The sequence below is a fragment of the Microcaecilia unicolor genome, chromosome 1, assembly GCF_901765095.1.
Source record: "Microcaecilia unicolor chromosome 1, aMicUni1.1, whole genome shotgun sequence".
Classification (NCBI taxonomy): Eukaryota; Metazoa; Chordata; class Amphibia; order Gymnophiona; family Siphonopidae; genus Microcaecilia; species Microcaecilia unicolor.
The window spans coordinates 10,407,019-10,479,107 of record NC_044031.1 but is presented as its reverse complement, the minus strand read 5'-3'; the positions used below and the strand labels follow the sequence as shown (position 1 = coordinate 10,479,107).

The window sequence follows — 72,089 nt, the reverse complement described above, 5'->3', positions numbered from 1 at the left end:
TGACTTTACTGTAGTTTGTCTCACAGTGAAGTTGTACAAATATGTATTTACTTCCCTATAAAAAAGAATTGTTCCTTGAATCATTTTCAGTAAGTCAAGCTGTACCTGCTCTACACCACCTTGTATGAATCTCTTCATAAAGACAGTTAATAAATCCCAATAAATAAGTAAACTAAGAGGCTCATTTTCAAAGCACTTAGCCTCCCAAAGTTCCATAGAAACCTATGGAACTTAGCCTCCCAAAGTGCTTTGAAAATATGCCTCCATGGGTCCAGATTGAGGTTGAAAACTTCCGTTTTCCCTGATAGTTTGAGTACGATGGCAGAGTTATCTTCAAATTTGTCCCTGCTATAACATGGTCAAAGACTTTTTTATTCATTAATAAAGGAACAGCAGTCTTTTTAATTGATACTTTGTGAGGCCACAATACAGAAATCAAGTACAGTAACCCATTCTAGAGGTGACATAAGCATGAAGTAATTGTAGATTTACAAAGGAAGCTTGTATGATGGAAGAAATCTGCTGGTGAATCCAGCCGTCCTTCCACTAATTTTTATTACTAGACTAACACCATGTACTATGGAAAGAGTTCTCTGACGTGTGAAGAACCACAAATATCTTCCAAAATCCAGCTTTTATTCCTTTGTCTTAAACATAGTAAATGACCGCAGATAGACTTGTACCATTCCTAAGGTTCATGCAGGCACTTTTCCAAATGCCTCAAAACAGCTGCTTGATCTTCCTGAAATGAATGTAGACAGGGCCATTGAGGTGTGTTTTTTTTTTCTCTCTTGACACATCTGCCAATGAACCTACTCAGTGTTTTGAAATGTGGCATTTTGTGTCTTCATGTGAAGGGCAGTTGTTATGTATAACTTGGCGCCCCTCACTGGAGGAGCCAAGTTATACATTAGAATTGCCCCTTATAGGAACACACTTAGTATGACCTTTGAAAATACATTAGTTAATTCATAATTTGTATTCAAAGTTCCGTCCTTCAACCGTGACACATTCATGATGTCTTGAACACCACTGAACTGTTGGCTTAATGAATTCTGGGGTTTCATTCATTAAAAGCTCAATTGTTTTGCATTCTTGATGTTCGGAGCTCCATCCTGTTGAAAAATAAAATGCTCGAAAACGAAGTTCAGGCAGAATGGTGCCTGGTGAACTTTTGCACGTTCTTACCAATTTTGGATCCTCTGATGCAGTTTCCTGCCTATGAGCCCAGAAAATTCTGTTTCTTGATCAATAATAGTTGTCCATATAAGTAATACATGACTAATATCTTCTTTTCATATCCAGCAGTTAATGAGGCTCTACAGAAGCTCAAGCAAGAGCAAAATCGCGAAGAAACTCCAGTCGAAACGGAACAAATACCAGGACAGTCAAAAAATGTCTGTGAGAATATTTTCCAAGGGATGGAGAAGAGACAGGCAAGGAATCATCAGCAGGAGTTGGAGAAGGATCAGAGAGACCCTGCCGGAGAAACACCTTGTGCAATTAGTGAGAGTGAGAGAAGTGATGGGGAACTCATAAACATCCCCAAGCACCAGAGACACTTGAGAACAAAGAGTCCCTTCCAAGATAGTAACAGTGACCCAGAGCCTTCTAAACTCCCCCAAGAAGAGAGAACAGAGAACGAATCCTTACAGTGTGACATCTGTGGAACAATCTTCAATATGAATGATAATTTCTTACTGGATAAGAGAACCGACAGTAGGGTGAGATCCTTTTCTTGCTCTCAGTGTGAAAAAAGTTTCAGAGAGAAGATAAAGTTGAAATTAGACCAAAGTTTTAGTTTATCCTCAGTTCTGAAAAGGAACGAAGTAATCCACAGTGGACAGAAACCTTTTCCATGTAGTGAGAGTGGTACAGGTTTCAGTGAGCTGTCACAATTGAAGATGCACAGTGAAAAGAAACCTTTTACATGCACTGAGTGTAATAAAAGTTTCACCAGGTCATCAGGCTTGAAAAAACATCAACTGATCCACAGTGGAAATAAACCTTTTACATGCACTGAGTGTAATAAAAGTTTCACCAGGTCATCATACTTGAAAAAACATCAACTGATCCACAGTGGAAATAAACCTTTTACATGCACTGAATGTAATAAAAGTTTCGTTTGTTCATCACGCTTAAAAATTCATCAAATGATCCATAGTGGAAAGAAACCTTTTACATGCACTGAGTGTAATAAAAGTTTCTCTTCTTCATCATACCTGAATAAACATCAAATGAGCCACAGTGGAAAGAAACCTTTTACATGCTCTGAGTGTAATAAAGGTTTCATTTGTTCATCACACTTGAAAATTCATGAAATGAGCCACAGTGGAAAGAAACCTTTTATATGCACTGAGTGTAATAAAAGTTTCACCAGGTCATCAAGCTTGAAAATACACCAAAACATTCACAGTGGAAAGAAACCTTTCCCATGCACTGAGTGTAATAAAAGTTTCAATTGTCCATCAAACTTGAAAAGTCATCAAATGATCCACATTGGAAAGAAACGTTTTACATGCACTGAGTGTAATAAAAGTTTCTCTCGTTCCTCAAACTTGAAAACTCATCAAATGTTCCACAGTGGAAAGAATCCTTTTACATGCACTGAGTGTAATAAAAGTTTCTCTTCTTCATCATACCTGAAAACTCATCAAATGCTCCACAGTGGAAAGAAACCTTTTACATGCACCGAGTGTAATAAAAGTTTCAATCAGTTATTATGCTTGAAAACTCATCAAATGCTCCACAGTGGAAAGAAACCTTTTACATGCACCAGGTGTAATAAAAGTTTCATTTGTTCATCATACTTGAAAAAACATGAAATGGTCCACCGTGAAAAGAAACCTTTTCCATGCACCGAGTGTAATAAAAGTTTCAATCGTTTATCATGGTTGAAAACTCATCAAGTGATCCACAGTGGAAAGAACCCCTTTATATGCACCAAGTGTAATAAAAGTTTCTGTTCTTTATCATACTTGAAAAAACATCAAATGATCCACAGTGGAAAGAAACCTTTTACATGTACTGAGTGTAATAAAAGTTTCACTTTTAAATCAAGTCTTAAATTGCACCAAAAACGTGCACAGTTGAAAATCCTCCAAACATCCACAATGTCATGAAGCCTTTTCCTTATAAAGAGTGTGGTAAATGTTTCTGTGAGCCGTCACAGCTGAAGAAGCATCAAATGATCCACAGTTTAAAGAAATCTTTTACATGCACTGAGTGTAATAAATATTTCAGTCGCTCAACGTATCTGAAAATCCACCAAATAAACCACAGCAGAAAGACGCCTTTTACATCATTGCTGAAAATATACCAAATAATGCACTGAGGTTTCCCTTTTTAGGGATTATCTTAAATGTTTTTTCTGCAAGCGCTGTGAAGTCTCCACTGACTTTTCAATCACCTCCTTCTCTGTGGATCCTATAATCATAATGTCATCGTCATAGTGGAGGACACAGGTCTTCTCACTGTCCAGTCCCCCTTGGGGTGCTTCCACTACCCGATGACATCCAGTTGAACTATGTTCCAGAGGTTGAAGGAGATGTGTAAAAACAGACTGGAATTATGAGAGAATGCTGTAGTCTCTTTGGTTTGCTCAGAAATTTTAATCTATGACAGTAAACACAGAATGTTCCAGTCTCAATTGTGACAATCTATCCTTTGCTGTAATTACAAATGGAGCTCTCCATTTATCTTTCTAAAATTTATGGGTATCCTAAAATTTATACTGTCAGCCTTGATTATGGGAAAGATAAGAGAATTAAAAGGGAACACCATTTCCTTAATAACTCCTGCTTACTGGAGAATATTTATACTGTGCTGTATATATAGGTTTTCTTTCTGGCTTTAATTGAAAATCAATAGGTACCTGAAATTTTACTTCCCCAGCATCTTAAGATGAATTTGTCATCACTGTCGTATTCTCTAAAGTCTGCCGTGTTTCACCAGGCAAATGCTTCCAGGGCTCAGAGTCCATCTCCACATCAGCTTTAGTTAATCTTGGCAATGAATCTCTGCTACAGCATGTGATAGAAGATTATGAGACCACAAGCATGCATTCCCTAAATCTAACAGCCAATTAATTTCGGAATACAGTTGGGTTCATATAGTGGAGTAATCCTTACTGCAGCTTTTGTCCCTCTTTCTCAGATTCCTGCAGACTTATTTCAGTTCTGGTTGCCCTATCTCAAAAAAGATATAGTGGAATTAGAAAAGGTTCAAAGAAGATCGACCAAAATTATAAAGGGGATGGAACTCCTCCTCTTTGAGGAAAGGCTAAAGACGTTAGGGCTCTTTGGCTTGGAAAAGAGAAAGCTAAGGGGAGATATGATTGAGATCTACAAAATCCTGAGTGGTTTAGAACGATATATAGAAGTGAATCAATTTTTTTTACTCTTTCAAAAAGTACAAAGAACAGGGGACACTTGGGTAAATTATACGGAAATGCTTTTAAAATAAATAGTAGGAAATAATTTTTCACTCAGTGCATAGTTAAGCTCTGGAACTGTCTGCTGGCAGCTGTGGTAACAGCAGTTAGCCTATCTGGGTTTAAAAAAGGTTTGGAGAAGAGGAAACTATGTCATCGCACGAAATGGCAGCCTAGCTCCTTCGGACCAGACTTATTTCAGTTCTGGTTGCCGTATCTCAAAAAAGATATAGCGGAATTTGAAAAGGTTCAAAGAAGATCAACCAAAATGGAGGCCTAGCTCCTTCGGTCCTGCCCAGGCACCAGGGCCGGTCTTAAGGCGAGGCGGCTGCCTAGGGCCTCGCGCTCAGGGGGGCGCCCCTCCCCGACCGCCCGAGCTCCACTCTCCCTCCCTCCCTCCCAAGTTCAACAACGTGCGACGGCGACGTGGTGGGGGCGGTCCGCCCCAGATGTCAGCGGGTGGTGGGGGGGTGCTCCGAGTCTGTTCCTGGCGCTGCTCGCCCTGTCCTGCCTTTAAAAAAACAATTTGAAGCGCTGGAGTAACAGGCAGCAGCGCCTCGCGTCTGCCCTGCTACTAAAAATCTCTTCGACGACGTCGTTGGGCCTTCCCACATTGAGTCCCGCCCTCCTCTGAGGTAACTTCCAATTACCGCGAGGGCAGCTGGGACTCAATGTGGGAAGGCCCAACGACGTCGTCGAAGAGATTTTTAGTAGCAGGGCAGATGCGAGGCGCTGCTGCCTGTTACTCCAGTGCTTCAAATTGTTTTTTTTTAAAGGCAGTGAGGGTGGTGGGCCTGGGCGGCAGGAGAATGGAGCTGGTAGGTGGAGAGGGACTCAGATGGGAGAAGGGTGTGGGGCTCTCAGGTGGTGTTGGGGTGGGGAGGGGGTTCTCAAATGGGAAGGAGACTGAGGTGGGGAGTGGGTTCATGTATGGGAGAAGCAGAAGGGGGTGTGGGGAGGGGGTTCTTGGATAGTTGAAGGGGACGGGTGGGGAGGGGACTGGGGTTCTTGGATGGGAGAGACTGGGGAGGGGGTTCTCGGATGGGAGAAGGGGACGGGTGGGGAGGAGACTGGGGTTCTTGGATGGGAGAAGGGGACTGAGGTGGGGAGGGGGTTCTTGGATGGTTGAAGGGGACGGGTGGAGAGGGGACTGGGGTTCTTGGATGGGAGAAGGGGACTGGGTCTGAAAAGGGGCAATATGGGAAAATGGGGGCTGGTGGGAAAATGGGGCATGCGTGGGTCAAGTGGGAGAATGGTTCTGAAAAGGAGGGCCCTAATACAAGGCATGTGGATGAAGGGGTCTGGAACTGGGGGCTGAAAAGGAGGTTAGGTGGGATAAGGGGGCTAGTACTGGGACTGGAGGCTGAAAAGGGGCAGGGGCTGAAACGGGACTGGGGGCTGAAAAGGGGACAGGGAGAAGTGGCTGGGGGGCTGAAGCTCGGGACTGGTGGGAGAAAAGGGCTGGGGCTGAAATGGGGGACTGGTGGGATAGTGGGGCTGGAACTGGGGGCTGAAAAAAAGGGGGGGGAGAGAGGGGCAGATCCTGGATGGGGGAGCAAGAGGGAGGGCAAACCCTGGATGGATGGGAGAGGGAGGGCAAATGGTGGATTGAAGGGGCAGCGAGAAAGGGCAGACAGTGGATGGAAGGGATAGAAAGGGCAGACAGTGAATGGATGGGGGAGAGAGAGAGGGCAGACAGGGGCAGATGGTGGATGGAAGGGGCAGAGATAGAGGGCTGATGTGGATGGAAGGGGCAGAGATAGAGAGCAGACATTGGATGGAGGGGACAGCAGAGAGGGCAGACACTGGATGGCAGAGAGAGACCGAAGACAGATGCTAGATGGAAGGAAGACAGTGAAAAGAAGATGAGGAAAGCAGAAACCTGAGACAACAAACTGTAAATAAAATATATATTTAAATTTTGTTGCTTTAGGATAAAGTAGTATTGTAGATGTGTTAATAAATGTTTATAATAGAACATATAAACAAGGTAATCTTTTTATTGGACTAATTTTAATACATTTTGGCCTAACATTTGGAGAACAAAACCCCCTTCCTCAGGTCAGGATAGGATACTGTAACAGTACTATACTGTATTGACCTGAGGAAGGATGTTTTGGCCTCTGAAAGCTAAATGTATTAGTCCAATAAAATGGTATTATTTTACTTTCTATATTTGTTTTATTTCTATTTGTTAATTTGTAAAGTGGTGATTGGTATTTGTTAGGTTTTTTTTTCAAATTTACATCTGCTGTCTTTATATTTTGCACAGTACTAGAGGACATTTTCTGTTTCTGTGGTGTTGCATTGTATGCAGAGTCTGGCATCTTGGGGTTTCAGTTTAATTTTTGTCTAAATAGAAAGTTTATGATTACTTATTCTATAGTGGATTAGGGTGTATCTGTGTTTGTGAAAAAGACATGGCTTTCAGTTGGCATTGACTGTGCAGGATCGACAAGCCCTGGAGCTGGGGGCCTTGGAGCTCGGAGGGAGGGGTGGCGGGCCCTGGAGCTAGGGTGGGGGCGGAGTTAGGGTGGGGGCAGGGCTAGGGTGGGGCCCCATCAAATTGGTCTGCATAGGGCCCCGCACTTGCCAAGACCGGCCCTGCCAGGCATACTAACATAGCGTTATATCTACTACCATCAGGCTCTCCCTTGAATTATTAAAGGACATTTAAAGAACATGAGCAAATCTTCTTCCTCTCAGAAGCTAGTGGCAGATTGCCCACCGGGTCGAGCGGGAGGTAAGGCCTCAGGGTGCCATGTGTCACCGGTGCATCTTTCCCCGTCTGAATCGGATTCTGCACTATCCCTAGCGGAGTTGCGTCTCCCTCCCTCAAAAAGGGGCACTTCCAGCGAACTTTTGCAGTTACTGTCTGGGATACAAGTGGACATTAAAACTTCCAGAGAGGAAATCCTGGACCATATAGCCACACTCAACGTGGATCTCCGCGAGCTAGGGGGGAAGAGTGGAAGACCTTGAACTGAATTAGAAGAACACGCGGACTCGATTTCTGCTCACTCTGCCAGCATTCAGGAGATGGGGAAGCAATTTGTAGATCTGTCCTTTAAAGTGGACGACCTGGAAAACAGGGGTCGTCGGAAAAATCTCCAGTTTCGAGGGGTACCGGAAAGTGGGCAAACTGAGGATATTTCAGCTATAGTCCGTTTCCTTTGTGCCAGTCTGTTGGGGTCTGAACCTGGCGCGGCCCCGATTGAACTGGAAAGAGCCCACCGATCCTTGGATCAGCGTGTGGAGAACAAACCAAGAGATGTAATTGCACGCTTTGTTAAATATGCTGATAAGGAACTTATTTTAACACGTGCTAGGCAGACACCCAATCTGGAGTACAGTACCTCCAGGATTACTGTTTTTCAGGATCTTTCGCAATTCACGCTGCAGCAACGGAGGATGATGAAACCAGCCGTGGATGTCTTAACTAAGGAACAGATATCATATAGATGGGGGTTTCCCTTTTCCCTTAACTTTGCCTAGCAGGGCAAAGAGCACCGGGTGCAGTCGTTGGTAAGGTGCTTGGAAGCTTTTACTTGCTGCAGGTTTGGTCGTGTCGGCTGCTCACCCGGCCACGCTGGCTCCCACAACAAAAGCAACTGCAGAAGGATCCGGCATCCTCCAGAAAGAAGACTACGGAAAACAGCATAGTTGACTGGATTCTGAGGGGGGGGGGGGGTTATCCCTTATATTCTTTGTTGGTTGCATGTGTCATTATGTGCAAAATGCAAACAGACCTTTTCTTCCCCCCCCCCCCCCCCCCCCCCTTCGTTTTTTTTCCTCCCTCTGGGTATTTGCCTGAGTTGGAGTGTATATGGTTGTATGGTTTGCTCATCATGAAGGAAAAGGAGCAAGCTTATGACGGTGCATTTGTCTGTTGGGTGAGGGATGCTTGCGGGGGGGGGGGGGGGGGTGTCATATGCTTTGCTGGGTGCATATATGGCTTCCAGGAAATTCAGTATCCTTTCCTTCAGCATCGCTTCCATTACTTTTCCAATAACCGAAGTGAGGCTTACTGGCCTGTAGTTTCCAGCTTCTTCCCTATCACCACTTTTGTGAAGAGGGACCACATCCGCTGTTCTCCACTCCCACGGAACCCCTCCCATCTCCAAGGATTTATTAAACAAATCTTTAAGAGGACCCGCCAGAACCTCTCTGAGCTCTCTCAATATCCTGGGGTGGATCCCGTCCGGTCCCATGGCTTTGTCCATCTTTACATTTTCAAGTTGTTTATACACACACTCTTCCGTGAACGGTGCTATATCCACTCCATTCTCATATGTACTTTTGCCAGTCAATGGTGGTCCTTCTCCAGGATTTTCTTCTGTGAAAACAGAACAAAAATATCTATTTAGCAAATTTGCTTTTTCTTCATCATTATCTACATAGCGGTTCGCAGCATCTTTCAGTCTCACAATTCCCTTTTTAGTCTTCCTCCTTTCACTAATATACCTGAAGAAATTTTTGTTACCCCTCCTTACCTTTCTAGCCATTTGTTCTTCCACTTGCGCTTTCGCCAGACGTATCTGTCTCTTGGCTTTTTTCAGTTTCATACGGTATTCCTCTCCGTATTCCTTTTCTTGAGTTTTTCTGTATTTCTGGAATGCCAACTCTTTAGCCTTTATTTTCTCAGCCACTTGCTTGGAGAACCATATCGGTTTCCTTTTTCTCTTGCTTTTATTTACTCTCCTTACGTAAAGGTTTGTGGCCATATTTATAGCTTCTTTCAGCCTGGACCACTGTCCTTCCACTTCTCATTCGTCCTCCCAGCCCATCAGCTACTTCCTCAGGTATTCCCCCATTTTACTAAAGTCAGCATGCTTGATATCTTCATCCCAGGGGATGTCAACAAGTACATCTGTGGCATCGACAAGCTGGTCTGGTTTGTATTCCACACATGCATTCGACTGATGATGGATATCATCCAAAGGGTTCTTCAAGAGTGGTGAAGAGAACCTCATTTTTTGTATCAGAGAGTTTACAACTAGCCATACGACGCTCAATCTGTTCAGCTTCATGAGTCATGCTATGAGTACCATGCTGTTGATGAAAGATAGACGAAGTAGGAAATGGTGTTTCTGATAACTTTTCTTTCTCTGGACTTTGCTCTTGCATTGGACTTAGCTTCCTAGTTTTAGATGGCTGTGTGAACCTGTCTTCAGATGAATCAAAAACCATGTGAACACCATTGTCAGCAATTTGATTTTCTTTATCTTCTTGAACTTGCCAGGAATGCACTGATAATTTGTTAAAAGGTGTAGAAACAGGTCCAGCAGCGAATTCAAAATCCCTAGTACTGTTAGGACTAGGTGCCGGAGTTTCATTGCAGCGTACAGCCCAGCGTACAGTGCAGTCATCAAAACATTCCATTGTCTGCACCTCTTCAGTTTGTTTTGCAGAGAGTGCAATACCAGTGTGCTGCTCAAAGGTTTTCACTTCCTTTGCCAGACTTTTTTGCTGGGGGGACCCATTCTCCTTGTTTATATCATCTTCAAAAATGCAGAAATTGGTTGGCAGAGATGAAACATTGTTATATTGTGTAAGAATTCCATTTGGGTTGGCATCTGTATCATCATCTTTTCCCTCTGTACATTTTGGTAAACTCAGATCTTGGCCGCTTTCATTTTGAGGCATAGCTTGTGAGGACATCTCTGCCTGGGTTCCAGCTGGTTCAGCCAGTGGCGTAGCCAGACAGCCAATTTTGGGTGGGCCAGAGCCCTAAGTGGGTGGGCACAAAATTTTCTCTGCCCCACCCCCTTCCTCCCCCTATTCTCCACATCTCCCCCAGCACCTCCCAACTCAAAATAGAAACAGAAACACTTTAGCTCATGAGGAAAGTGACATCCACTATGCACATTTCTCAAGCTATCATATTTCATTTAAGATTCAAAATAAAATGCCTTTTCTACCTTTGTTGTCTGGTCATTTTCTTTTTCCATCATGTTGATCCAGGTTCTCTTTTGAACTTTCCAATCTTTCTGCTATTTCTCCTTCAAGCAGCTGCTGTCCATTTGTCTTTTTCTCCTCTCTTGTTCCATTCCCTCACTTCACTTGCCTCTGACATATTGACCTTTCCATTTTAGCTCTTTCCTTTCTTTTTTTTTTTTCTTTTCTTTTCTTTTCTCTGTCCACCCAAATTTTATCCTGTCTAACTCCTTTTCCTTTGTTTTACTTTCCAGATACCTGTCAGATTTCCATTTCCTTTTTCACCCACTAGTTCTCCTATTCCCCATCTCTCTACTTCCCCAGCCATCCATTCCCTTCCATCTTCAATCTATTCCCCCTTACCATATTTCTTTCCCATGTAATCACCATCTTCCTTGCGTTCATTTCCTTGCCACCCCCTTGGCCTCTCCCACATGGTTCCACATTTCCCAATGTCTCTCTCCCTCCACCCTTCTAGCCCAGCATCTGCTCCCTCTCTTCTCCCCACCCTTCACCCTCTTCCAACATCTTCCTGTCACTTCTCTCTTTTGTCTTGCCCCCCTCTCCTGTGGCCAGAATTTCCCCCATCCATCCTGTTTCTTTCCACCCCCCTCTCTCCCCCTTCGCAGCATCTCTCATCTCTTGGCAAAGAACAACAATGTGGATGCAGCAGCTCACAGGTTTGCTTGCTATGTTTTGAATGAACGGCGACGCGACGGCTGCGCGGGGGAGTGGAAACAGAAATTTACCAAATGGCTTCCGTGGGCTGGCTCACTTGCACTCCACTCCTGAGGTTGCAGCGGTGAACTGGCGGGCAGGCGCTATGCTCAAGTAGTAAAAGCAGCAAGCCGGCAAGTTTGAGTTCGTCCTTCGCTTCCCTGCCTTCTCTGCATCCCACCCGCCTGAAAGGAAATGACATCACAGGAAGGCGGGACACAGAGAAGGCAGGGAAGCGAAGGACGAACTCAAACCTGCCGGCTTGCTGCTTTTACTACTTGAGCATAGCGCCTGCCCGCCAGTTCACCGCTGCGGGCGAGGATTCGAAGATACGGACGGACGGACGGGGATAGACTCGGACTCTGGGCGGGCCTGAAGCTAAATTGGGTGGGCCTGGGCCCATCCAGGCCCACCCGTAGCTACGCCCCTGGGTTCAGCATACAGCAAACTACAATTTGCAGTATCTGTCACAGATGTGGCAGTTCCACGTAGCACAGGAAGCACCGGTGAAGATAAGTGAAGTTCATTGATTCCCCAGACACAAGGAAGTTTTCGTATTTGGAGCTGTATAGAAAGGTGTTGCCAATTCTTCTTCCAGTGACAAAGTTTGATTCACAGATGTTTGCTGACCCTGTGTGTAGTCTGTTCTTTTCAACCTTGCCTTGTGCTTCTCTTTAGCTGCTAACCTTTTGCCAAGTAGTGCCATTTTCTCCCTTAAAGCTGCTCCTGGAGGGCTAATGCTTGTACTTTTTTTCAAGTATTCGTTTTCCTAAAGAGGTTGGCATATTGGGGTGCTGTCCTGGTGCCCATCGCAGTGCCCATGATTTGTAGATACGTAGATATCATTCTTAAAGCGGAAATAGTTGTGAGTGAGAATAAATTTGATTAATTCTGTGATAGTTTCTGGTGAGAATTGATGGTCCAGTGTGGATGTTTTTAGGAGTTTCTTACATGCAGCTGTGCCATCTGCAAGGGGAATGTTGCTGTATAGTGATTCTACATCCAATGTGACCAGAAGGGTACCTGGTGGTAACTGCTTGATGTTGTTCAATTTATTCAGATAATCTGTGGTGTCTTGTGCACGTTTTAAGTTATGTCCAATATAAAAGGTATCATCTTATTTTCTTTCCCATGTTTTATTTTGTTCTATTTCTATTGATTACCTTTAAAAGTGGACTAACACAGCCACTTTGGGTGGGATACCGGTGCCAGAAATGGTATTCAAAACTGACGAGTCGGAGAAACTTAATGAATTCTCTGTAAACCTGGAGGATGTAATGGGGCAGTTCTACAAAATGAAGAGTAGCAAATCTCCTGGACTGGACGGTATTCATCCCAGAGTACTGATAGAACTGAAAAATGAGCTTGTGGAGCTATTGTTAGTAATATGTAATTTATCCTTAAAATCGAGCGTGGTACTGGAAGATAGGAGGGTGGCCAATGTAACGCTGATTTTTAAAAAAGGTTCCAGAGGAGATCCGGGAAATTATAGACCGGTGAGTCTGACGTTGGTGCCGGGCAAAATGATAGCGACTATTATTAAGAACAAAATTACAGAGCATATTCAAAAGCATGGATTAATGAGACAAAGTCAACATGGATTTAGTGAAGGGAAATCTTGCCTCACCAATCTACTACATTTCTTTGAAGGGGTGAACAAACATGTGGATAAAGGGGAGCCGGTTGATATCGTGTATCTGGATTTTCAGAAGGCGTTTGACAAAGTACCTCATGAAAGACTCCAGAGGAAATTGGAGAGTCATGGGATAGGAGGTAGTGTTCTATAGTGGATTAAAAACTGGTTAAAAGACAGAAAACAGAGAGTAAGGTTAAATGGTCAGTATTCTCAATAGAAGAAGGGTAGTTAGTGGGGTTCCCCAGGGGTCTGTGCTGGGACCGTTGCTTTTTTTTTTTTATACAATAATTATTTCAATCAGGTAATGATAAACTCTTCCTTAGACCACAAATAGGGAGAGTGAAACAAGACAAGGAGATCAATTCAACAACAGTAAACAAAGAAAACGTGGTATTAACCTGATTATCCCCAGTTATTTATTATCTGAATCATTATTCCACATTGATCGTCTGGTTGGCTTCTTCAAACCCAAAACGGTGTATAGTCAATTTATTTCATTGGAAACAAACTTATTGTCCAATATTAGTGGAAATAATACAATTGATTTCATTTTTTCTCTTTTAAAACCAGAAATTATTTAACAATACAAACACTTAAGTCTCTAATCCAATTCCCACTGATTAAGTTAATCCCAGTTTCACAGGCTTCATTCCTTTTCAATAAATATACTATGTATAAAAGGATGCCGCCACTTTTGTAGAGAAGGCCAGACGAATTTCATATTTAATATAAACAGTTTACTCATTTGTTTAGTGTACAAGCTGATTACCATCAATAGGGGTAGTCAGGAAGCATTTCTATACTCAAAGCATATCTACACACACAAGCAATTTACAGCAAGCTTAAGGCAAATCAAAATGCTATAGACAGACAAAGAAAAATTCAAAATGCTTGCTACCTCTTTGTTTCCCTCTAGTTTTATACCGGGCCTCTGACTAATTCTCTCATACAACATTCCTGTGCAAGTCTCTGAATACCACAAACTGTTAATCATGGGCAGAACATGCTACATCTGTTTTCCCTTATTCCACAGACTTTCTGGAGCCTGCCTTTAGCTGATGTGGGCCCCATCATGTCCCAGGAGATTTTAGTGTTGAAACAGCTAGCTCTGCATGTTCTTTGAAGCTTTCCACTCCTATTTTTTTATGCTTTTGTTCAACAAATCCTCCCTTTTGAGGACTGATTGTTTCAGGCCTCAAACATCTGTTTCAGCTCCAGTCTGTTTTCTTACCTCCCTTCTAGATCTCCTCCCCCATGTTTGTGGCATTCAGTTTCTGCACGCTTTTTCAATATTTTTGGCTGACATATTAAAGTTCTATTTATTCTTAGTTATCATTGTTATTTTAAAAGCATCCTGGCACATCTTTGCAAACATGCTAATACATGTTGCATTAAACAGATTCAATTGTACTAGGGTAAAAAATTTATAATTCTTTTGAATACAGACAGCGAGTTTCATCAAAGGGAAGTACACTGTCATTCTTATGTTTCATATAAGAACAATTATAAGGATAATGCCCAATTGCATTAGTTAATGTGGCATTAAAAATTACACAAATTAAAAGCATAACATTCATTGAATCAGTTGTTACAACATTCTGCGTGTAAGTGCACTTTATCAGGGGAATGTGTTCAGTTGTCATACTATTAATCAGACACCAACATGATGTCTGTGGGTACTTGTCCATAAGCAAGGCTTGCTTATAAATAGTCTCATTTGTCCAATGAAGGTTTTCATCATCCCTTACACAGGTATTATTGGGATCACAGTCATGGTTTTATCATTGTAGTCCCATATATCATAGCTGGCAAGGACAAGGATGATGTCAGTCAGTGGGCACATATGATACAATCAGTCAAATTCAACATCTTGGCCACTGTAACAAGTCTATTCTCATATGTGTTCATTGTCCATTAACAAACACCAACAGTCCAATACCATCATGTTTAGGGACATGATGTTTGTTTATTCTTTGTCCATTTCAATGTTATTAATTCGTCGAATATCTGCTAAATGTATCCAGGAAGTATGACCTTCCAGACGGGCAGCGGTCTGAGTAAGGGCCGTGATAGCAAAAGGCCCTACATACACAGGATCTTTCCATGTTTTATGTGTAAAGTTCTTTCGTAGTACTAAATCACCTACTTTAAAAGCACAAACATCATTAGTAATCCCTGCCTGTGATGCTACATTTGTTCGGATCATATCACTTGTCAGGTTCAACATAGGTTGTAGCTTTTGCCAGTACTGAGCTGTGCTATCAGTACTTGCTGTCTGCATCGGGAAGAAATGACGTCCTGTCTGAATTTGGAATGGGGACAATTTTGTACGCCCATTAGGTTGGGCCCATATTGTCATTAATGCTAATGGCAATACATCAAGCCATGTATATAATTTTCCCACCATTTCTTTATTGAGAGATTTTAATAAGACGCACAACCTGTTGAATCAGGTTATCAATTTTTAAAGTCCAAAATCTTTGCTCAAATTGTTGCCTCATTGTTTCCTTATTCCAATGCATGGTTGCATGCCACTCAGCCAATACCTTAATCACCTGACTCATTGGCATGCAAGGTAATCCTTCTTCTGCATTAAACCGTTCACTTCCCAATTTCATACATCCTCTCTTCAACCATTTTTCACTTTCCTGTCCCTCTGGCTGCCACATTTCAATCTTATCTACATTCGTAAGTGGCCCTTCCTGTGTCTGTCTAGTATTATACAAAATCTTTTCACTTTGCTTAACCACCTCCGTTGCTGCTGCATCAGCCATTGCATTACCTAGTGCTTCAAAGGTTGGCCTTTCAGTGTGGGCCGGGGTCCACACAACTGCAGTTTTTCTACCTTCACGTTCCCTTCTTGCCAAAATTTCAAACAGCAATTTCCAATATGTGTAATGTTGTAAATTTTTACCTGCACTGGTTATCATCCCCCTATGCTGCCATTTTAATATATGATACTGTAGTGAACTTGCAACGTAACCACTATCAGTATATATAGTGACATTTTGAGTCATATCAGTGTGTTGTAAGGCCGTAATAACGGCTAAAAGTTCAGCATGCTGTGCAGTATGGTCAGGAGGGGTTTTATATTGTACTTGCATTATCTTTCTTAGATTCTCATCTACCTGCACGCAGGCAAAGCCTGCAACAGTCCTTTCACAAGCTCCATCTGTAAACCATATTAACCCATCAGATAAGGGTTCAAAAGTAAGACAGTGAAATGTAGGGATTTCTATAGTATCAATCTCAATCTCTTGATCAACAGGAAAAAGCAGATCTATCTTATTTCTCTGTTCTTTAGTTAATGGTATTATTCTTATATCTTGTCCTAAAAGTACTGCTTGATATTTTCCAAATCTAGTGGCTGTCAATGCCGTCTGGCTAGGGCTCAACAGCGTTTTAATCGTGTGGTTGGTATGTATTACAATAGGAACAAAAGGCATTTGTGCTCTCCATTTACCTACTGCAGCCACAATAGCTGTCAATAACTTTGGTATTTCTTTCATTCCCTTTTCCACATGATTAAAAGAGCCTGACAAAAAAGCTACTGGTGCATTTACTTCATTGTTTTGATTAATCATAGCTGCCCAACTGTTTCCCAAGTCTTTTACCCACAAATGCACAGGTGATTGGATATCTATTACTGCTAACGGTCCTGGAGATAACAAATCCCTCACAATCTTAGCCAGTACCATCTTATCCTGCTCTTCCAATACAATGAGTGTATTCTTTGGTGTAGCTGCGGGCAGTTTCAAATGTTTATACAGTCTCATTACTTTTTGTGTATAATTTGGTATCCATTGTCTGCAGTAATTTAACATTCCCAAACAGCACGTAACTGGGTAACTGTTTGCGGTACCGGGGTTTCATTTAAAATAGATATAACTTCCGGTATAATGACCTTATGTTCTGCTGAAACATTTTGTCCTAAAAAGGTGACAGTAGACTGAGCTATAACACATTTTTCCCTGTTACATTTATATCCTAACTCTCCTAATAACAAAAATAATTTGTAGTCCAATCTAGGCATTCTGCTTCAGTCTCAGCAGACAGTAGAATATCATCTACATAGACAAACAATGACACCGTGTCAGGCAATTGACTCCTGAAATCCTTTAAATCCATCATTAGTTGTTTTGAGAATACCGATGGACTATCAGTAAAGCCTTGAGGCATCCTAGTCCACCTGTATGCCTCATTCTGTACTATAAATGACGTCAAATCCCTAGACTCTGGATGAAGAGGTATTGAAAAGAATGCATTAGACAAGTCAATAACAGTGTTATATACATATATATTCTGAGTGTGCAAAAGTGTAGCAGGATTTGCACAAATCGGAAATTGATTTTTTGTAACCTCATTTAGCTCTCTTAAATCATGTACTATCCTTACATTGTTTTCCCCTTTCGGGACAGGAAACAATGGGGTATTATACGGGGATACTGAAGGTTCAATAATACCACATTTCAATAATTTACCAATGTGTTCCAGGGTTTTGGATACTAATTTAGGTCGTATGGGGTAAGGGTCTTGCTTCGGCCCCTTTGCCCCTTCTATTAATTCTATCTTATGGGGTTTTGCATTTATGGCTAGTCCATATGGTGAATCACTTGTACTCCAAATATGTTGTGGTAATTCTTCCATAACCCTTACTTTATTTTCATTATTCAACTGTTGAACCATGGTGAGCAAACTTGGTATTTCTTTATTTCCAAAATCTAAACACAATCCTAATTGAGACAATAAGTCTCTACCACACAAATTTACTGGGCAATCAGGTGCCACTAAAAAGGGTACCACAGCCTCCCTTGAACCGTGCGGTTGGCATTCCAAGCGCACCAGAGTCGGTTCCGTTAGCCTTTTCTTTGTTCTATCCCCGTAAATCCCACTGTTGTTCTATACTGATTTGAAAGCTTAACTCCCTGTGGTTTTGCACACAACACAGAGGTACTCGCCCCTGTATCTATCAAAAATCTCACAGGAGTTCCATATTTGCCAATTGTCAATGTAATAAAGGGTTCCCTTGTGTCTAACCTGAAAATCATTCCCTCTTCCTGACACGGGTTTGCTTCCAGTCAATAGCATTGGTCTGGAATATTCTGCCAAGTTGGAAAAGCATTTACAGTGCCTTGTCTCTGTACTGCAGCCCCTGGTCCCTGTGATTGCATCGCCGGCTGCTGTATTGCAGTCTGCGGGGCACTCGCAGGTATCCCTACTACTTGTGGCATTAATCCTTGCTGCGTCTGCATTTGTACTTGGGGCATTCCTGCATTCTGATAACATTCTGAGGCATAGTGACCATATTGCTGACAAATCATATTGTTCAGATGTTATTAAAGATTTTAAATCACCTCTTCTATTAAACCTACACACAGAACTAGCTAGGACTGTGACTAATTCAAGCCAGATGATCTCTTAACACTGCAGGAATCTCACTTAAAAAGAGTCAAACAAAGTTAAATTGCAAAGACATTCCACATAGAGAACTAGAAACAGAATAACACATATTTTAAAATAAACAGAGATCCGAATTCCCTATAAGACAAAGAACTTATTTAAATCTAATCTAAAACAATCTTTTAAAAGGAACAAAGAAAAAATTTCAGTTCTTCTTGACCTTTCTAACCTGTAAAGCCAGACACCCGAGAAATCAAAAACAGATGACATTCCTCAACCTTCAGGCTGAACCCAAGGCTGCTTTTTTTTTTTTTTTTTTTTTCTCTACATCTGCATCTTGCCCTGTTTGAGCCTTATACAAATTTATACATTTTGTCAAATGTGCCGAAAAATCAGTTTTAGGGTCCCATTTATTTGCCGTTATGGCTGAAAAATCAATCGGGGTTGGATACATCACATGCAGAGCTGCAGAAAGAGCAGCCTTAATATTCCCTACATATACATCCCCATCTGCAGTATGTGACGGCAGACGCCGATATCCACACTGCACTGCCAGTTGAGAAATACTAATACCTGACGCTGCACACAGGGCTTTAAAATCTCCAATAGTCAATTGAGTCCCTGCAGTTGCCTGTTCTATCCCATCTAACCACATACGAGCTCCTTTCACTATACTGGGAATTTTTGCAACTAAAGTTGTAACATCTACGGGGGTGTATGGTTTGTACTGTTGTATTCGATTGCCAGCTGCGTCTAAGCGCGTCATAACTGGCATGTATAAAGCACTACTATCTAAAGCGCCGCAAATCTCCTGTTTACCTTCCTCTTCCAAATCACGTTTTATTTGGTGGAACCAATTATCCCAGAATTCCAATCCCTCTTTTACAAATGTTCCAGTCCCTATACCCGGGCAATTTTTGTTGACAACCTCTAATAATTCCTGAATGTCCTCATGTGTACTAGGACCATTTTCATCGCACGGCAAGGGGAGCCGTTTTACATCTAACCAGTGTCTAGTAGCCCCCCACCATTCCTCACCATATCTAGTATTATTCAGTCTCATAAGCTCTGCAGCCACATGCGTGCCTCGAAAAATTGGCCTGGGGGGCCCTGGGGTTAAAGATGTTGGCATAGTTTTTGTTCGCTTATGAGTTGGGGTTGACATGGTCATGGGAGGCTCGGAGTACATCCGCAGTCGTCCCTCAATTTCAAATTGAGTTGCCAGGTCATATTGTTCTGATGTAATTAGGGTTTTCAAATCAGGGTAAGTGCCTGATTCTGCACTAGATTTTCCTTTTTCTTTCTGTCTCACCCATTTTTTTTCCTTTTTCTGTTCCCTAGTCCCCACATCACTGTCCTCATTATCCCCTCCCTTTTCACTTTCTGAATCACTGGGGGGGTCATCAAGAGCCGAATACCCAGCGCATGGCACAGGGCGCTTTGCCTTTGATTCCTTCATTTTATCAGTCGCCCTTAGGGGGCACAACGTGTCCCTGCTAGATTCATATGACGGGGGATTATTTCTTTCTGCCGCTTTTTGTATCCTATCTACATCAGCATGAAACAGATCTGCTGCTAAAGAAAATAAATTCCAAATTGTAAGATGCTTTTCTAAGCTTTTCTTCTGCCTAGTTTTATTTTTATTTTCTTGTAAATAGCTCAGGAGAGATAATAATTTTGGACGATCAAACGATCCATCCTGAGACCAGCTCAAAACAGAATCTTTTGCATCATATTTGATCCATTTCTCATGTATCTTTTCAATCTGTTTTTTTTCTAATGGGAATAATTCTATGACATGCTGCAAAGGGGAGCATTTTTTTGAACTATCTAAATCTAAATACATAGCATATACAGGAGGCTTTTCTTTCTTATCTGCCCCTTTCCCTTTCATTTTATTCTGACTATTACAATTTCTCCTATAAAGCCACAATCTACAAAAATATACTACTGCACCTAAACCAAGAAAATATACAAAACAGAAAACTACAAAGCTAAACAAATATATCGGTAATAAGGCCACAGTGTAAGCTTACTCACGGGTCTTCTTATTTCTCTTTTTAGCAAGCCCAGGAGTTATCACCTGTATGTCCACGTCAGTAGTTTGATCAATCCCACATCAGTGGAGCACAGAAATCATCAGGTTTAAACAACGCTTGCTTTACTTTCAATCCTGTAAAAAACTTCATTAACAACAACTTAATCTCGCCTTCTCTTTTCCGTGTGCGGCATAAATCTACTACTCCTGGCTGGCTCGCCACTTTTGTATAAAAGGATGCCGCCACTTTTGTAGAGAAGGCCAGACGAATTTCATATTTAATATAAACAGTTTACTCATTTGTTTAGTGTACAAGCTGATTACCATCAATAGGGGTAGTCAGGAAGCATTTCTATACTCAAAGCATATCTACACACACAAGCAATTTACAGCAAGCTTAAGGCAAATCAAAATGCTATAGACAGACAAAGAAAAATTCAAAATGCTTGCTACCTCTTTGTTTCCCTCTAGTTTTATACCGGGCCTCTGACTAATTCTCTCATACAACATTCCTGTGCAAGTCTCTGAATACCACAAACTGTTAATCATGGGCAGAACATGCTACATCTGTTTTCCCTTATTCCACAGACTTTCTGGAGCCTGCCTTTAGCTGATGTGGGCCCCATCATGTCCCAGGAGATTTTAGTGTTGAAACAGCTAGCTCTGCATGTTCTTTGAAGCTTTCCACTCCTATTTTTTTATGCTTTTGTTCAACAACTAAGAGGAATCATTTCAGAGGAAAAAACTTTAGGAGTCATACCCGGAACTCTGGGAAAACAACAATCTTGATATTAATCATCTGTAATAATATTCATTTTGTTCAAAAATTTCTAGTCTATTATCATCTTCAAAATCTTAACCATTTCCTATTCCTGTAGAACTTAATTTGCCGTATCAAATTTTCATTCTCAAAGGATTCAGTTAGATTATCCATGTGGCTCACTAATAAGATTATATCTGAAGCAAAGTTATTTACTACCACCGTTAGGTCCTGGAGCGCCTTCCAGATGATATTCAATGTAACCTCCACGGGAGCCAAAAACTCCAAGCTGATAGCTCTTGCGGGTTTAGGATTGGCACCGCCGACACAAGTTCAGCTGTAAATGACTTCCGTTTCAGCATACACTCCTAACTCACTCCTCCACTCCTTTGGACATGGTGGTTAAATGATTCGGGAGCGATGAAGTTGTTTCCAGGTCCAAGAGTGTCGACGCTCCTTCGCCGGCGCTAATCGGACTCACCAACCCAGTCATCTGTGGGCAGCTCGTCATGCAGCGGTCCCACACTTGCTGCACAGGGGATAAAATGCTGGCCATCGGCGGCTGACCCCCCGATTGTCCCCTTCCTCTCAGTTAAGGTAACTTCAATTGCAGAGAGGAAATTTCAAGTAAACAAAGACAAAACTTCAGAGGTCAGCTGGGCCATTGAGTGTACGAGCTTCAGGTCGCCATCTTTTCACTCTCCCTGTTTGGGACATTCTTTGTCTGGTTTCTCCTCAGAGGCTTGTCTGATATGGGTAACCCTTCAACATAGCCCTCTGAGTCATTGAAACACAGAAGCCCCTCCACCACTACAAGGTGGTGTCCCTTCGGAGGGGGTGGGGGGACCGTTGCTTTTTAACATATTTATAAATGACCTAGAGATGGGAGTAACTAGTGAGGTAATTAAATTTGCTGATGACACAAAGTTATTCAAAGTCGTTAAATTGTGGGAGGATTGTGAAAAATTACAAGAGGACCTTACGAGGCTGGGAGACTGGGAGTCTAAATGACAGATGACGTTTAATGTGAGCAAGTGCAAAGTGATGCATGTGGGAAAGAGAAACCCGAATTATAACTACGTCATGCAAGGTTCCACGTTAAGAGTCACAGACCAAGAAAGGGATCTAGGTGTCGTCATTGATGATACGTTGAAACCTTCTGCTCAGTGTGCTGCTGCGGCTAAGAAAGCAAATAGATTATTAGGTATTATTAGGAAAGGAATGGAAAACAAAAATGAGAATGTTATATGTTATAATGCCTTTGTATCGCTCCGTGGTGTGACCGCACCTCGAATATTGTGTTAAATTCTGGTCGCAGCATCTCAAAAAAGATATAGTGGAATTAGAAAAGGTGCAGAGAAGGGCGACAAAAATGATAAAGGGGGTGGGGACGACTTTTTTTTTTAGTTACATTTGTACCCTGCGCTTTCCCACTCATGGCAGGCTCAATGCGGTTTACATCCCTATGAGGAAAGGCTAAAGCAGCTAGGGCTCTTCAGCTTGGAGAAAAGGCGTCCGAGGGGAGATATGATAGGGCCTATAAAATAATGAGTGGAGTTGAACGGGTAGATGTGAAGCTTCTGTTTACGCTTTCCAAAAAGTACTAGGACTAGGGGGCATGTGATGAAGCTACAATGTAGTAAATTTAAAACAAATTGGAGAAAATCTTTCTTCACTCAATGTGTAATTAAACTCTGGAATTCATTGCCAGAGAATGTGGTAAAGGCGTTTACCTTAGCGGAGTTTAAAAAAGGTTTGGACGGCTTCCTAAAGGAAAAGTCCATATACCATTATTAAATGGACTTGGGGAAAATCCACTATTTCTGGGAAAAGCAGTATAAAATGTTTTGTACTTTTTGGGGATCTTGCCAGGTATTTGTGACCTGGATTGGAAACAGGATGCTGAGCTTGATGGACCTTTGGTCTTTCCCAGTATGGCAATACTTATAAACTTACTAGTAAAAAAGGCCCGTTTCTGTTTTAAAGGAAACGGGCGCAAGGTTTTCCTCGGAATGTGTATGTTTGAAAGAGTGTGAATGTGTGAGTGTGTGTGTGTGTGTGACAGAGAGAGAGTGAGACTGGGTGCGAGTGTGTGTGTGAGAATGAGAGTATGTGCCAGGGTCCCCCTTCTCTCCCAGTTCCAGGGTCGTCCCCCCCCCCCCCGGTATGTCTCCCATTTGCAGGGGTGTCCCCCCTCCCTCCCTCCCTTCCTTCCTCCCAGTTGCATGGTCCCCCCCTCCCATCCTCCCTTTTTCCCAGTTGCAGGGTCCCCCTCCCCCCTCCCTTTTTCCCAGTTGCAGGGTCCCCCTCCCCCCTCCCTTTTTCCCAGTTGCAGGGTCTGTGTGTCTCCTCCCCTCCTTTTGTCCAGTGGAAGCAGCTGTAAAAACGGCAATGAGAAGCAGCTCCTAGGTTTCCTTTTTTTGTGTGTGTGTATAGGAATGACGGCTGCTTTGTGAAGTGGAATCAGAGAGTAACCAATGGGCTTCCTTGCTTACCATAGACTTGCTTTGTTCACTTCCACTCCTGTCTATTGAACGTCCTGCAGCATGTCATAGCAACCAATCAGTGGCACTTCAGGAATGACATCACTTTTATCTACTCCACTTTCCTGAGCAGCTCTGGAAGGAAACCACAGTTCCAGGCAGCCTCAGAATGTTGGAGGTGAGAATTATTATATAGGATATACTTATATCAAATGATCCACAGTGGAAAGAAACCTTTTACTTGCACTGAGTGTAATAAACGTTTCACCTGACGATCAACTGTAAAATTACACCAAAACATTCACAGTGAAAAGAAACCTTTTCCATGCACTGAGTGTAATAAAACTTTCTATTGTTTATCATGCTTGAAAACTCATCAAATGATCCACAGTGGAAAGAAACCTTTTACATGCACCGAGTGTAATAAAAGTTTCTCGTCTTCATCATACTTGAGAAAACATCAAATGATCCACTTTGGAAAGAAACCTTTTACTTGCACTGAGTGTAATAAAAATTTCACGTTTTTATCGAGTCTTAAATTGCACCAAAAACGTGCACAGTTGAAAATCCACCAATCATCCACAATGTTATGAAACCTTTTCCATGTATAGAGTGTGGTAAATGTTTCCGTGAGCTGTCACAGCTGAAGAGGCATCAAATGATCCACAAGTTAAAGAAATTTTTTACATGCACTGAGTAGTAGTGAAGTCTATATTTTAAGCAATGTTTAAATTATAATTTTGGTCAGTTCGATAAAGGGGTTAACAGAATATAACCTAATTCAAAAGGCATGTTTCCTTCCTTTAAAAGTTGATTCAATAAGGCTCCTTTTTCTCAAGCCGCGGTAATGCCGACAAAGACCATTCAATATGAATGGACTCTGTCGGAATTGCTGTGTGGTTTGATAAAAGGAGGCCTAAATTAAATTAAATCAAAGAATATGAGGGCATATCTTTAAATACGTAGGTTGGACATGGGTCGGAGTCTACAAGGCCTTTTAGCAAACAGGGCCCTGGATACTAAGCCGTGCTGTAGGCACGCTGATTTTAGCACGTGCTAATTTAGGAATATACGTGTGTCTCTAGCATTAGCATGCGCTAAAAAGGCTAGTACACCTTAAAAGTGGAGGAGTGGCCTAGTGGTTAGGGTGGTGGACTTTGGTACTGAGGAACTGAGTTCGATTCCCCCTTCAGGCACAGGCAGCTCCTTGTGACTCTGGGCAAGTCACTTAACCCTCCATTGCCCCATGTAAGCTGCATTGAGCCTGCCATGAGTGGGAAAGCGTGGGGTACAAATGTAACAAAACAAAAAAATAAGCAGGGCCCTTAGACAGAGCTTCTCAATAACAGTTTGATCAACCATTGAGAAAGTGCTCTAATAGCGATCTGCTGGAATACCATCTAATTATGGTCCCCTTAAGTTAATTGCAGACGAGTTCCTTTCATTATCTCCCAAACTCTGTCAACCCTTACTCAGTTCCACATGGATTTTACTATTTTTTTCTCTTGAAAAAAGGAGGAAAAATCATTCTTAAAAATACCCAAGTTAAGATTCTGCTGCTCAGGTGGAGAAGAAACACTTCTAACAACATTAAAAAGTTCTTTAGAGGATTTACCTGATTCTAGTAATGAAACTGACTCCTAAGCTACAGTGTATGGACTGCAATCTCCATCTCTTGAATTTACTCCTAACACCCACCTTACTACTTCCATTGTGCCAGACATGTACAGGTAACTTACCAAGGTGTGTTTGAACATTTCTTTCAATCAAGCCTGTGGCACCCAAAGTGATGTCATTTCTTGATACTGGAGGATCTTCTCTCTGTCTCTTTATCCTTGCAATTCATAAAGTCATCGCTCAGGACTGACACCTTTATAATGAATGTCATTCTGATGTTTCCTTTTATCACTCTGGCCATTTTTTTTTTCATACAGGTTTTTATTGGTCAAGATGGGGATATTCCAGGTTATCATAACCTCTCTGTATTTCCTTATTTTTTTCAGTATCATGATCCCGATGCTTTTCCGGTACACTGATCTTGTTCAAATCGGGTTCAAATCCCACTGTTGCTCCTTGTGATCTTGGGCAAGTCACTTAACCCTCCATTAACTCAGGTATAAACTTAGATTGTGAGCCCTCCTGGGACGGAGAAACAGAAGCCTGCCCTTGCAGATCAGCAGTGTGGCCGCGCAGGCTTCTGTTTCTGTGAGTCTGACGTCCTGCACATACGTGCAGAACGTCAGACTCACAGAAGCAGAAGCCTGCGCGGCCGCATTGCTGATCTGCAAGGGCAAGCTTCTACATGGAATGTTGCTAATGGAGGAGTAGCCTAGTGGTTAGAGCACTGGTTTTGCAATCCAGAGGTGGCCGGTTCAAATCCTGCTGCTGCTCCTTGTGATCTTGGGCAAGTCACTTAACCCTCCATTGCCTCAGGTACAAACTTAGATTGTGAGTCCTCCTGGGACAGAGAAATATCCAGAATACCTGAATGTAACTCACCTTGAGCTACTACTGAAAAAGGTGTGAGCAAAATCTAAAGAAACAAATTAAATAAATAAATATTTACAAGAATTTGATGTACTGCCCATTACACAGTGATGCTTCTAGGCAGCTTACATAAAATACATTTTAAAATACAAAATAAGCAGAGAAAATAAAACTCAAGAGTTTACAGAGTTTACAGTGAATGAGATGTGCCACCTTGCTATGCCTTTCTGTATAAAACGTTTCTGCCACCAGCACTTCACAGCCAGCTATGAGATGTCGATTGTACCAGTTTTTTCTCTACTCGCTGTGAACCCATCTAGTCCATAATCCGCCATCCTGGGCAGCAGCTATCAGTCTCTCTCAACCATAGTTTTGAGTTCTCCTATCCTTAACCATTCATGTGTCCAGGCTGGATCCACGTATGGAGTAACACTTATGTTTCCCGACACTCAGTGCATGTACATGGTTTCACTCCTGAAGCCTTTACCACACTGAAAGGCCGTGGTGGATATGAAAACGGTAGCGGAATTCAAGCATGCGTGGGATAAACATAAAGGAATCCTGTGCAGAAGGAATGGATCCTCAGGAGCTTAACCGAGATTGGATAGCAGAGCCGGTAGTGGGAGGCGGGGCTGGAGCTTGGGAGGCGGGGATAATGCTGGGCAAGACTTCTACGGTCTGTGTCCTGAAAATGGCAGATAGAAATCAAGGTAAGGTGTACACAAGAAGTAGCACCTATGAGTTTATCTTGTTGGGCAGGCTAGATGGCCCGTGCAGGTCTTTTTCTGCCGTCATCTACTATGTTACTAAGATTCAGTAGGGCTAATTGTAGAGAAAATGTTTTGCTAAAATAGGGTTAATCATTCTTACAATTTCTAAGTAAATGTAGATTCTAAAAAGAGGAACATGTTACGTCCCTCACCTGTTCGACGCTCCTCCCGGCTAAGTCATTCCTCAGCTTCGTTCAAGAGGGACAAGGTTCAGTTTTAGGAGGGTCGGTTTCAGTTTCCTAAGTCTGGCAGCCGTCATCCAGGTTGGATCAAGGACAGCAGCCATCTTGGAGTAACGAGGTCAGGAAGGAAGCCCATATTTGGACGAAGGCACCTCTGCTGATGGGGGCAGCCATCTTGAATCAGCTGCACATACTTGAGCCTAATTCCTCCACTACTTAAAGCCCTGCCTTCAGTCCTTCATTGCTTCGGCCTCATTTGTTCTGAGGAGCTGCTGTCAGAGTGCTGTTCACCGACTTTCTTCTGTTCCTGGTTTCCTGTGTACCGGACCTTAGCTAGTCTTCTCGGATTACATTTGTTTGCTGCCTGCCTTGACCCTGGACTGAATTGACTATTCTTTGCCTGTTGGCGTTCTGGTTCTGGACTGTGTCTGTTTCCTGCTATTCTGGTCAGTGGCTGTGCAACCCCGCCGGTTCCAGAAGTCCTGGTGGCTACATGCAGCTGGGAGCTCAACTCCCGGTGAACGGTGGTCGCTTCCCAGGTGAAGCTAGGGGTTGTCTGACTGCCTGACCGAGTGCGGTGTCACTCCATCTCTGCCGTGCTCTGTCGGGGCACAGGGGCTCACTACTACCAGGTCATAACAGAACAGTTGAGCTCTGACCTTGTAAGTAGAACTGAATGTTCTTAGAGATGCTTTTGGCCGGATACCTTACTAACAGTCTAGAACTGTAACATGTTAAAATGTATTTGTGTTGAGACACACAGGCACTGTGGAACTGCACGTAGGCATTGTAAGGGAAAGACGTATAAGAGCGGGGGGGGGGGGGCGTTTGGAGGCAGACAACCTCCGGACTGATGTTGGATTTTTGTCTCTCTTGCAAGATAAATAAACCTATTCAAAAAAGCATACAACAAACAATCGTCCTAACTTCTAAACAACAACAACAACAACGAAGAATAAGACCGAAACGACATAACCACTGCCCAACACTATTACTCTCACCATTATACCATCACCTGAGCAACTACACAAAGCCGACACCTACACAAGACCACAATGTATTCTTCTACCACATATATACGCACTTGATTGTAAAACCACGTGTTAACAAGTACGCAAGCACACAATGCATTCTTCTACCATGTATGTACGCACTTGATTGCAAAATCATGTGCATATCTAAAGTCCGGAAATGGCAATCGCCATAACGGCAAATGTAAGCCACATTGAGCCTGCAAATAGGTGGGAAAATGTGGGATACAAATGCTACAAATAAATAAATAAATAAACCTGTTTGGTTGTAAGCCTGATTGATCTCTTGAGATTCGTGAGTATAATAATTAATTCTTTTAACAGCTTAATGCTTGGGTACCGTCCACCAAATCGACACTACTTCAGGGTTAGCGTGGGCACCCGGTTATAATTTCAAAGTTGGCGCACGCTGTTACCCGTGGCAGAAAATATTGCTCTATTTTCTGCCACGGAGTGTGTTCCTGTCAGTAATTGGCAGTTCAGTCACACTGGCACACTACCTGATTACTGCCTGAGCCCTTACCTCTAGGTCAATGGGTGGCGGTAAGGGCTCAGGCAGTAAATAGCTGCACATTACTTTTAATTTTAGCGCATGGCTATTTACCACCCCACAAAAAAGCCCTTCTCAGCCACAGTAAAAAATGGTCCAGCCCACGCCAATTTCACATGTCCAGACTTTTTTTGAACGGTCTTTCTCAAGATCATTTTTATTTATTGATTCAAGATTTCTATTTGCCAATTGTGGCACAAGATCATTTCTTACCACCAGTTCATGAGCTTTGTAGTTAACCAAGGTTATAAGACTCCTGATGCAGGCCACCAGGCCGAAACACAACGTTGTGTCGAGCCCTTTAAAAAAACATATTGATACATTTTGTTTGTTTGATTATTCAAATTTTGTTTGGCTCTAGTCGTTGGATAAACCTGGTATACATTCCCACTCCTATTTTTTATTTACATGTCCAGACTCCTGATGCAGGCCTGACGGCCGAAACACGACGTTGTGTCGAGTCTTCGAAACTCTTAATAAACTTTCATTTTAAGAACATCCTCCAGTCTCTGATATCCTTGGTCGCTCTCCCACTTTCTGTTCTCAGACTACCACAGGCCACATTTTACCACAGCTTAGTTAAAAGGCCCCTTAGTACATATAGGGGTCCTTTAAATATGGCTCGCTAACAGATGTAGTCCACACGAAATGCTAAACCCCCCCCCCTTAGGAATATAATGGGCATCAATATTTAGTACATATATATATATAATTTCACTCAGGGCAATTTCTCTAGATGAGTTAGTTTTCCACATACCATGACAGGAATGAACCTCACTCCTAGGCCAGGCTATGTGGAGATGGATCTCAGACCCACAAATTTACTGCTAACATTCACAGTACCAGTTCCATCATGTCAGAGAGAGCTTCCCTTTGGAATTCATAAAATGTAACATCTACAGTCAGCCTATACAGGTGTATTTGGGAATTCTTTTTGATGAAAAAAAGACTCCACTGGGCACCCTGCGGCTCGGGGGACTAGGGGAGCGGTGAGGAGGTCTGGAATAGGTAGGTAAGTAGGTAGGTAGGTACCTATGGATGCCTGTTCTGGTGTGTGCATGTGATAATCTTTGAATAACTGCCTGTTCTAATGGCAATGGATTTCTGAACATGTGGTATCATTAAAGGACAAATTTGAAATGCCCAGTTGGGAATATAAGCATTATTCTTTGTATTATGATCACTGTTATTAAGCGGCCCTCGCACCGTTCCCCCCCGAACCAGATCATGAGCCCCACTAATGATTAAGTCTAGTATTTTCCCTTCTCTCGTCGGCTCCTGAACCAGCTGTTCCATGAAGCCGTCATTGATTTCATCAAGAAATTCCACCTCCCTTGCGTGTACCGATGTTTCATTCACCCAGTCTATATCCGGATAATTGAAGTCACCCAGTAATATTACATTGCCCTTTTTATTCGCTTCCCTAATTTCCCTTGTCATTGCCACGTCCGTCTGCTCGTCTTGGCCAGGCGGACGGTAGTACACTCCTATCACCATCCCTTTTCCCTTTTCACGTGGAATTTTAATCAACAAGGATTCCAGTCGGGATTTAGTCTCCTGCAATATTTGCAGCCTATCTGAGTCAAGGTTCTCATTTAAATACAGCGCTACCCCTCCTCCAATCCTATCCACCCTATCGCTGCGATATAATTTGTTGCTTTTGACTCGTAACCACTCGCCTCCACCTACCCTCCTCTCTTCCTTCCTGTACACATTAATTGATTTGATTTGCTTACTTTATTTTTGTCTATTAGATTGTAAGCTCTTTGAGCAGGGACTGTCTTTCTTCTATGTTTGTGCAGCGCTGCGAACGCCTTGTAGCGCTATAGAAATGCTAAATAGTAGTAGTAGTAGTAGTAGTAACATTCCATGTAGAATCTCAAATAGTAGCAACAGAATCTCAATAGTAGTATCCTGGAATAAACTTCCTGAGCTCCTACGTCTTGCCCCATCCTTAGCCACCTTTAAATCTAGACTGAAAGCCCACCTCTTTAACATTGCTTTTGACTCGTAACCACTTGTAACCACTCGCCTCCACCTACCCTCCTCTCCTCCTTCCTGTACACATTAATTGATTTGATTTGCTTACTTTATTTTTGTCTATTAGATTGTAAGCTCTTTGAGCAGGGACTGTCTTTCTTCTATGTTTGTGCAGCGCTGCGTACGCCTTGTAGCGCTATAGAAATGCTAAATAGTAGTAGTAGTAGTATCCAATACTGTTTATTGTAAGCCACATTGAACTCAGACTTGTTTGGGATAATGCGGGATATAAATGTTATAAATAAATAAATCTAAACTTTGTTAAATGTTTCAGACATATCCATTTGTTCCCATGATATAACTGAATTCTATTATTCTGTCTCATAGTACTTTCAACTGTAAGCCACATGTCATGACTCTTGAAGCTTGGTAATTAGAAGCCCCAATATCATGGAGCATAACCCTGGCACAGCAATCACCTGAAGTCTCTATTATTTTATGAAGTCTCTTTTATTGAATAAATCACAGATAATTTACTCACAGATAGATGTTCAGGATACAGAGACTTCTTAATCTGGAGGCTGTGGGAGGTGGAGATCTGAAGAGAGGTAGTTGTATTGCAGGGGGAGGGGAAGGTAGATGAACAGGTAGAAATAGTCCAAAGCTGGGTGACTGCAATGTGCGATATCTCATTTGGAAGAAAATATTTACAGGTGGTAAAAAATCCAGGTTCGTTACAGGGATTTTCAGCAGGACAGAGCTGTCTGGAGCGAGATGGTGTTGGCTCCATGTCCCTGGCTATAATGGAGGAAGAAGCCCCACGTGGCTGAAAGGACAAAGAAGTGGTGGGGCTTCACACAGGGAGGAGCAGATAGAGACCAATGGGGACAGAGCCGGCTATCGGATAGCAAGGGGTAGTCCTAGAGATAGGAGGGAAAGGTCATACCTGGCTGACCTCTGTGGACAGAATAGTAAGACTGAGCAGGAAGACAAAACAGCCAAGCTTGGCAGAGAGAGAGGGAGAGAGAGAAGGTCTGAGCAGCCTCACAACCAGTGATAGCAGTTCTTACACAGCCAAACAAGTGTGGTTGCACTGCCTGTGAACTACATTACCCACAGTGCATTGCTCATGTATTTTTCCAGTGGGGAAACTGCAGCAATGATAGTCCTTGGGACTGAGAATAACAGTTAAAGGCATTACACACATTTTAGGATCACGTTATAAACTAGTGCGAGGCTGTCGGAGGACAGAACACCACATTGAACCCAACATTGCTTGGGATAATGTGATATAAATGTAAAAAAAAATCCTTTATCCACCACCTTTTAAGATACTGACTATCCAACTGGATGGTGATGGCACAAGAAAAGCAAGTTTGGGCCAGTGAAGACTAATTCAAAATAACCTGTTCCTTAGCTGGGCCCTAGTATTACCATATTGAAAATGTGACCACGACAGAGGGTGGTTGTAAATGGAGTTCGCTCGGAGGAGGGAAAGGTGAGTAGTGGAGTGCCTCAGGGATCGGTGCTGGGGCCGATTCTGTTCAATATATTTGTGAGTGACATTGCCGAAGGGTTAGAAGGTAAAGTTTGCCTATTTGCGGATGATACTAAGATTTGCAACAGAGCGGACACCCGGGAGGGAGTGGAAAGCATGAAAAAGGATCTGAGGAAGCTAGAAGAATGGTCTAAGGTTTGGCAATTAAAATTCAATGCGAAGAAATGCAAAGTGATGCACTTAGGGAGTAGAAACCCAAGAGAGACTTATGTGTTAGGCGGGGAGAGTCTGATAGGTACTGAGGGGGAGAGGGATCTTGGGGTGATAGTATCTGAGGATCTGAAGGCGACGAAACAGTGTGACAAGGTGGTGGCCATAGCGAGAAGATTGCTAGGCTGTATAGAGAGAGGTGTGACCAGCAGAAGAAAGGAAGTGTTGATGCCCCTGTATAAGTCGTTGGTGAGGCCCCACCTGGAGTATTGTGTTGAGTTTTGGAGGCCGTATCTTGTGAAGGATGTTAAAAAAAATGGAAGCAGTGCAAAGAAAAGCTATGAGAATGGTACGGGATTTGCGTTCCAAGACGTATGAGGAGAGACTTGCTGACCTGAACATGTATACCCTGGAGGAAAGGAGGAACAGGGGTGATATGATACAGACGTTCAAATATTTGAAAGGTATTAATCCGCAAACAAATCTTTTCCGGAGATGGGAAGGCGGTAGAATGAGAGGACATGAAATGAGGTTGAAGGGGGGCAGACTCAGGAAAGATGTCAGGAAGTATTTTTTCACAGAGAGGGTGGTGGATGCTTGGAATGCCCTCCCGCGGGAGGTGGTGGAGATGAAAACGGTAACGGAATTCAAACATGCGTGGGATATGCATAAAGGAATCCTGTGCAGAAGGAATGGATCCTCCAGAAGCTTAGCCGAAATTGGGTGGCGGAGCAGGTGGGTGAAAGAGATGTTGGTAGTTGGGAGGCGAGGATAGCGGAGGGCAGACTTATACGGTCTGTCCAGAGCCAGTGATGGGAGGCGGGACTGGTGGTTGGGAGGCGGGAAGTACTGCTGGGCAGACTTGTACGGTCTGTGACCTGAATAAGGCAGGTACAAATCAAGGTAAGGTATACACATATGAGTTTGTCTTGTTGGGCAGACTGGATGGACCGTGCAGGTCTTTTTCTGCCGTCATCTACTATGTTACTATGTAACATGCCTCTGTGGTTATGTTCCACTAATAAGTTAAAAGATTCATTGAAGCCGACTCTGTGGGTGCTTGAGCACCCCCAATATTGAGAAAATTCCTTGTATGTGTCCAGGGAAGGGTTATTTTCATTGGGCTTAGCACCCCCAATAATTTTGAAAAGTTGGCTCCTATGAAAAGATTAACTGGATTTCTTGAAAGGATTATATAAACGTAGGATGCATGACTAGGGACACAAACATACACTTATTTATTCAATATCACAACTCCTCATGTACAGCCACAAAACAACCTTTTAGGGTGGATAGTGTTCACAATGAGCTCCTTTTATTATCGCTAGACAGAGATAAGAGTTCCCACTTAGTCACCTCTCCACTCTCCAATCGGTTCAAAACTCTGCTGCCCGTCTCGTCTTCCGCCAGGGTCGCTTTACTCATACTACCCCTCTCCTCAAGTCGCTTCACTGGCTACCTATCCGTTTTCGCATCCTGTTCAAACTTCTTCTACTAACCTATAAATGTACTCACTCTGCTGCTCCCCAGTATCTCTCCACACTCGTCCTTCCCTACACCCCTTCCCGTGCACTCCGCTCCATGGATAAATCCTTCTTATCTGTTCCCTTCTCCACTACTGCCAACTCCAGAGTTCGCGCCTTCTGTCTCGCTGCACCCTACGCCTGGAATAAACTTCCTGAGCCCCTACGTCTTGCCCCATCCTTGGCCACCTTTAAATCTAGACTGAAAGCCCACCTCTTTAACATTGCTTTTGACTCGTAACCACTTGTAACCACTCGCCTCCACCTACCCTCCTCTCCTCCTTCCTGTACACATTAATTGATTTGATTTGCTTACTTTATTTTTTGTCTATTAGATTGTAAGCTCTTTGAGCAGGGACTGTCTTTCTTCTATGTTTGTGCAGCGCTGCGTACGCCTTGTAGTGCTATAGAAATGCTAAATAGTAGTAGTAGCTTAGTAAGTTTTGGCACAGTATAAGTGATCACAAGAACAGACTGTCTTGCTCCCTGTGTCTTGAATAGGGGGCGGGGCATGGGTAGGAGGGGCGGGGAAGAGGTGTGCCAAGGGGCGGGGCATGTGTCCTCTTTTTTCTTAGGACAAATATGGTAACCCTAATTAGGGGCTTACAGCCCATTTATGTTTATACAAAAGAGATCTGAATGAAATCACTTGCCCCTGCAACATGTTCAAAACAGAATAATCCATTTGTGTATCTAAAATGTCAGCTTCTACAAAACAGATGAAGATGTGATTCCATGTGCCCCAATGAAAGGAAAGCTTAATTCTACTTCCATTTAATTTCAATATATTCCTTCATCTGTATAACACCAGGCTTCCCAACTTGGCAGATTACAACAACAGTTAAGATGAACCCATCAGGAAGCAGGATATCCTCACAAATATTTGGCCATCTGTATTGTATACAGTCTATTTATTTAGATTTTAGTGAAGAAAAATGAGAAAATACAGAGTTTAAAATTGCTGTTTCTAGCAGCTATAATAATTGTAAAGTTGTTTTACTAATATTTAATTGTTATTTCAAATAAATTAAAAGCTGTCCAATGAAAAAAACTGAAATAAACAAAACCTTTTGTCCTCCACCTTTTAAGGCACTGCCTAGCCAATAAACGGGGATGACGGCTGCGCTGGGAAAGGGAAACTCAGGCTGTGCTAATTGGCTTCCTGGCTCACTTCCACTCCTGTTTCTTAAACCTTCTTGGTTGGGCTTCAGCTCACTTCCACTCCAAGCCTCATTTTCATGCACCAATAGACCTTAGTGTGTTCCAAGCCTCTCTCTGATGGTGTAATAGCCTTTCTCACTGTGTTCCAAGCGTCATTCTGTTGGTCCAATAGCCTTTATCACTGCTTTCAAGCCTCGCTCTGACGGTCCAATAGCCTTTCTCACTGTGCTCCAAGACTCACTCTGACGGTCCAATAGCTTTTCTCACTGTGTTCCAAGCCTCGCTCTGGTTTGTTCCTCTTCCTGTATCTGTTTCCGAGGCTTTTGGGAGTCTGCAGAGATTCAAAGACCGTAAGGAAAGCTGAATTTCTTTCTGTCTAGTTTGTGTTGTGCACAAGTGTCATTGGCTTTAGTGTTGTATGTGGTGCTGGTGGACAGATTGTCTGAGAGCCACTATTTGCAAAGGAGAAAAGCCCCCACTCACTCCCCAAAAGAGCTGCACCTGGGCCATAAGTAGTGGGTCTCCATTGCATAGTGCATTTGGACTGGTGCATTCCCACAGCACTGGCTTCCTCTAGTACTCAAGATATAGCTTTCTAATAGTAATAACAGCAGTTAGGATATCTGGGGTTTCAGAAAGGTTTACACAAGTTCCTGGAGGAAAAGTCCAAAGTCTGCTATTGAGATAGACATGGGGGAAGCCACTAAATCTTGTTACCTTGGGACTGGAAGAGTTAACATTTTAATTTTAAGATTGACTTAAGCGAGGTACTGACAAATGCAGATTCCACTTTATATTGTAAAAAGAAGGGCAGAATGTACCAATCACTAAGTATTCAATGACATCTGTTTCTAATTCATGTTTTACTGGTCTAACATTCTGCAATATATTTTGAACATGTTCATGCTTTTCTAATTGTTACATAAGCCACATTGAATCTGAGTTCTGCTCAGGCTAATATGGGATATAAATGTCAATAATAATAATAAATAGAAGTCATTGTTTACTGCAGACGTCTTTATCTATATTGACAAAGAAAGGCCTTCAGACAAGAGAGGTTAAAGAAGGTCTGAAACTGACCAGTATTTAGGATAGGTGTCTCCTTTTGGAAATGTAAATCGTACTCTGTGTTTAACTAAAGAGAACAGGTTATAAATTTGAGTCTTCTAAATCTAGATGAGAAATACTATGTACTTGGCTTTTTCCATTGTACTATGCCTTTTAGCATATTTACTTAAGTTCAGAATTCTAAAAAGATGCTTTGCTGATTGTATGGAATTCTGTCTAGATGGATCAGTTACCTCATATGTGGTTGAGGCCATAAATGTGAGCATTTGGATTGCCAAACTTCAGACGGACTTAGAAGCAGAGAAAGATTTCTCTCTCTTAGTCCCCCCTCTTTGTTAACAGGATATATTATGCAGTTGTAATAAAAGAAAAGTTTTACTGATCTCTTGTAGTACTATCCAGCTTATTTTTGAAAGAGAAAGACACCCATATTTTGACCCAAATCGGGAGATGGGCGTCTTTCTCCCATGTGCGCCCAAATCGGTATAATCGAAAGCCGATTTTGGGCGTCTCCAACTGCAATCTGTCGCGGGAACGGACAAAGTTGAGGGGGGCGTGTCGGAGGTGTGGTGAAGGTGGGACTGGGGCGTGTTTATCAGCTGAGGAGAGATGGGCGCCCTTGGCCGATAATGGAAAAAAGAAGGGCGGCAGAAGCAAGAATTTGGGCTGCTTTTTGTGGACCTTTTTTTCTCACGAACAAGTCCCCAAAAAGTGCCCCAACTGCCCAGATGACCACCGGAGGGAATCGGGGATGTCCTCCCCTGACTTCCCCAGTGGTGATTAACCACCTCCCACCCCAAAAAAAACAAGTTTACAAACTTCTTTTTTTTTTAAGAGTATATCCTTCGCTATGCCTCTGTCTCTGCGACGGCAGTTGAAGACGTCCTTCCCTGCAACGGCAGTTGAGAACGTCCAAAATGCTCACAAGTAGCAACAGTGGGACTTGAACCAGCCACCTCTGGATTGCCAGACCAGTACGCTAACCACTAGGCCAGTCTGTCACTCCTCCATTCCACTTCCTTGAAATTTGGCCATCACTGTGGGGGGGGGGGGACAGTGTGTAGGTCCCTGGGAGGGGGAGGTATGTGTAAATACAATCCAACTGAACAAAAGCAGTGTGCTAGAGCAAAGAGAGTAACCTAATACCAAAAAGACCGCTCTGGCAAAAAATTAACTAGTTGGTGCTTATTTGAAAAAAATGGAGAAAAAAGCCCTCAGAAACCGTAGGCCAATCGCCTAAAGGTTTTGAGCGTGGTTAGAGATGATCTTACATCGGCTTATAACACACGCTACAGTTCGATCATTGGGCCAAAAAACTCCATTTTGAAAAGGGGCTCAAAAGTATTTTTAATCACCTCAAAATATGTAATTAATAAACAAAATGAATTTCTTTCAATTGATTCATAAATAGAATGAATTTTTTCAATAAGTTCTAAATCTTTCAAAGCAACAGCATGTCAGAAAAAGTAACACTTAGCTTTTAAATGTGTTGGAACCAGGCACTCATCATTGTCCGTTCTACGGGAACCCGTTTCGCCTAGAAACGTGGCTTCTTCAGGAACGGAGTGCTTTGGAATATGCTGAGAATCTAAAGTGAACAAAAATCATAATGTGAAAGAAAATAATATAATAATTGCACACCTAAAGATCACACCACGGTCAAATGTACTATTAACGGGACGTCTGCAATGCTTCAAGATGTCGCCTTGGCGTCCACGTACAGTCAGCTGACTAAAATACTATCATGCACGTTACGTGTCAGGTGTTAATAGAAATTGTGCCAATCAATGGCATTGTTCAGCCCATTAGGTTCCAAGGTATCGAGTTCAAAAATCCACCTTGCTTACCTTCTTAATAAAGTAAGTTTACGATTACCTCCTCAATGATGTGCTCCCACCTGATCTAATACTGAACATCGTAAATCTTCAAATTTGTGTTTTAAAGAGATACAGTGTTCAACGATTGGTTCTTTGACAGCTGATCTACGTAAATTAGATCTGTGTTCCTGATTCTCACTTTTAATGGTCTGGTTGTCATGCCGATATAGATCTTATTGCAAGGGCAACGTAGGGAATATATAACATGGTCAGAAGAACAGTTTGTGAATTGCAATAACTTGTGGATCCTATTGGTTTTAGGATTCACAAACTGTTTGATTTGTTCAGTAATATGACATATCTGACAATGTCCACATTTATAATGTCCTAAGTCTTGTTTCTTATTAGCGGTGGGAAGACTTGCGTCTGCTGGACTGACAATCTCCTTGATGTTATTCGTCCTGGCAAACGCAATGCGTAAATTAGTGTTTTTAAATACGCTCATTGATCTCATGATATCCCATCTGTTTTTGATCAGATTCGCAAGATAGGGACTATGCTCGGTATAATCGCATAACCATGGTAAAATTATTCTCTTCTGTTTGATATTTTGATGTACTTCTCAGAAGTAAATCCCTATCATTGCACTTAGCCCTGCGATATGCCTTTTTAAGGACAGACTTGGAGTAACCCCTCTTCAATAAATTTGACATTAATTCTTCCACCTGAGTTTTGAACATATTCGAGTCAGAACAGATGCGTCTTAGCCTTAGCATTTGGGAAAAAGGAAGGCTATTTTTAAGGTGTTTGGGATGACAGCTTGAGTTTTGAAGAAATGTGTTTCAATCCGTACTTTTCTTAAATACTTTGGTGACAAATTTATTGGAAACAATGTTGATCTCCACATCTAAATAATGAATGCAATCATATGAGTGCTGTTCAGTAAATTGTATGTCCTGGTGACAGCTGTTCAGCCAATGCATGAACCGCTGAAGATCTAACTCTGAACCCCCCCAAAGCATAATCATCTATATACCTCCACCAGTGTAGAATGGCGTGGTGAAATGGGGAACAGGCAATCCATGTTGATTCAAAATTGGACATATAGAGATTTGCTATTGATGGGGCAAAAGTAGCCCCCATCGCTACCCCACTGGTTTGTAGGTACATCTTGTCAAGGAACAAGAAATGATTTTCCTTCATCGCTATCCCTGCCAGTGTTAATAAAAATTCAGTGGGTATAGCGTGCGGTCTAACTCTTTTATCCAGTGTTAGTTTGATGGTATCAAGTGCCTCATTTTGAGGTATGGTAGTGTATAAGGAACACACATCCAGGGTGACCATCAGGACATTCTCAGAGACAAAGTCCACCTCCTGGAGTTTGCAAAGGAAATGAGTTGTGTCCCTGATATACGATGGATATTTTGGTACTTCTGTTCTTAAAAAAGTGTCGATAAAGGTTGACAATGGTTCTAGAATGGAATTTCTACCGGACAAAATAGGTCTGCCTGGAGGATTGATCAATCGTTTGTACATTGTTGGAATAATAGGATGTTGGCAGCATAAGAATTTTTTATCCTTCGGAGTAATGAAGCCTTCATTAAGTGCTTTGTTGGTGATTCTATTGATGAGCGACTGTAATCTCTTAGTTGGATTTAAAGGCAATCTTTTGTAATATCTGGTATCATTCAGTTGTCTAAGTCCTTCATCAATATAGTCACTCCGGTTTTGAAGAACGATCGCTCCGCCCTTATCTGCCTTTTTTATGATGATCTTATCATCATTTCTGAGGTCCTTCAATGCATTCATTTCATCTCTGGTGATGTTATAATTTTTTTGATGTAGAGCACCTCTTTCCGCTTTTAAATCCTCTAAATCTTTGAGGATCATGCTTTTAAACGTCTGTAGTGCTGGAGCCTGTGGAGCACAGGGTTTCCAGGTGGACTTAGGTTTAACAATGGTCTTATCATATGTGTCCTCATAGTTTTGAAAGAAAAGTTTAAGCTCTAATTTTCTGATAAACTTTTCCAAATCAATATGAAATTGAAAATCATTGAAGTGAGTGGACGGAACAAAAGAGAAACTTTTAAGCAGGACTGATTGTTCTGTTAAAGTAAGGTCTCTATTTGATAAATTAATAACCACCGGTTCTATTTTTGAGACCTTGTCCATGGTCTGTTCCGCTGGCCTATGTAACCTCTTCTGCCTCCTCTTCCCCTGCGTTGAAATCTGTTCCCTAAAAAAACTTTTTTATTGGTGTCAGAGGATTCACCGGCACTGCTCAAAGACGAAGATGATTCATAAGGCATAATAGATTTTTTGTCTGTAATTGTTTCTACTTCTGTTCTCATCCAGGGGTAAACATTATTTGTAGAGTAGTCTTTTTCATCCCTGGTTAATTTTTCCAATTTTGATTTTTTAACATTATCTCGGAATTTGTCTATATTTTCCTTGAGGAGAAGATGTTGTTTGTCAAAATCAACTGGTGTGATATTGTTCTTAATTTTGACCAAGTCATTGTCCAATTCGGCTTTGAGATTGTTCAGATTGATTTGGCTTTTTTCAATTATTAATAACATCAAATCAAGTGAACACTTATTAAGTATACCATTCCATTTATCAACAAAGTCACTGTCCTCCGTATAACACTGAGGAGCTTTGTTAATGCGTAGACCACGAGGGATCTTTTCTCTCTTGCAGTATTCAATTAATAGACCGCTGTTCAATTCGATTTTAATGATGTTTTTATATTTTAGAGTAATATCATTCCAACCATTCTCAGTGGTTGAAGCGGATGTATCGGTGGCAAATTCTGAAGGGAGACTAAGTAAATCCTTTGCTCGATCATTGGAAAAGCTAAAGCCAGAAGACCATGGATTCTGTGACATACTGCTAGAATCTATGCAAATACAATCCAACTGAACAGTGTGCTAGAGCAAAGAGAGTAACCTAATACCAAAAAGACCGCTCTGGCAAAAAATTAACTAGTTGGTGCTTATTTGAAAAAAATGGAGAAAAAAGCCCTCAGAAACCGTAGGCCAATCGCCTAAAGGTTTTGAGCGTGGTTAGAGATGATCTTACATCGGCTTATAACACACGCTACAGTTCGATCATTGGGCCAAAAAACTCCATTTTGAAAAGGGGCTCAAAAGTATTTTTAATCGCCTCAAAATATGTAATTAATAAACAAAATGAATTTCTTTCAATTGATTCATAAATAGAATGAATTTTTTCAATAAGTTCTAAATCTTTCAAAGCAACAGCATATCAGAAAAAGTAACACTTAGCTTTTAAATGTGTTGGAACCAGGCACTCATCACTGTCCGTTCTACGGGAACCCGTTTCGCCTAGAAACGTGTCTTCTTCAGGAACGGAGTGCTTTGGAATATGCTGAGAATTATTATTCTATTTATGAATCAATTGAAAGAAATTCATTTTGTTTATTAATTACATATTTTGAGGCGATTAAAAATACTTTTGAGCCCCTTTTCAAAATGGAGTTTTTTGGCCCAATGATCGAACTGTAGCGTGTGTTATAAGCCGATGTAAGATCATCTCTAACCACGCTCAAAACCTTTAGGCGATTGGCCTACGGTTTCTGAGGGCTTTTTTCTCCATTTTTTTCAAATAAGCACCAACTAGTTAATTTTTTGCCAGAGCGGTCTTTTTGGAGGTATGTGTGTGTCAGCAGAGGCATAACAAAGGCATGGACGTCCTTGTTTCAAACATTTTGGACATCCTGAACTGCCCCCCTACAGGGACAACCAAATTTCAAGGAAGTGGAGTGGAGGAGTGGCAGACTGGCCTAGTGGTTAGAGCACTGGTCTGGCAATCCAGAGGTGGCTGGTTCAAATCCCACTGCTGCTACTTGTGATCCACAATCCAAATAAATAAAGAGGGTGTTGGAAGCATTTTGGACATTCTCAACTGCCGTTGCGGGGAAGGACGTCGTCAACATTGTTTGTTTTTTTTTTCGGGGTGGGAGGTGGTTAATCACCACTGGGGAAGTCAGGGGAGGTCATCCCCGATTCCCTCCGGTGGTCATCTGGGCAGTTTGGGCACCCTCCTTAGGAAGGAAATCATGTGCAAATGAGCTAATAGCAGCTCATTTGCATTCAGTTTCCTTCATGCATGCCCGTTCCTTTCCAGATTAGTAAGGGAAGGGCTTTTTCCATTCAGTTAATGGGACCAGTGCACTACGAATCCTGGCCCCTCCCACGACCAAATGCCTTCGAGTTATTCGTTTTTGAGCTGGGCGCCTTCGGTTTCCATTATCGCTGAAAAACAATTCCGGCCAGCTCAAATCCGCCCAAATCCAGTGCATTTGCCCGGCACCAACCATACTATCGAAACAAAAGATGGACGCCCATCTTTTTCGAAAATACTGTCTGTCCCGCCCCTTCACGTATCCGTCCTCGGAGATAGACGCCCATGGAGATGGGCGTTCACGTTCGATTATGCCCCTCTATGTATTCTATTTCTTAAATTGTATTTACTTTGCACACTACTCTTTGGGATTCTGCATGGCATCTTGCTTCTCTTGGAGATTCTACATAGAATCTCACTAATCTTTGAGATTCTACAGGACATCTTGCTACTCTACATAGAATCTAGTTTCTTTTAGAGATTCTACATAGAATCTTACTAATCTTTGAGATTCTGCATGGCAACTTGCTACTCTACGTAGAATCTTGCTTTTCTTGGAGATTCTACATACAATCTTACTAATCTCTGAGATTCTGCATCGCGTCTTGCTTCTCTACGTAGAATAGAGATTCTACATAGAATCTTACTAATCTTTGGGATTCTGCATGGCATCTTCCTACTCTACGTAGAATCTTGCTTCTCTTGGAGATTCTACATACAATCTTACTTATCTTTGAGATTCTGCATGGCATCTTGCTACTCTACGTAGAATTTTGCTTATCTTGGAGATTCTTCATAGAATCTTACTAATCTTTGAGATTCTGCATGGCATCTTGTTACTCTACGTAGAATTTTGCTTCCCTTTGAGTTTCTACGTAGAATTTTGCTTCCCTTTGAGTTTCTACTTAGAATCTTTCTCTTCTTTGAGGTTCTAAATAGAATCTTAATAATGTTGAGATTCTGAATGGAGTCTTGCTTCTCATGTACATTCTGAATAGAATTGTTCTCTTATTGAGGTTCTGCATAGAATGTTACTAATCTCTGAGATTCTTCATCGCGTCTTGCTACTCTACGTAGAATAGAGATTCTACATAGAATCTTACTAATCTTTGAGATTCTGCATGGCATATTCCTACTCTGCGTAGAATCTTGCTTATCTTGGAGATTTTTCATAGAATCTTACTAATCTTTTAGAGTCTGCATCTCAGCTTGCTACTCTACGTATAATCTTGCTTTTCTGGGAGATTCTACATACAATCTTACTAATCTCTGAGATTCTGCATCGCGTCTTGCTTCTCTACGTAGAATAGAGATTCTACATAGAATCTTACTAATCTTTGGGATTCTGCATGGCATCTTCCTACTCTACGTAGAATCTTGCTTCTCTTGGAGATTCTACATAGAATCTTACTAATCTTTGAGATTCTGCATGGCATCTTGCTACGTAGAATCTTGCTTCTCTTGGAGATTCTACATAGAATCTCACTAATCTTTGAGATTCTGCAGGGCATCTTGCTACTCTATGTAGAATCTTGCTTCTCTTGGAGATTCTTCATAGACTCTTACTTACTAATCTTTGAGATTCTGCACGGCATCTTGTTACTCTACGTAGAATCTTGCTTCCCTTGGAGTTTCTACTTAGAATCTTTCTCTTCTTTGAGGTTCTAAATAGAATCTTAATAATTTTGAGATTCTGAATGGAGTCTTGCTTCTCATGTACATTCTGAATAGAATTGTTCTCTTATTGAGATTCTACATAGAATCTTACTTATCTTTGAGATTCTGCATGGCATCTTGCTACTCTACGTAGAATTTTGCTTCTCTTGGAGATTCTACATATAATCTCACTTATCTTTGAGATTCTGCATGGCATCTTGCTACTCTACGTAGAATTTTGCTTCTCTTGGAGATTCTACATATAATCTCACTAATCTTTGAGATTCTGCAGGGCATCTTGCTACTCTACGTAGAATCTAGTTTCTCTTAGAGATTCTACATAGAATCTTACTAATCTTTGAGATTCTGCATGGCATATTACTACTCTGCGTAGAATCTTGCTTATCTTGGAGATTCTTCATAGAATCTTACTAATCATTGAGATTCTGCATGGCATATTACTACTCTGCGTAGAATCTTGCTTATCTTGGAGATTCTTCATAGAATCTTACTAATCATTGAGATTCTGCATGGCATATTACTACTCTGCGTAGAATCTTGCTTATCTTGGAGATTCTTCATAGACTCTTACTTACTAATCTTTTAGATTCTGCATCTCAGCTTGCTACTCTACGTAGAATCTTGCTTCCCTTGAAGTTTCTACTTAGAATCTTTCTCTTCTTTGAGGTTCTAAATAGAATCTTAATAATTTTGAGATTCTGATTGGAGTCTTGCTTCTCATGTACATTCTGAATAGAATTGTTCTCTTATTGAGGTTCTGCATAGAATGTTACTAATCTCTGAGATTCTGCATGGCATCTTGCTACTCTACGTAGAATTTTGCTTCTCTTGGAGATTCTACATATAATCTCTCTAATGTTTGACATTCTGCAGGGCATCTTGCTACTCTACGTAGAATCTAGTTTCTCTTAGAGATTCTACATAGAATCTTACTAATCTTTCAGATTCTCCATGGCAACTTGCTACTCTACGTAGAATCTTGCTTATCTTGGAGATTCTTCATAGAATCTTACTAATCTTTTAGATTCTGCATCTCAGCTTGCTACTCTACGTATAATCTTGCTTTTCTTGGAGATTCTACATACAATCTCACTAATCTCTGAGATTCTGCATCGCGTCTTGCTACTCTATGTAGAATAGAGATTCTACATAGAATCTTACTAATCTTTGAGATTCTGCATGGCGTCTTGTTACTCTTCGTAGAATCGTGCTTCCCTTGGAGTTTCTACTTAGAATCTTTCTATTCTTTGAGATTCTACATACAATCTTACTTATCTTTGAGATTCTGCATGGCATCTTGCTACTCTACATAGAATTTTGCTTATCTTGGAGATTCTTCATAGAATCTTACTAATCTTTGAGATTCTGCATGGCATCTTGTTACTCTACGTAGAATTTTGCTTCCCTTTGAGTTTCTACTTAGAATCTTTCTCTTTTTTGAGGTTCTAAATAGAATCTTAATAATTTTGAGATTCTGAATGGAGTCTTGCTTCTCATGTACATTCTGAATAGAATTGTTCTTATTGAGGTTCTGCATAGAACGTTACTAATCTCTGAGATTCTGCATCGCGTCTTGCTACTCTACGTAGAATAGAGATTCTACATAGAATCTTACTAATCTTTGAGATTCTGCATGGCATATTCCTACTCTGCGTAGAATCTTGCTTATCTTGGAGATTCTTCATAGAATCTTACTAATCTTTTAGATTCTGCATCTCAGCTTGTTACTCTACGTATAATCTTGCTTTTCTTGGAGATTCTACATACAATCTTACTAATCTCTGAGATTCTGCATCGCTTCTTGCTACTCTACGTAGAATAGAGATTCTACATAGAATCTTACTAATCTTTGAGATTCTGCATCTCATCTTGATACTCCACGTAGAATCTTGCTTCTCTTGGAGATTCTTCATACAATCTTACTGATCTTTGGGATTCTGCATGGCATCTTGCTACTCTGCGTAGAATCTTGCTTCTCTTGGAGATTCTACATAGAATCTGACTAAATTTTGAGATTCTACGTGGCATCTTGCTACTCTACGTAGAATCTTGCGTCCCTTGGAGTTTCTACTTAGAATCTTTCTCTTCTTTGAGGTTCTGCATAGAATGTTACTAATCTTTGAGATTCTGCATGGAGTCTTGCTTCTCTTTGAGAGTGGCATCTTCTCTTTGGGATTCCAGATGGGTCAGGTTTTCAGGATTTCCAGAATGCATATACAGTGGTGGAAATAAGTATTTGATCCCTTGCTGATTTTGTAAGTTTGCCCACTGACAAAGACATGAGCAGCCCATAATTGAAGGGTAGGTTATTGGTAACAGTGAGAGATAGCACATCACAAATTAAATCCGGAAAATCACATTGTGGAAAGTATATGAATTTATTTGCATTCTGCAGAGGGAAATAAGTATTTGATCCCCCACCAACCAGTAAGAGATCTGGCCCCTACAGGCCAGGTAGATGCTCCAAATCAACTCGTTACCTGCATGACAGACAGCTGTCGGCAATGGTCACCTGTATGAAAGACACCTGTCCACAGACTCAGTGAATCAGTCAGACTCTAACCTCTACAAAATGGCCAAGAGCAAGGAGCTGTCTAAGGATGTCAGGGACAAGATCATACACCTGCACAAGGCTGGAATGGGCTACAAAACCATCAGTAAGACGCTGGGCGAGAAGGAGACAACTGTTGGTGCCATAGTAAGAAAATGGAAGAAGTACAAAATGACTGTCAATCGACAAAGATCTGGGGCTCCACGCAAAATCTCACCTCGTGGGGTATCCTTGATCATGAGGAAGGTTAGAAATCAGCCTACAACTACAAGGGGGGAACTTGTCAATGATCTCAAGGCAGCTGGGACCACTGTCACCACGAAAACCATTGGTAACACATTACGACATAACGGATTGCAATCCTGCAGTGCCCGCAAGGTCCCCCTGCTCCGGAAGGCACATGTGACGGCCCGTCTGAAGTTTGCCAGTGAACACCTGGATGATGCCGAGAGTGATTGGGAGAAGGTGCTGTGGTCAGATGAGACAAAAATTGAGCTCTTTGGCATGAACTCAACTCGCCGTGTTTGGAGGAAGAGAAATGCTGCCTATGACCTAAAGAACACCGTCCCCACTGTCAAGCATGGAGGTGGAAATGTTATGTTTTGGGGGTGTTTCTCTGCTAAGGGCACAGGACTACTTCACCGCATCAATGGGAGAATGGATGGGGCCATGTACCGTACAATTCTGAGTGACAACCTCCTTCCCTCCGCCAGGGCCTTAAAAATGGGTCGTGGCTGGGTCTTCCAGCACGACAATGACCCAAAACATACAGCCAAGGCAACAAAGGAGTGGCTCAGGAAGAAGCACATTAGGGTCATGGAGTGGCCTAGCCAGTCACCAGACCTTAATCCCATTGAAAACTTATGGAGGGAGCTGAAGCTGCGAGTTGCCAAGCGACAGCCCAGAAAATGATTTAGAGATGATCTGCAAAGAGGAGTGGACCAAAATTCCTCCTGACATGTGTGCAAACCTCATCATCAACTACAGAAGACGTCTGACCGCTGTGCTTGCCAACAAGGGTTTTGCCACCAAGTATTAGGTCTTGTTTGCCAGAGGGATTAAATACTTAATTCCCTCTGCAGAATGCAAATAAATTCATATACTTTCCACAATGTGATTTTCCGGATTTAATTTGTGATGTGCTATCTCTCACTGTTACCAATAACCTACCCTTCAATTATGGGCTGCTCATGTCTTTGTCAGTGGGCAAACTTACAAAATCAGCAAGGGATCAAATACTTATTTCCACCACTGTATATGAGATCGATTTGAAATAAGAGGCCTTCATTCCATCGACAAAAAGCAGCAAATATGAGTTATCTTGTTGGGCAGACTGGATGGACCGTGTAGTTCTTTTTCTGCCGTCATCTACTATGTTACTATTTCTCTCTTGAAAACCTGACTAGATCGTTGTACCTCCAGGAGTGTTTACTGAGTCTTATAAAAAATAATACTACAGTTTTACATATACAGATTTGTCGATCTATATAGCACAGTGAAAATAAAATGTATTTTCCAAAAGTACACATTCAAAAAAATAGCAGCATCTCTCAGGGTGACATGTAGGTATAAATGCTGATGTGGGAAATTTCTACAGTATACATGTATTGCCATTATATAATATAAAATACTCATGTACTGTGAAGGATCAACCAAACCACACCTAGAACATGTCTCTCTAAAATATCCCTGTGCTTCCACTTCCATGTAGAAGTAGCTGCCTTTCCTAAAACGGCTGCTTATCCTTGTTTGCTGATTTACACATGCAATTGGGTGTCTTACACCTGCACAGGGCACCTACATTCTAAAATCATTCCCAAAATGTTAGATGAATAAAGGTAGCTGAAAAGCACCCCCATGTTTCCCTGAGTGTGTTTCTGATTTGTGTTTCAGATGCCGGTGACATTTGAGGATATCGCTGTCTCTTTCTCCCAGGAGGAGTGGGAGTATTTAGATGAAGGGCAGAAGGAGCTTTACAGGGAGGTGATGAAGGAGAATTATGAGATCCTGATCTCCCTAGGTAAGAATTGCTTTGTCTGCATTTTCTTAAGAACAACGTCTGATTTAATAGAAATTTGGCACTTTTTGTGTACCTTCTGCACTTTTTAGTCTGATCAGAATGTATCTTTGCTCTGCTGATTGTCTTAGGGTGCCTCAGTCCTGATCCTCACACTTATCTTAAGACCTTCCTGGGTGTCCTATAAGTTTCCTCCTCTTCCAATCAGAGAGGGATTTTCCTCTAGTTCTTGTATCAAAACTGAAAAAAGGTTCAGAGCATCATAAATACTCAGTACTTGGATGTAACAGAGTGTGTTAAAGTAACTGCTGAGACCAATCAAAAGTGTGGTGCTGTGTTCATTGATTATTTCCTCAGCTTTTGACACTGTGAAGCTGCAGAAATGTCTCCAGGATCAACACATGATAAGAGTAATACAAGAAATCATCATTAATTGCTGATTTCATTTGTTAACTAAAGAGGAGTGTACCAGATCATGACAAGGATCAGTCTTTGTTCCTGCTCTTTTCAACATTCATAGAGCGGGTCTTCCACAGTATTGGGTATGAAACATCTGTGTTTCCCAGTAAGTTGTTATCCTCCACACCAGCAGCTGTTTGGAGGCCTTAATGTATAGGCAGCTACATTTAGACCAGCCATAGACCTAGCAGGTGTCTAAATATGACTGCACATGTAAGTTACACACATAGCTTGGAGCCCCGCCCATGCTCTGACCATATGTAATGCCCCTTTGCAATTATACGTATACTATTTATATGCACATTTATAGAAGAGTGCTTAGGGTGCCTATGTGAGTAAGTGCAAATTATCTCTATTTAGTTGTGCCAGGGGTACGTAACCGTAGGCGCATAATTACAGAATTGATATCCGTGTCTTACCCGGCATCAGGAGTGTCCGTGGGGGAAGTGAGATATGAGCCTTTGCCCGCACTAAACCTCTCCTTTCATCAGCAGGTGTTTCTCCTCTTCAGTTTTCGTATGATTTTATACTGTAACAGCAGGGACGAGAATGTAAAAATGTTGATTTGAATTTGAGGGGAGAGGGAGCTGAAGGGCTAAGCGGTCACACTTTAAGACAACTCACTAGGGTCTCCCAAAATAGTTCTTTATATTAAGGGATTTTATAATTTATTTATTGCATTTGTATCCCACATTTTCCCACCTCTTTGCAGGCTCAATGTGGCTTACAATACATCATGAATGGTGACAACATGAGAAAACATACATTTGGTATTGCAGAAGGATTTGGGGTAACATGATAATAAAAACATGATAGTATTTTAACAAGCAAATATTGTAAGACAGTTCTGGATATATGTGAAGGAGTTCACATTTATTTATTTTATTTTTGTTACATTTGTACCCCGCGCTTTCCCACTCATGGCAGGCTCAATGTGGCTTACATGGGGCAATGGAGGATTAAGTGACTTGCCCAGAGTCACAAGGAGCTGCCTGTGCCTGAAGTGGGAATCGAGCTCAGTTCCTCAGTTCCCCAGGACCAAAGTCCACCACCCTAACCACTAGGCCACTCCTCCATTTATTGATCTTTGTGGTATGCCTTTTTAAAGAGATGGGTCTTCAGTAGTTTGCGGAAGTTAGTTAGTTCCTAGATCGTTTTTAAGTTGCTCGGAAGCGCGTTCCAGAATTGTATGCTCAGGTAAGAGAAGGTTGACGCATGCCTTAGTTTGTATTTTACACCTTTACAGTTAGGGAAATGAAGATTAAGGAATGTGCGGGATGATTTTTTTAGCATTCCTGGGTGGTAAGTGTATCAGGTCTGACATATAGGCTGGGGCGTCTCCGTGAATGATTTTGTGAACTAGGGGGCATATTTTGAACGTGATGCGTTCTTTAAGTGGGAGCCAGTGTAGCTTTTCACGTAGAGGTTTAGCACTTTCATATTTTGTTTTACCGAATATGAGTCTGGCTGCTGTGTTCTGAGCTGTCTGAAGTTTCTTGATTATTTGCTCTTTGCAACCAGCGTAGAGTGCGTTGCAGTAGTCTAGATGACTTAGTACCATTGATTGTACCAGGTTGCGGAAGACGGTCCTTGGGAAGAAAGGTCTTAACCTTTTTTAATTTCCACATTGAGTGGAACATCTTCTTGGTTGTATTTTTCGCGTGATTCTCAAGTGTTAGGTGTCGATCAATTGTAACTCCAAGAATTTTTAGGGTATCAGAGATTGGAAGATTCAGTTTTGGTGTGTTGATGGTGGTGAATTTGTTCATGTTATGTTGCGAGGTGAGTATTAGGCATTGGGTTTTTTTCTGCATTGAGTTTCAGCTGAAATGCATCCGCCCATATATGCATGGGCTTTGGTTGATGTCGTTGGAGATTTCCTTTAAATCTTGTTTAAATGGGATGTAGATCGTTACGTTGTCTGCGTATATATATGGGTTGAGGTTTTGGTTTGATAGTTGTTTGGCCAGGGGTATCATCATTAAGTTGAATAAGTCGATGAGAGGGGGAACCCTGTGGGACTCCGTATTTGGGTGTCCATGTAGCTGAAGTGGTCGAATTTGATGTCACTTGGTATGATCGCGTGGTTAGGAGCCCCTTGAACCAGTTAAGAACGTTACCTCCAATTCCGAAGTACTCGAGGATATGTAGTAGTATTCCATGATCAACCATATCGAAGGTGCTAGACATCAAATTGTAGAATTAGTATGTTCTTGCCAGTTGCAATCATTTGTTTACATTTATTCATGAGAGCAACTAGTACCGTTTCCGTGCTGTGGTTAGCCCGGAATCCTGACTGGGAGTCAGTTGTGTAGTATTGAGAATTTGTTTAAATAGTTTGTGAGTTGTTTGGTTACCATCCCTTCTGTTAGTTTGGTTATTAAGGAAATGGATGCTACTGGCCTGTAGTTGGTTAGTTCTTTAGCACTCTTCTTTGCATCTTTGGGTATGGGGGTGAGTAGAATGTTTCCTTTCTCCTTCAGGAAGAGTCCAATTTGTAACATATAATTCACATGATTCGTGAGGTCTGTTATAAATTGTTGGGGAGCAGATGTCATTAGATTGTTTGGGCATATGTCTAATTTGCAGTGAGATTTTGCGAATCTTTTGAGCGTTTGGGAGATGAGATCCTCCGATAATATCTCGAAGTTGGTCCAGGTTCTGTCTGCTGGATATACACCAGGGTCTGGGTCTAGACAGTCAAGGAGTGCGGCATAATCGGTGGTGCTGACTGGTATTTTGAGTCGTAATTGTACGATTTTCTCATTGAAGTATCTCACGAGATTGTCTGCTCCTGGTGTATCTTTGCTGTTGTTTGTGATTGGTGTGATATCTAGTAATTTGTTCACAAGTTGGAAGAGTTTATGTGTGTCTTTGTAGTTTGGTCCGATTTCAGTTATAAAATAATCTTTTAGTTTGTCTTATGGTGTATTTGTATTTTCTTTGAAGTTGTTTCCAGGCGTTGAATGTGGGGTCGTCTTTCTTTTTGTTCCATGCCCATTCTAATCTTCTAACTTGTGTTTTAATTTTTTTCATTTCTTCATTGAACCATGGTGTTGAGTTTTTCCTGTGTGAGGTTCTGGTTTGAATTGGGGCAATGTTGTCTAATACTGATCTGCATCTATCGTCCCATTCTAGGAGGAATTGGTTTGTGTCTGCTTTTATTGTCCATCCGTTGTGGTATATCTGTTGCCAGAATATTACCGGGTCTATTTTTCCTCTTGTGGTATAGGTTTTGCATTCTTGTATATTAATTGTGCCTTTCGTTCGCCATTGGAGGGAGATGTATGCTTTATAGTGGTCTGACCACGGTGCGGGTGTCCATCTTGTATCTGTTAGTATAATGTTTGAGTCTGGGTTGAATTTGTGTGTGATGATGTCTAGTGTGTGTCCTTTAGTGTGAGTTGGTTGTGTGTTTGGTGTGTGAAGATCCCATAGTTGTAGGAATTCTTTGAATTCTTGGGTGCTTGTTAAGTTAAGATCTTCAAGGTGCAGGTTGATATCTCCTATTATGATAAGGTTTGAGGTAGAGACACAGGTGTTCGAGACGAAGTCCATAAAGTGTGTTTGGGAATCTTGCCAGTTTCCTGGCGGTCTGTAGAGTAGGACTGCGTTTAGATGTTCATGCAAGTTTGGGTGATTGATTCTTACCGAGGCGATTTCGAGTTGTGGTAGAATGGATTCGGCTGTGGTTGTGATAGTGAACTCGGATTTCTATATTATGGCTATTCATCCTCCTCTTTTTCCGTTTCTTGTCCAGTGGGTGATTTTGTATCCTGGTGGGCATAGATCTAAGATTATGGGGTCTTTAAGGTCGTGGATCCAGGTTTCGGTGATGAATAGGAGGTCAAGATTGTCTGCGGTGATCCAGTCTATTGTAGTCTCTGTTTTATTTACTGCTGATCTGGCGTTTATGTACCCCATTTGGATTGGACGGTAAGGTTCGGTTTGGGACATAGATGTGTTAATTTTTATTAATTGTCTGTTTTCTTGGTATCTGGTTTTGTTGTGTCCTTTCTTCCCTTACTGTTGGTTTTTTCCGTATGTATTTGTTTTTCCTTTTGGTTGGTTGGTTGTTCTTTTGGTCTGTTAGGTTGTAAATGGATTGTCTGTAGGGTTTGTGTATTGTGGGTAGATTGTTGTTTAAGTTGGGAGTAGTCCATGCGTGGTAGATTAGGGGGAGGAAGTAAATTATCATGAGTAGTTTGTTGGTATTCATGTTGGCTATGATTCGTGGTGCTTGGTTGTGCCTGAGGGTGTTAGTGAATGAAATTTTGTATGAGCATCAAGCAGTGTCAGCTTTAGGCAGTTTCAACATCAAGCAATGTGAGCAATTAAGTAATGAGTAAATGTAATTTCAAGCAGTGTCCGCATTAAGCAGTCTTAACATCAAGCGGTATTAACGTTAAGCAGTATCAACATTTGAGCATATACGACAGGAGTCACCCTTATAGTCCGTGGTGTAGTTCTCTTCAATGGCTCAGTCCGGATTAGTATAATTCATCTAGTGCTATGGATCGATCAAAGCACATAGAGCATGGATTGCGCCTATAATTCGTAGTGCCAATTTCAAACAATCACAGCCCCCCGATTCTTAAGTGATAGACATTTTTATAATAAAAAACTTGTGACCTGTTCCTTTACTAGAGTACTTAAAGCGAGGTATAATAACCCCCAGATCCCTCTGCTTTTTGATGGGTAGCAATTACAGATCCATCATATGCTTTTCCCTTGAGAACTACTGCTGTCTATTGTTTTGTGAATATAAGGAAAATACAGCTAGTATTATTTTTATTCCTGGAAGCAGGCTATGAAAGGATCAGTCCTGATACATTATCAAGGATTAAACAAGAGGAAGAGCCATATGTCTGGGATCCCCATGAGTCAAGAGAGAGAGAAGTTACTCACTCAGACACAGGTGAGTAATAATACTGTGCAGAGTAAGGGCAGGTATTACAGAATACAAATGAATAAACTTACTGTACAGAGCAAGAGGAGGTATTACAGGGTACATAAGCACCACCACGCTGGGAAAAGACCAAAGGTCCATCAAGCCCAGCACTCCGTCTCCGACAGTGGCCAATCCAGGCCCCAACAACCAGGCCTTTAATGGAAGAATTAACTAACTTGTTAGTCTTACTCACACACACACAAGGAGTGACACGGGCTGGACATACTGCAGCAAGACATGTTTATCCACTCCTACCCTGGCTGAGATCATATTTACACAACAAACAGCAGAGAGTAGGAAAAGAAGGCACCTCCAAGACCGGGGAAGACGTGGTATTGTAAATCAAACCTTTATTCCAAGTCACACAGTAAAATACTTGAGACAGCTGTGTTTCGGCGCTAAAAAGCGCCTTCCTCAGGAGTCTAGAAAATAAATATTACTATTAAAACATCTCTTTGCAAAGAAATATTACATATATAGAAAAAAATATCACATATATATTCTAATGTAAAATATACAAATAAGCCCCTTGAAATGATATGCACTTTAAACACACAAAAACACATCTGTTAAAAAAATATATATATATATATCTCTCTATATAAAAAGCAACACCAACGTTCTATGAAGCCTCCAGCCGGAAGTGTGAAGGGGGCGAGATATCCGGTTTCCCTATGAGTGTCTGCCCCGCCCTCTCTGTAACACAGTCAGTGAAGGAAAACAGCAGAGCACGAAATCAAATCGCTGGCTCTGTAACAGTGAAGGACTCAGAGGGGGGAGGGGAGAGAGGCCAGAGGGCAGGGACACACACACTCCCACATGCACACAGAAGAAAACATTGCTAGCCCCCCGTTTCATTTGCATCAGAAACGGGGCTTTTTTACTAGTATATATATATATACAAAGTACATAACTTAACCATTACATGAGTAAAAAAATTCATAAAATGGTGTTATGATTAAATTTTGCCAATTAGAATTAAAAACATACACACGTTAACACACTAATTTAACAAAAAAAGTATTATTTTGTATATTAAACAACTTCTAATATTGTGTACACATCTAGTTAACAAAATAAACAATCATACATGTATCCATAAAGATATATAAGTAGAAGGAATCAATATAAATAATATCAACTTGTAGATCTACAAACTGATTGCTTGCTTAAATAAAAATGTTTTTAAAAAGGCCTTTTTGAACTTATGTATACCATTTGCCTAAAATACCAAATTAAAAATGTAATGAAAGTAATATATGAACAAATAAATACATTTGTTACTAACCTTATAATGTACAGCTGATTTTGTATATCCTATTGTCTGTAATGTATCAGTGCAACATGATACCTGATATAGGTTTTATCCTATAGATAATAGCAGAATAATCGCTAATTAATAAGCACGAATATCTTAGAATAAAAAAGGAGGACTGTCTAGATGTATTAATCAGTCTATACACGTTCATGTGTTATGATAATGTAAATGTTAAAGACATGAAATTTCTCCCATAAATGTTTCAATGTGAAATATAAATTTTATTTATTTTTATTTTTGTTACATTTGTACCCCGCGCTTTCCCACTCATGGCAGGCTCAATGCGGCTTACATGGGGCAATGGAGGGTTAAGTGACTTGCCCAGAGTCACAAGGAGCTGCCTGTGCCTGAAGTGGGAATCCAACTCAGTTCCTCAGTTCCCCAGGACCAAAGTCCACCACCCTAACCACTAGGCCACTCCTCCACTGTTGCTACTATTTGAGATTCTACATGGAATGTTGCTATTCCATTAGCAACATCGGCCCTTGCAGATCACCAATGTGGCCGCGCAGGCTTCTGCTTCTGTGAGTCAGACTCACAGAAACAGAAGCCTGCGCAGCCTTCTACATGGAATGTTGCTAGTGGAATAGCAACATTCCATGTAGAATCTCCAACAGTAGCAACATTCCATGTAGAATCTCCAACAGTAGCAACATTCCATGTAGAATCTCCAATAGTATCTATTTTATTTTTGTTACATTTGTACCCTGCGCTTTCCCACTCATGGCAGGCTCAATGCGGCTTACATGGGGCAATGGAGGGTTAAGTGACTTGCCCAGAGTCCCACTAGCAACATTCCATGTAGAAGTCGGCCCTTGCAGATCACCAATGTGGCCGCGCAGGCTTCTGTGAGTCTGACGTCCTGCAACAATGTCCACCACCCTAACCACTAGCCCACTCCTCCACTGTTGCTACTATTTGAGATTCCACTAGCAACATTCCATGTAGAAGTCGGCCCTTGCAGATCACCAGTGTGGCCGCGCAGGCTTCTGCTTCTGTACGTGCAGGACGTCAGACTCACAGAAACAGAAGCCTGCGCAGCCTTCTACATGGAATAGCAACATTCCATGTAGAATCTCCAATAGTAGCAACATTCCATGTAGAATCTCCAATTGTAGCAACATTCCATGTAGAATCTCCAATAGTATCTATTTTATTTTTGTTACATTTGTACCCTGCGCTTTCCCACTCATGGCAGGCTCAATGCGGCTTACATGGGGCAATGGAGGGTTAAGTGACTTGCCCAGAGTCACAAGGAGCTGCCTGTGCCTGAAGTGGGAATCCAACTCAGTTCCTCAGTTCCCCAGGACCAAAGTCCACCACCCTAACCACTAGGCCACTCCTCCATAAATGTAAGGTATGGCATAAAACATGGAATGGTAAAATATATATATATATAATAAAGACTGAAAAATATATGTCACATGTATATGTACACTGACTATGGATATAGCATCTGTGGAGTCCACAAAACAGGACAAATCCATAATGCATCTTAGGAGGCCAACACTTTTCTTTAAAAAAGGTAAAAACGTTAAAAAAGGCACCCTACACGAATATACCAAAAAAAAAAAAATATATATATATATATATATATCAAAAAGGGGAGGGGTTAAAATCGAGAGCGTGACGAAAAAATATTTTGCCAATACAGAATGTCCATGGTATGCAAAACGTTCCAAAAGAATTGCTTCAATGATCAGTGCAAGAACAAGATGAACCTATAATCCATCTTAAGATTTATTAAGTTTCAACGGTTTTTATTGATGATTGAACATTTTGAACAGAATCAATAAAGTCAAACACTTTGTGATCGTATTAACCTGTCTGAGTTCTATACAGACATCTTAACTGCATCATCAATCTTTTACATCATTTTCTCCCCCTCTACCCACCCCCCTTAGCATCTTTACCTTGGTGTTCAACAGTTTTTTGTTAATGAGAATGCAAGACAAAATCTACATTCTACCCGTTGCCAACACAATCCTATATGAATACATAGGTAAAAACAATTTACTACTTATAGTCATCGAGCTTTTATCCTGATAATCCCTCCTCCCACTCTACTATATTCGCCTGTTAGCCTTTTTATATTGGAATCTTCTCTCTTGAAATCTTGTATTAACAGTCCAAATGTGCATCAAAAACCTGCAACAAAAAAACAAGTAAAATCAGGTGTTCATGAGGCAGCATAGATATCAGCAACATAGACCTACAAAGGGGACCTTGTTTCTGCTAGTCCCAGACTGAAAGACTTAGTGCCTCAACCGTGAGCCACAGTTCCTCAACCGGGCAGAATTATGTGTCTGTGGTATTGTTCCTCGTGCTGCTCCGTTCCGACAGTTTATAATAAACATCTCAACACCAATACTGTGCGCACCAAGATCATTTCCTCGAATTTGTCCAGTCGACAAAAAGAAAATGTCAGCATCTGACGAGCATCAAAACAACTGTCTTATTATCTAAAGTGTTACAAGTTCCATAAACCCCCCTCCCAAGGAGATGTCCGATCCCCAAAGAATTTACAACCAAACTACCTACTCAACACTCTCACCCTAAAGAGAGTTGACCACCAAACTCCTCCCTTTGGTGGATAAGCTATCAATATATGCCCTCCAAATATCCAGGAACTGCCTCCGTCGCCTAGGGGAACACCCCACACCCCTCCTTTCAAATAACATGAGCTCATGTAATTTGTTCCTCCAATGCCAAACGTCCGGAGGGGAGTCCCCCACCCATTGACTCATTATAAGCCTTTTGCCTATCAAACAAGCTTTCCTGATCAGCAGACATGCCTTTCCATTCTGTAAAACAAACAACTCATGCTTATCTAGTAAAATTCCCATCGGGGAGCACATGACTCTTGATCCGAGAAGTGATTCTAAGTAGTGAACAATGGAATTCCAAAAACCTCTTACCTTATAACACCCCCACAAACAATGGAAGAAAGACCCCGGGACCCTCCCACATTTCTCACACAAGGGCGTAGATACTCCTCCCATCTTAAAAATCTGAGACTTTGTGAGATAGGTCCTATGCAGGATCCAATATTGACATTCTCTTAACCCCGCGTTACCTGTAAGACTAGGTATTCTGGATGTCAAAATATCAAAATCTAAAGAAAGATGGGGCCTCGAGAGATCTCCTGCCCACCGCTGAAGAAGTAGGTCCCGATCTTTTTTACCCCAATATTTCCCCAATGCCTTATGCAAACCTGAGATAGAAAGGCGTTCTCCTATTATGGAGTGGAAGAACTGTCTCAAAAAATGACAATGCCTCGACCCCAATGCCACCCTATCTAATGAATCAACATAGTGCTTTAGCTGATAGTAGGCAAAGATACCCCCCATGTCAAAACCCAATCCAAGAGCTCCCAGATTCAACATCGTACCCTGTAGATCTAACACATGCTCTAACCTGGTGATGCCCTGTCTTGCCCACCTCCGGAAAACCACATTATCCAAACCTGGCTGAAACGATAAATTCCCCCGGATGGGGAGGATATCCGACACCCATCTGTTCAATCCAAACAGCCGCATCATATCTCGCCAAAGCATTCGCAGAGGGGTCAGAAGAATGCTATTACGTAACGAAACCGGAATCAACTTACTAGGTGCCAGTAGCAGAAAAAAAAATTGACAAGGAGCATAATACTGGTTTTCCAATTGTCTACAAGTATAATCATCTCGAGCCAAAAACCAATCTCCAAAGTAACGCAAAAGGCATGCCCAGTTATATCGCCTCAAATCAGGTATACCCAATCCCCCCTCCCTCCATGGCCCCTGCAATACATCAAGCGAAAGCTTGGCTTTTTTCCCTCCCCAACAAAAACGTCTAATTGCCCCTCTGAGCCTAAGCAAATCACTTTTGCTCAAATAAAAAGGCAACATCTGCAGCAGGTATATCCATCTGGGGAACTCCACCATTCTAAACAACTGGATCCTCCCGCTGAGCGACAATGGCAGAGATCTCCAGGCTTGCAACCGCTCCGCTGATGCTTGTAACAACCTAGAGACGTTTAATTGATAAAGCTCAGAAACTCGCATAGATAACCTCAAACCTAAATATTGAAAAGATCCATGAGCCCAACAGAGAGGAAATTCTGCCCCCCACTCCCTTTGTAGAGCATCTGCCAAAGGTATCGCAAAAGACTTAGAATAGTTAAGTCGGAATCCCGCAAAGTCTCCAAATTCACGAAAAAGTTCCAAAAGGGCTGACAAAGAAGCACGTGGCTCAGAGAGATGAACCAGCAAGTCATCTGCAAAGGCCGAAAGTAGGAACTCCGAACCCCCTATCGGCACTCCTTTAATCTCAGGATGGGACTGAATTTCCCGAAGAAGAGGATCCAGAGTCAAAACAAACAAAAGGGGGGACAAGGGACAGCCCTGCCGCGTCCCTCGATAAATCCGAAAAGATTCGGAGCGCACTCCATTCACCCAAACATAGGCCCGCGGTTCCAAGTACAAGACTCAAACCGCCTCTATGAAAAACGTTCCAAAACCATAATGTCTCAACACGGCAAACATATAGAACCAATTCACCCTGTCAAACGCCTTTTCTGCGTCAAAGCTGACTAAAAGTGAAGAAAGACGTTTCTAGGCCACCACCTCCAGGGATGTCAAAATTGACCTAATATTCTTCACTGCGGACCTCCCCTTCACAAATCCAGCCTGGGACCCATCAACCAAGGACGGGAGAATCTTAAGATTTATTAAAAAAGGTCCCTTACAAAGGTATGTGCATTCAAAAAAAACACCCAACAGAAAGGACTTAACAAGGACCTGGGGTTCCTAGCCCATTATAAACCATAAAGCTGTATGTCTCTGTTGATCACCCTCCCCTCACCTATCCACACCCATCCTGTTAGAATAACAATGATATGCTTTGATGTCCCCATGCATACCTCCTACCCACCCCCATCCTCCCACCCTGTCAGACTGTCATAGTAATGCTTGAATATTTTAACACCCAACAGAAAGGACTTAACAAGGATCTGGGGTTCCTAGCCCATTATAAACCATAAAGCTGTATGTCTCTGTTGATCACGCCATCCCTCACCTATCCACACCCATCCTGTTAGAATATCAATGATATGCTTTGATGTCCCCATGCATACCTTCTACCCACCCCCATCCTCCCACCCTGTCAGACTGTCATAGTAATGCTTGAATGTTTTCACTTATATACACTGTCAGCTAGCATATTTGCTTATTTCCGATCTGAGGAAGAAGGGCAACCTTCGAAAGCTAATCAAGAAATGTATTAAGTTATGTCCAATAAAAAAGGTATCATCTTATTTTCTTTTCCATGTTTTATTTGGTTTGATTTCTATAGATTCTACATGGAATGTTGCTATTCCACTAGCAACATTCCATGTAGAAGTCGGCCCTTGCAGATCACCAATGTGGCCGCGCAGGCTTCTGCGAGTCTGACGTCTGACGTCCTGCACATACGTGCAGGACGTCAGACTCACAGAAACAGAAGCCTGCGCAGCCTTCTACATGGAATGTTGCTAGTGGAATAGCAACATTCCATGTAGAATCTCCAATAGTAGCAACATTCCATGTAGAATCTCCAATAGTAGCAACAGAATCTCAATAGTAGCAACATTCCATGTAGAATCTCCAATAGTAGCAACATTCCATGTAGAATCTCCAATAGTGGGAATCGAACTCAGTTCCTCAGTTCCCCAGGACCAAAGTCCACCACCCTAACCACTAGGCCACTCCTCCACTGTTGCTACTATTTGAGATTCTACATGGAATGTTGCTATTCCACTAGCAAAGTCAGCCCTTGCAGATCATCAATGTGGCCGCGCAGGCTTCTGCTTCTGTGAGTCTGACGTGCAGGACGTCAGACTCACAGAAACAGAAGCCTGCGCAGCCTTCTACATGGAATGTTGCTAGTGGAATAGCAACATTCCATGTAGAATCTCCAATAGTAGCAACATTCCATGTAGAATCTCCAATAGTAGCAACAGAATCTCAATAGTAGCAACATTCCATGTAGAATCTCCAATAGTAGCAACATTCCATGTAGAATCTCCAATAGTGGGAATCGAACTCAGTTCCTCAGTTCCCCAGGACCAAAGTCCACCACCCTAACCACTAGGCCACTCCTCCACTGTTGCTACTATTTGAGATTCTACATGGAATGTTGCTATTCCACTAGCAAAGTCAGCCCTTGCAGATCATCAATGTGGCCGCGCAGGCTTCTGCTTCTGTGAGTCTGACGTCCTGCACGTATGTGCAGGACGTCAGACTCACAGAAACAAAAGCCTGCGCAGCCTTCTACATGGAATGTTGCTAGTGGAATAGCAACATTCCATGTAGAATCTCCAATAGTAGCAACATTCCATGTAGAATCTCCAATGGTATCTATTTTACTGTCATAGTAATGCTTGAATGTTTTCACTTATATACACTGTCAGCTAACACATTTGCTTATTTCCGATCTGACGAAGAAGGGCAAACTTCGAAAGCTAATCAAGAAATGTATTAAGTTATGTCCAATAAAAAAGGTATCATCTTATTTTCTTTTCCATGTTTTATTTTGTTTGATTTCTATTGATAAAAAAAAAGGGGGAACGAGTATCCTCAAATAAAATAAACAGGACTTAGTGAAAAAACATATTGCTTCAATGATCAGTGCACAAACAAAATAAAAATTAAAAATCATCTTAAAATTTGTTTTAAAACGTCCCTTGCAAAGGTATCTACATTTAAAAAAGGAAAGAGTATCAAATGAAATAAACAGGACATATTGAAAAAAAACATATTGCTTCAATAATCAGTGTATGAACAAAATGAAACTGTAGTCCATCTCAAAATTGATTGAAAAAGGTCCCTTACAAAGGTATCTGCATTCAAAAAAACCGGAAGAAGTGTCAAATGAAATAATCAGGGCAAGATGAGGACCTTTTAGAAGAGGATACCGTTGGTCCAAAAGAGACTTTAGTTGATTTATGGAAAGAATTTATTGAACAGAAGAAAAATATCATTAGAAATGATTTGCATTTTATTAATATGATACAAAAAGATCCCAAAGGGTCTTCGCATCTTGAAGAAACCTACTAGGCTTTTAGATAATCAAGAATTCTTAGACAAATGATGTCGTATTTTAAATAGCAGAAACAGCTAAAGAGAAAAGCATGATTTTAAGAGAGAAGTGTGACAGCAAACTGAGTATTCTCAAAAAGGAGGATCACAATTTTCAAACTATTAATATAGATATTGAACACAAATTGTGTAATTTTAAAATAGAATTAAAAGATATTAAGAAAAAGAAATGTATTAGAGACGAAAGTGATTATAAAAAGGGATATATATATATCCGTTTTCAAAGGCTAGGCCATATTATAATTCTAAGAAAAATAATGCGCCAACCTATATTCCTCCCCGTGTATCATCACCCCTGAGACAACAGCGTCCCGTAGAACAAAGTAGAGAAAGAGGAGTGAATCTGGAGATTTGTATGCTTCACCATTTCATAGCCCTCTTGAATCACCTACTCGATCTGAAAGACCCAATAGGGTTACCACACAGTCTTCACCTGTCCCTATTGTGGCCGCTGCCCCTGTGTCATCTTTTTTAGAGAAGGTGTGGCCCAAGGATACCAGAGAGATTCCGCCACGATTTCAGAATCATATATACAGACCACCCTACCCCATGCACTAACATTCTCAGAGACACAATGCTATAGGAATGAGAGGCACATGGAGGGGGAGAGGGTATGACCTTTGAAAATACATTAGTTAATTCATAATTTGTGTTCAAAGTGCCGTCCTTCAACCTTGACACATTCATGATGTCTTGAACACCACTGAGCTGTTGGCTTAATGGATTCTGGGGTTTCATTTATTAAAAGCTCGATTGTTTTGCATTCTTGATGTGCGGAGCTCCATCCCGTGGAAAAATAAAATGCTCGGAAACAAAGTTCAGGCAGAATGGTGCCTGGTGAACTTTTGCACATTCTTACCAATTTTGGATCCTCTGATGCACTTTCCTGCCTGTGAGCCCAGAAAATTCTGTTTCTTGATCAATAATAGTTGTCCATATAAGTAATACATGACTAATGTCTTCTTTTCATATCCACAGTTGATGAGGCTCTACAGAAGCTCAAGCAAGAGCAAAATCACGAAGAAGCTCCAGTCGAAACGGAACAAATACCAGGACAGTCAAAAAATGTCTGTGAGAATATTTCCCAAGGGATGGAGAGGACACACGCAAGGAATCAGCAGGAGTTGGAGAAGGAGCAGAGAGTCCCTGCCGGAGAAACACCTTGTGGAATTACTGAGAGTGAGAGAAGTGACAGGGAACTCATAAACATCCCTGAGCACCAGAGACACTTGAGAACAAAGAGTCCCTTCCAAGATAGTAACAGTGATCCAGAGCCTTCTAAACTCCCCGAAGAAGAGAGGACAGAGAACGAATCCTTACAGTGTGACATCTGTGGAACAATCTTCAATATGAATGATAATTTCTTACTGGATAAAAGAACCAACAGTAGGGAGAAATCCTTCTCATGTTCGCACTGTGAAAAGAGTTTCAGACAGAAGATAAACTTGAAATTAGACCAAAGTTTTAGTTTATCCTCAGTTCTGAAAAGGAACAAAGTAATCCACAGTGGACAGAAACCTTTTGCATGTAGTGAGAGTGGTAAACGTTTCAGTGAGCTGTCACAGCTGAAGATCCACAGTGAAAAGAAACCTTTTATATGCACTGAGTTTAATAAAAGTTTCACTTTTTCATCATACTTGAAAAAACATCAACAGATCCACAGTGAAAAGAAATTTTTTACATGTCCCGAGTGTAATAAAAGTTTTACTCGTTCATCACGCTTAAAAATTCATCAAATGATCCATAGTGGAAAGAATCCTTTTAGATGCACTGAGTGTAATAAAAGTTTCACCAGGTCATCAGGCTTGAAAGTACACCAAAACATTCACAGTGGAAAGAAACCTTTTACATGCACTGAGTGTAATAAAAGTTTCTCTTCATCATACCGGAAAATTCATCAAATGAGCCACAGTGGAAAGAAACCTTTTACATGCACTGAGTGTAATAAAAGTTTCACCAGGTCATCAGGCTTGAAAATACACCAAAACACTCACAGTGGAAAGAAACCTTTTATATGCACTGAGTGTAATAAAAGTTTCACCAGGTCATCAAGCTTGAAAATACACCAAAACATTCACAGTGGAAAGAAACCTTTTCCATGCACTGAGTGTAATAAAAGTTTCAATCGTTTATCATGGTTGAAAACTCATCAAATGATCCACAGTGGAAAGAAACCTTTTACATGCACCGAGTGTAATAAAGGTTTCATTTGTTCATCATACTTGAAAAGACATCAAATAGTCCACAGTGGAAAGAAACCTTTTCCGTGCACTGAGTGTAATAAAAGTTTCAATCGTTTATCATGCTTGAAAAGTCATCAAATGATCCACATTGGAAAGAAACCTTTTACATGCACTGAGTGTAATAAAAGATTCTCTCGTTCCTCAAACTTGAAAACTCATCAAATGCTCCACAGTGGAAAGAAACCTTTTCCATGCACTGAGTGTAATAAAAGTTTCAATCGTTTATCATACTTGAAAACTCATCAAATGATCCACAGTGGAAAGAAACCCTTTACATGTACTGAGTGTAATAAAAGTTTATCTTCTTCATCATACTTGAAAAAACATAAAATGATCCACAGTGGAAAGAAACCTTTTACATGTGCTGAGTGTAATAAAAGTTTCACTTTTTTATCGAGTCTTAAATTGCACCAAAAACGTGCACAGTTGAAAATCCACCAGACATCCACAATGTCATGAAACCTTTTCCATGTAAAGAGTGTGGTAAATGTTTCCGTGAGCTGTCACAGCTGAAGAGGCATCAAATACTACTACTACTATTTAACATTTCTAAAGCGCTACCAGGGTTGCGCAGCGCTGTACAATTAACAAAGAAGGACAGTCCCTGCTCAAAGGAGCTTACAATCTAAAGGACAAAAAGTGCAGTCAATCAAGATTGAGGCAGTCTAGATTTCCTGGATAGAGGTACAATGGTTAGGTGCCGAAAGCGACATTGAAGAAGTGGGCTTTAAGCAAGGATTTGAAGATGGGTAGGGAGGGGGCTTGGCGTATGGGCTCAGGGAGTTTATTCCACGCATAGGGTGAGGCGGGGCAGAAAGGGCGGAGTCTGGAGTTGGCGGTGGTGGAGAAGGGTACTGAGAGGAGGGATTTGTCCTGTGAGCGGAGGTTACGGGTAGGAGCGTAAGGGGAGATGAGGGTAATGAGGGGCTGCAGATTGAGTGCATTTGTAGGTTAGTAGGAGAAGCTTGAACTGTATGCGGTACCTGATTGGAAGCCAGTGAAGTGTCTTGAGGAGAGGGGTGATATGAGCATATCGGTCTAGGCGGAAGATAAGATGCGCAGCAGAGTTCTGAATGGATTGAAGGGGGGATAGATGGTTAATGATCCACAGTTTAAAGAAATCTTTTTACACGCTCTGAGTGTAATAAATATTTCAGTCGCTCAACATACCTGAAAATCCACCAAATAAACCAAAGCAGAAAGACGCCTTTTACATCATTGCTGAAAATGTACCAAATAATGCACTGAGGCTTCCTTTTTTAGGGATTATCTTAAATGTGTTTTTTGCAAACGCTGTAAAGTCTCCACTGACTTTTCAGTCACCTCCTTCTCTGTGGATCCTGCAATCATAATGTCATCGTCATAGTGGAGGACATGGGTCTTCTCACTGTCCAGTCCCCCTAGGGTTGCTTCCACTACCCAATGACATCCAGTTGAACTGTGTTTCAGAGGTTGAAGGAGATGTGTAAAAACAGACTGTCTGGAATTATGAGAGAATGCTGTAGTCTCTTTGGTTTGCTCAGAACTTTTAATCTATGACAGTAAACACAGAATGTTCCGGTCTCAATTGAAACAATCTATCCTTCACTGTCATTACAAATGGAGCGCCCCATTTATCTTTCTAAAATTTATGGGTATCCTAAAATTTATACCGTCAGCCTTGATTATGGGAAAGATAAGAGAATTAAAAGGGGACACCTTGACTGGAGATCAAGATGGTGGCGCTAACGGTCGTGTGAGGGCCGAGCTCCTGAGTTTCTGTAGAGTTATACTGCCAACAGAAGTTCTCGCTCCGTTTTTTTTTGAGATGGGGAAGAGAAAGGGGAAAACCCAGGCCCTTACCTCCACGGCCTCAACGTCGACCCTAATCTCGGACTCTGGGCGCTCGGACGCCTACTTCGATGGGTTCGACTCCGCAGGGGCCTGAGCGCAGCGCTGAGGGAGTGACGCTAAGTCCTCCCGATTTCACCCCTCCTCCACAGCCCGGAAGTATGCTAACGCTGGAGGTACTAACTAACTACTAACCTACAAATGCACTCAATCTGCAGCCCCCCATTACCTCTCTACCCTCATCTCCCCCTACGCCCCTACCGTAACCTCCGCTCACAGGACAAATCCCTCCTCTCAGTAACCTTCACCATCGCCAACTCCAGGCTCCGCCCTTTCTGCCTCACCTCACCCTATGCTTGGAATAAACTCCCTGAGCCCATACGCCAAGCCCCCTCCCTGCCCATCTTCAAATCCTTGCTTAAAGCCCACCTCTTCAATGTCGCTTTCAGCACCTAACCATTGGACCTCTATCCAGGAAATCCAGATTGTCCCAATTTGATTGAATGTATTTTTTATCCTTTAGATTGTAAGCTCCTTTGAGCAGGGACTGTCCTTCTTTGTTAAACTGTACAGCGCTGCGTAACCCTAGCAGCGCTTTAGAAATGTTAAATAGTAGTAGTAGTAGTAGGCACCACAGCAGTTCGAGTGTGCGGCTTCTGTGGATGGAGGACCTTCCAGCGTGTTTATCCCGGCGAATGGAGCAATTATGCAGGGGCAGATGTGGGTCGCTGCCCCTTTTGTCCAAGGATTACTTCCTGGTGAGAGTGGAGATCCGGTAAAACCAACGTGAGTGACAATGGAATCATTATGGGATGCTATCCAGCAGGTGAACAAAACGTTACTACAGATGAATGTTTCTAAGACTGGCGAAATTAAGGAATTAAACCAGACCTCTCAAAATTTGTCTATAGAATTTCAGGAACATAAACAAAAATTAGGGAGTGTTGAAGATGAAGTTAAACAATTGAAGAATTTAACAGTGACTATGATAAAGGATAAAGAAATTCAAGAGAGAAAAATTGAATATTTGGAAGGAGGAATAACCTTAGGTTCTTGAAATTTCCTAAGTCTCCCTTAATTTCAGCTACGGACATGTTAACAAAATATTTCATTGAGGTACTGGGGATCCCTATGGAGGGTTGCCCCCCCCCCCCCCCCCCCATAACAAGGACTCATTACATTTCAGGGATGGTGAAAGATCAAAAAATCCAACCGCAGGTTCCTCCAGACTTAAATCTTACTGAGTTTCTTGAAAACTCTCTGGAGATAGTTACAGAGAGAACTACGCTGATTGTGTCCTTTGTTCTTGAATTGGACAGAAATAATATTTTAAGACTTTATTTTCTTAACAAAAAATGGTTTGGAAGGCTAAATGTATAGATGTAACACCTTTTAACTCTTAAATCCACAATCGGGATTATTGCTTATAAATAACTCGGAACCTCAAAACTCCTCATGGACAACTCATTGCTATTAAGCTTGGTTCACCATACAATAATCAGAAAGGAAACACGAAGGGTGTTTCAAATCATCGAATTATCGGAAACACGGAGGGTGTTTCAAATAACTGAACTGTTACATATGTGCTCCATTTTGGACTATCATTGACCTGGATCTATTTCCTAAAGGGAACCCCGAGGTTTCAACATTCAGATAAGTGATTTCCTGCGGTGTTTTTCTAATCGTGGGTTATATTTGGCTCAAAGAGGGGAGTCCTTTTGTTATAAAAATATAAAGTTACACAGGGTTTAAGTTCTAGTTTGTCACTGATCAGTACCAGTTGGGGGTCACATGTAGTAGAGGTGGTGTACCCTCTTTAACTCTTTTTTAGTAGTGGAAGGGAGGAAGAGTTTTTAAACCATCCGGTTTTCTCAGATTAATTTGAGTTTTTTCGGTTGGTTGTTTTTCTCTTCCTCTCCTCGCTGGAACCAGTGATAATACCTGACTCTTTATTTGTATGGTGAACCAAGCTTAATAGCAATGAGTTGTCCATGAGGAGTTTTGAGGTTCCGAGTTATTTATAAGCAATAATCCCGATTGTGGATTTAAGAGTTAAAAGGTGTTACATCTATACATTTAGCCTTCCAAACCATTTTTTGTTAATAGAATTTGTAATATGCGGGTTTTGGAAAATTCCCTGTAGTGATTTATAGAGTGTTTTCTAAGACTTTATTTTCGCCATTTAAATAATTTATTTTGGGGGCAAAAAATTCAAATTTTTCCAGATCTGGCAAGAAGCACTCAAAAAAGAAGGAAAGAATTTCTATCGTATAAAACCAGAGTACTTCACATGGGTGCAACTTTCCTGCTAAAATTTCCTTGCAAATGCTTCATAACTTATGAAGTGAATAATTATGCGTGGGCTAAGCATAAAGGAATCCTGTGCCCAAGGAATGGATCCTCAGGAGCTTAGTCAAGATCGGGAGGCGGGGCTGGTGGTTGGGAGGCGGGGATAGTGCTGGGCAGACTTATACGGTCTGTGCCAGAGCCGGTGGTGGGAGGCGGGGCTGGTGGTTGGGAGGCGGGGATAGTGCTGGACAGACTTGTACGGTCTGTGCCAGAGCCGGTGGTTGGGAGGCAGGGCTGGTGGTTGGGAGGTGAGGATAGTGCTGGGCAGACTTATACGGTCTGTGCCAGAGCCGGTGGTGGGAAGCGGGGCTGGTGGTTGGGAGGCGGGGATAGTGCTGGACAGACTTGTACGGTCTGTGCCAGAGCTGGTGGTTGGGAGGAGGGGATAGTGCTGGGCAGACTTGTACGGTCTGTGCCAGAGCCGGTGGTGGGAGGCGGGGCTGGTGGTTGGGAGGCGGGGATAGTGCTGGGCAGACTTGTACGGTCTGTGCCAGAGCCGGTGGTTGGGAGGCAGGGCTGGTGGTTCAGGGGTGAGGATAGTGCTGGGCAGACTTATACGGTCTGTGCCAGAGCCGGTGGTTGGGAGGAGGGGCTGGTGGTTGGGAGGCGGGGATAGTGCTGGGCAGACTTATACGGTCTGTGGCCTGAAGAGCACAGGTACAAATCAAAGTAGGGTATACACAAAAAGCAGCAAATATGAGTTATCTTGTTGGGCAGACTGGATGGACCGTGCAGGTCTTTTTCTGCCGTCATCTACTATGTTACTATGTATATGTTTCCCCTTTGAAATTATCACAATTTATGTCATCTAAGGAAACTGTTAGATCACCTGTTGTTTCGCCTCCCTAATTAGTGCTGTAACGTTGGCTGTAGAAATTCGAACAGCCCCTTCCGTTATAAATGTATTTTTTCTTTTGTTTATTGATTGTAATATCTCCTAGTATCTTGATCTCACTATTGGGGACAAATGTAAATCTACTATCTTATACTTGAACTATATGGTTGTAAGTATTGTTTTTTCTTTTTTTACCTTTGAGTTTAATTCTGATATTTCTATGTCTATATGTATGGATGTAAAAGTTAATTATTTAATAAATAAATAAAAAAAAGGGGGACACCTTTTCCTTAATAACTCCTGCTTACTGGAGAATATTTATACTGTGCTGTTTATATAGGTTTTCTTTCTGGCTTTAATGGAAAATCAATAGGTACCTGAAATTTTACTTCCCCAGCATCTTACAGTGAATTTGTCGTCACTGTCGTATTCTCTAAAGTCTGCCGTGTTTCACCAGGCAAATGCTTCCAGGGCTCAGAGTCCATCTCCACATCTGCTTTAGTTAATCTTGGCCATGAATCTCTGCTACAGCATGTGGTAGAAGATTATGAGACCACAAGCATGCATTCCCTAAATCTAACAGCCAATTAATGTGGGAATACAGTTGGGCTCATATAATGGAGTAATCCTTACTGCAGCTTTTGTCCCTCTTTCTCAGATTCCTGCAGACTTATTTCAGTTCTGGTTGTCACATCTCAAAAAAGATATAGTGGAATTAGAAAAGGTTCAAAGAAGACCGACCAAAATGATAAAGGGGATGGAACTCCTCCTCTCTGAGGAAAGGCTAAAGAGGTTAGGGCTTTTCGGCTTGGAAAAGAGAAAGCTGAGGGGAGATATGATTGAGATCTACAAAATCCTGAGTGGCTTAGAACGATATGTAGAAGTGAATCAATTTTTTTTACTCTTTCAAAAAGTACAAAGACCAGGGGACACTTGGGTAAATTATATGGAAATGCTTTTAAAATAAATAGTAGGAAATAATTTTTCACTCAGTGCATAGTTAAGCTCTGGAACTGTCTGCTGGCAGCGGTTAGCTTATCTGGGTTTAAAAAATGTTTGGACAAGAGGAAACTATGTCATCGCACGAAATAGCAGCCTAGCTCCTTCGGACCAGACTTATTTCTGTTCTGGTTGTCATATCTCAAAAAAGATATAGCGGAATTAGAAAAGGTTCAAAGAAGATCGACCAAAACGATAAAGGGAATGGAACTCCTCTTATTTGAGGAAATGCTAAAGAGGTTAGGGCTCTTCGGCTTGGAAAAGAGAAAGCTGAGGGGAGATATGATTGAGATCTACAAAATCCTGAGTGGTTTAGAACGATATGTAGAAGTGGATCAATTTTTTTTACTCTTACAAAAAGTACAAAGACCAGGAGACACTCAGGTAAATTATATGGAAATAAATAGTAGGAAATAATTTTTCACTCAATGCATAGTTTTTGTTTTTGTTACATTTGTACCCCGTGCTTTCCCACTCATGGCAGGCTCAATGTGGCTTACATGGGGCAATGGAGGGTTAAGTGACTTGCCCAGAGTCACAAGGAGCTGCCTGAAGTGGGAATCGAACTCAGTTCCCCAGGACAAAAGTCCACCACCCTAACCACTAGGCCACTCCTCCACTCCAGTTAAACTCTGGAACTGTCTGCTGGAAGCTATGGTTATCTGGGTAGAGACTATTATTAAGAACAAAATTACAGAGCATATTCAAAAACATGAATTAATGAAACAAAGTCAACATGGATTTTGTGAAGAGAAATCTTGCCTCACCAATCTACTACATTTTATTGAAGGGGTGAACAAACGTGGATAAAGGTGAGCCGGTTGATATTGTGTATCTGGATTTTCAGAAGGCATTTGACAAAGTACCTCATGAAAGACTCCAGAGGAAATTCGAAAGTCATGGGATAGGAGGTAGTGTTCTATTGTGGATTAAAAACTGGTTGAAAGATAGAAAACAGAAAATAGGGTTAAATGGTCAGTATTCTCAATGGAGAAGGATAGTTAGTGGGTTCCCCAGGGCTCTGTGCTGGGACTGCTGCTTTTTAACATATTTATAAATGACCTAGAGATGGGAGTAACTAGTGAGGTAATTACATTTGCTGATTGTGAAAAATTACAAAAGGACCTTACGAGACTGGGAGACTGGGTGTCTAAATGGCAGATGACGTTTAATGTGAGCAAGTGCAGAGTGATGCATGTGGGAAAGCGTTACCTGAATTATAGCTACGTCATGCAAGGTTCCACGTTAGGTGTCACAGACCATGAAAGGGATCTAGGTGTCGTCATTGATGATAGGTTGAAACCTTCTGCTCAGTGTGCTACTGTGGCTAAGAAAGCAAATAGAATGTTAGGTATTATTTGGAAAGCAATGGAAAACAAAAATGAGGATGTTCTAATGCCTTTGTATTGCTCCATGGTTCGACTGCACCTCGAATATTGTGTTCAATTCTTTCTGGTTGCCGCATCTCAAAAAAGATATAGTGGAATTAGAAAAGGTGCAGAGAAGGGCAACAAAAATGATAAAGGGGATGGGACAACTTCCCTATGAGGAAAAGCTAAAGCGGCTCGGGCTCTTCAGCTTGGAGAAAAGGCGGCTGAGGGGAGATATAATAGAGGTCTATAAAATAATGAGTGGATTTGAACGGGTATATAACTTGGCTGATGACAATCACACAATTCTGCACCTAAAGGCTTTGATAGTCTCAACCTCGTTAGCAAAATCAGTCTCACAATCAACATCTTCACCACAGAAATCATTGGCAGTAGCTATTTACTACTTACTACTACTACTACTACTACTTAACATTTCTAGAGCGCTACTAGGGTTACGCAGCGCTGTACAATTTAACAAAGAGAGACAGTCCCTGCTCAAAGAGCTTACAATCTAATAGACAAGTGAACGGTCGGTCCGATAGG

The 72,089-nt window shown here is 41.7% G+C and overlaps 2 protein-coding genes across 2 annotated transcripts in view; both read left to right on the top strand.

Moving 5' to 3' along the window:
* LOC115460739 (zinc finger protein 140-like) overlaps positions 1 to 1,631 on the top strand; it is a gene marked incomplete at its 3' end in the record, with an annotated part of 19,562 nt that extends 17,931 nt beyond the window's left edge. Inside the window, exon 3 of the mRNA XM_030190494.1 lies at positions 1,306 to 1,631. Coding sequence (XP_030046354.1) covers positions 1,306 to 1,631 — 326 coding nt within the window. The remainder of the gene's footprint in view (positions 1 to 1,305) is intronic.
* A 33,484-nt stretch (positions 1,632 to 35,115) lies between these two features.
* Positions 35,116 to 64,673, top strand: LOC115460738 (zinc finger protein 718-like). Its single transcript, XM_030190493.1, has 5 exons — positions 35,116 to 35,145; positions 47,948 to 48,074; positions 53,335 to 53,448; positions 62,896 to 63,728; positions 64,638 to 64,673. The coding sequence occupies exons 2-5, from the start codon at positions 47,948 to 47,950 to the stop codon at positions 64,671 to 64,673; spliced, it is 1,110 nt and encodes a 369-aa protein (XP_030046353.1). The 5' UTR covers positions 35,116 to 35,145.
* The last annotated feature ends 7,416 nt before the right edge of the window (positions 64,674 to 72,089 follow it).

Coding starts and splice junctions, on each gene's coding strand:
- LOC115460738 (XM_030190493.1), top strand. CDS start 47,948: ATGCCGGTGACATTTGAGGATATCGCTGTCTCTTTCTCCCAGGAGGAG. Junction 48,075..53,334: donor TGAGATCCTGATCTCCCTAG/GTAAGAATTGCT, acceptor TATTCCTGGAAG/CAGGCTATGAAAGGATCAGT. Junction 53,449..62,895: donor AGTTACTCACTCAGACACAG/GTGAGTAATAAT, acceptor TCATATCCACAG/TTGATGAGGCTCTACAGAAG.